Raw genomic sequence first — 70,029 nt, forward strand, 5'->3', positions numbered from 1 at the left:
GAGGGACTAGCAGAGGAGACTTGTGAACCCTTTCCTCCCTGGCAATTTATTGATCTAAATACCTCTGTCTTCGTGCTATTTGCCTAGCTGGCGAAAACACCGTATAGAAAGTGAGCATTTTGTCTCTTGCAGAGGGTGGAAAGGGAGAGGAAGAAGCAGAAGGGCTCTTCCTTGGGATGGGAACCCCTGAGGGTAGCAAGGCTCAGGGCTTAGAGATGACTGGTGTCTTCAAAGTAAGGAATCCCCAGGACTAATGCTGCAAAAAAAGGTGTTCAAGCCTGTTGGATCCGTCAGTGAGCTATGACCTTTAGTTGGGAAATAGTGAAGTACATCCCACTGGCGTCTTTGATAAGGGTGGGGAGGGACCTAGTTGGGCTTTGCTGTGGGGGCTCAGGGAATCGCTTTAAAAGCCAGTGGGGTTTGCGAGGAATTCACTCCCCAGCTTAGCTTGACTCTCCAGCCAGCCTGTGAACATGTTCCGGCTTTTCAGCAATGCAAAGCGCTGCTGGCCGATGAAACGGACATTGCAAAGGCCCCCTGGGCGAGTCCATTTGCCAGCAATGGTGCAGCAAAACAGGTAAGGAGGCCGGAGGGGGGAGGGGGCAGCCTTCACAGCCTCAGTCTGTGTAAACAGGACATTTCGCACAAGTTTTGAGATATATAAATGATCTGCCTAGAAGGCTTGGACAAAATGATGATGCTCTAAGGAATGCAGGAGTTAACAAAGGGCAGCAGGTTTACATTTTCTCTAGACTCACCTGCATCCTACTTGAACATGGAAAACAGGCCATTCTGAAAAGTCCTTTTCCGTACAACAACCACACCAGTTTTTTGTGTGTTTTTTTATGTCACACCTTCCAAAACAATTACCACCAGTTCCTTTCCAACTTTTGGGAGAGTATTTGTGGATTTTCATACCTGGAGGCTGCCCGTACAAAGGAACCAATAGCTCAAGGGGTGCCTCGTGAAAGCACTCATGAAAATCTTTCTACATGACAAAAAGAGGAATATTGATTTCTGGCTGCATTTCCCATATTTTAGCTGCACCAATAGCCTGTATCCAGCAAACATTTTCACAGAGGTGTTTTGCAGGCAGAATCCACAAGTAGGAGACAAAGTTCCTACTGCTGCTCAGAGATCCTGACTGCAGAATCCATAGATGGACTTGGGCTTCCTTCACAACATTGTGATCCTGTATTCCTTCCTGCACACAAATCCCTTAAGGGAGAAGATGTTCTGAATCCAAACTGACCTTAGACCAGGCACTGAGTGATGGGGGAAAGTGGACTGACAAAATGGAGCCACTAGCAGAGGAACCGGAGAACATGTTTGCTTTTTTGTTTGACTGATCATTAAATTTATTATGCCCTCCTTTTCTTTATAAAATAAACTCAAATTAGCTACCAAAAAAGTTCAAAAAATTAATAAAACACATTAAAACCTGGACAAATTTCTTAGATCAGTTTCCTATGATAAAACCAAGAGCAGGATAAACCAATATGGCACAAAAACAGGGGGGTGGATCTTTCAAAAAATGAATTGAGAGTGGGTTTTGTTAAAGGGCAAGAATACAAATCTAGTTTGAAAAAATACATTTGCCCTTTGGACCTGAACTCGAGCTGTGTCCAGAAATGTTGACCTTGCATCAGCTTAATCAAAGACCTTTCAATTAAACATTAACCTCCTGATAAGAGTCAGTGTGCAGGGTGAGATTATAACACAGGAATCTCTTGATCTTAGGGTTAGGATATGGGATGGTAAGGAGGTCCATGAGGAGGCAAAGGAACCAAGAATGTTTATCAGACGGCACCCGGGTCCAAGTTGCAGCAGAGGTGACAATGTTAAGGAGCATCACAGCTCAAAGCCATTCCTCAAAGTGGGGGTGGGGCAGAAGGTCACATCTCATTTTTTAAATCTTAAAATATTTCTGGGGGAAAAACCAGTAGTTTATAAAGTAAAAACAACAGCAATAAAAGTTGCACAATGCACTCGTCACAGAAAGAAGAATGAAAGCCAGTGTGGTGCAGTGGTTAGACGGTTGGACTAGGGCCTGGGAGATCAGGGTTCAAATCTCAACCACTGGGTGACCTTAGGCCAGTCACTCTCAACCCGTCACCTCACAAGGTGGTTGTGCTAATAAAATGGGTGGGGAAAGAACCATCCGCGTCACCTTGAGCTCCTTGGAGGAAAAGTGGGATGTACATAATAAAAACAATAGCAGCAACAACAAAGCAGGAAATAATACAGAAGCAAAAAACAGAGATGCTGCTTCTCAGAACTTCTCAAAGGTTTTTACCTGCCTTTGGAAAGACAGAGAATCCTACAAGAGCCTTTCTCAGAAGAACAGTACAATAAAACATAAAAATAGAAATGCTGGAAGTTTTGAAGAATGATGAACACATTTAACCAAAATGTTTTGAGCTGGTGTCTAAATTTCACAGCAGAAAGAGTTCCAGAGGTGGCTCGCCAGGGAGAAGGTCTTCTGATACGTCACCTAGGAGCAGGATGTTAGAGGCTCTCCCTAGCATTGGTTTTCAGAGGGTGTGGCAGGAGAGGAGGGCAAGGGTGACCAGAAGATTGAAGAACAATCCATTTTGGGAATGATCCACACTCTTATGTAGCTGCATTGCTTGATGCTTTCTGGCTGCCCCAAGATCATATGATAAAATAGATGTGTTCTGTGTTATAAATCAAGCACTGCTAGGAGTTGTTTCTTTTTGTTTTCCAATGCTTTTCTTTCTTATCAATTAAAAAAAATGGTGTGGCATGAGCAACTTTTTATTCTGAAAGTGTGGCCCAGAGTAAAAAGTTTGAGAAGCACTGCTCACTAGGATGCAGTTGTAAGCAGAGCTGGGGAGGGAGCTCAGTCGGAAGGAATCATAGAATCATAGAATCATAGAGCTGGAAGAGACCACAAGGGCCATCGAGTCCAACCCCCTGCCAAGCAGGAAACACCATCAGAGCACTCCTGACATATGGTTGTCAAGCCTCTGCTTAAAGACCTCCAAAGAAGGAGACTCCACCACACTCCTTGGCAGCAAATTCCACTGTCGAACAGCTCTTACTGTCAGGAAATTCTTCCTAATGTTTAGGTGGAATCTTTTTTCTTGTAGTTTGGATCCATTGATCCGTGTCCGCTTCTCTGGAGTAGCAGAAAACCACCTTTCTCCCTCATCTATGTGACATCCTTTTATATATTTGAACATGGCTATCATATCACCCCTTAACCTCCTCTTCTCCAGGCTAAACATGCCCAGCTCCCTTAGCCATTCCTCATAAGGCATCGTTTCCAGGCCTTTGACCATTTTGGTTGCCCTCCTCTGGACACGTTCCAGTTTGTCAGTGTCCTTCTTGAACTGTGGTGCCCAGAACTGGACACAGTACTCCAGGTGAGGTCTGACCAGAGCAGAATACAGTGGCACTATTACTTCCCTTGATCTAGATGCTATACTCCTATTGATGCAGCCCAGAATTGCATTGGCTTTTTTACCTGCCGCGTCACACTGTTGGCTCATGTCAAGTTTGTGGTCAACCAAGACTCCTAGATCCTTTTCACATGTACTGCTCTCAAGCCAGGTGTCACCCATCTTGTATTTGTGCCTCTCATTTTTTTTTTGCCCAAGTGCAATACTTTACATTTCTCCCTGTTAAAATTCATCTTGTTTGTTTTGGCCCAGTTCTCTAATCTGTCCAGGTCGTTTTGAAGTGTGATCCTGTCCTCTGGGGTGTTAGCCACCCCTCCCAGTTTGGTGTCATCTGCAAATTTGATCAGGATGCCCTTGAGTCCATCATCCAAGTCGTTGATAAAGATGTTGAATAAGACCGGGCCCAAGACAGAACCCTGTGGCACCCCACTAGTCACTCTTCTCCAGGATGAAGAGGAACCATTGATGAGCACCCTTTGGGTTCGGTCAGTCAGCCAGTTACAAATCCACTGAGTGGTAGCATAGTCAAGTCCACATTTTACCAGCTTCTTTACAAGAATATCATGGGGCACCTTGTCAAATGCCTTGCTGAAATCAAGGTAGGCTACATCCACTGCGTTCCCTTCATCTACCAGGCTTGTAATTCTGTCAAAAAACGAGATCAGGTTAGTCAGACATGACTTATTTTTCAGAAATCCATGCTGACTATTGGTGATCACAGTATTCCTTTCTAGGTATTCCTTCTCACAGTATTCCTTGCTCACAGACTGTTTGGTTAATTATCTGCTCCAGAATCTTCCCTGGTATTGATGTCAGACTGACTGGGCGGTAATTATTTGGGTCCTCTCTTTCCCCCTTTTTGAAAATAGGGACAACATTTGCCCTCCTCCAGTCTGCCGGGACTTCGCCTGTTCTCCAGGAAATCTCAAAGATGACTGCCAGTGGTTCTGAGATCACATCTGCCAGTTCTTTTAATACTCTTGGATGCAGTTCATCTGGCCCTGGAGACTTGAATACATCTAAACTAGCCAAGTATTCTTGTACTATCTCCTTAGTTATTCTGGGCTGTGTTTCCTCTGCTGAATCATTTGCTCCAAATTCTTCAGGTCGGGCATTGTTTTCTTTATTGGAGAAGACTGAGGCAAAGAAGGCATTGAGGAGTTCAGCCCTTTCTGTGTCCCCTGTTTGCATTTCACCATCTTCTCCTCTGAGCGACCCCACTGTTTCTTTGTTCTTCCTTTTGCTACGAACGTACCCATAAAAGCCTTTTTTGTTGCTTTTAACCTCTCTAGCAAGCCGGAGTTCATTCTGTGCTTTAGCTTTTCTGACTTTGTGTCTACACGTGCTGGCTATTTGTTTGAATTCCTCTTTGGTGGTTTCCCCCCTTTTCCATTTTTTGTACACATCCTTTTTTAATCTTAACTCAGTTAAAAGTTCTTTAGATAGCCACCCTGGCTTCTTTAGGCACCTTCCATGTTTCCGTCTCATTGGTATTGCCTGAAGTTGTGCTTTTACTATCTCCCTCTTAACAAACTCCCAGCCATCATGAACTTCCTTTCCTTTTAGTATTAGTGTCCATGGGATCTCACCCAGCACTTCCCTAAGTTTTATGAAGTTGGCTTTCTTAAAGTCAAGAAATTGAGTCCTAGTATGCTTGGCTGCTCCTTTCCGCTGTATAGTGAACTTCAGGAGATGCACTGTTTGGGGCCCAGGGCTTAAATCCGACCCCCTGGCCAAGTATCCCTTTTGAACCTCTGCAGAGAGGTCAGTGCAGCTGCTTTGTGATGATCCACCATGGAGACAGTTCTGAGGAAAGCAATGCCATGGGGAAATCTGTTTGGTTACATGCAACTTGTCTGAGCAGCCAGAGATCCTCTTCCTTTGTAGACTGTAAGGAAACTCTCCTCTCTGCTTGCCTTGCAGTTTCTCCAAAGGCTCTGTGCACCACCAGGCAAATCCCTCCTCCTCCTCCTCCTCCTGGCCCAATGATGTGGGCATCCTTGCTCTGGAGGTGTACTTCCCTTCCCAGTATGTGGATCAGGTTGAGCTGGAGAAGTATGATGGGGTGGAGGCTGGAAAATACACTGTGGGCCTGGGGCAGAAGCAGATGGGCTTCTGTGCGGCCCATGAGGACATCAACTCCTTGTGCCTGACAGTCGTGCAGCGTCTGGTAGAGCGAAGCCGCCTGCCCTGGGAGTCCATCGGCCGACTAGAGGTTGGCACAGAGACCATCATTGACAAATCCAAAGCTGTCAAGACAGTTCTGATGCAGCTCTTTGAAGATTCAGGAAACACAGATGTTGAAGGCATCGACACCACCAATGCCTGCTATGGAGGAACAGCCTCCCTCTTCAACGCAGCTGACTGGATTGAGTCCAGCTCCTGGGATGGTAAGTGATGGTGGTCTCAGTGGCACCCCCTCAGACCCCCCCACCTGGAAGGTGTCCTCTCCAAAAACAAGCATCCAGGCACGTTCACAGGGCCGACTTGGCCCAGTCATATATCCTTCCATGCCTGCCTACACCCCATCTCTAAGGCATGGATGTAAGGCACAGCCGGTCTCAGAATAACAGGTGGTGTAACTTGAAGCCTCGGGGCCACAAACACTTGCCTGAGGTCTCACACCAGGAGACAGTTTGGAAATGTTTAGGAGGCTGGACTGTGTGGGAATCACCCTCAAATTTCCCTCCTTTGGAATTTTCAGAAGTTGCTGTGAGTAAAACATTTCGTGATGTTTCTTGGCTCCACTCAGCAAATGATACTTCCTATTCCTGGAGCTTTTTGTAGAGAAGGCATGCTGCTTAAGTGACTCTCCCAGGCAGGTTTTGTCCCATTTTTTGCTATAGGGTAGCATTTTGCAGTTTTATACTTCTGCCATCAGGAGATATTGGGGCTGCCCATTCTCCTCACATTAAAGAAAGCTTGTGGTGGTGGTTCACTTTTGTGCTCCTGGAGGAGAAGGAATTTGGTGGGTGCCATGTGGACTCTATAGATTCTCTTGCGGCACCACAGTTCTCAGAGTCTCTCTGAGGGACACAAGGAGCGAAGTGGACCAGGGGAGAGCTAGCTGGGGGGGGGGAGAAAAAGAGCTAGAGAAACACCTGTTACAGCCGGGATGGGGGGCTTCCAGCCCATCAGGCTAATTAGTCCACCATTTGGCCTGCAAGGGTATTTTGGCCAAGCCATGCCCACCCTACACCTGATGACAGGTATGCCCTCCCATCAGGTGGCCCACCTGCTAGATCCTCACTCCTGTATTGTGGGAGTAAAGAGGTTAAAACTGCTCCCTGCCTAAAAAAAAATTATTTGCTAGACAAACCTCAAGGAGACACAAGGCCATTGTTTCTAGCAGTACAGAAGAATCTAGTTGCTAAGTTCTGTCACAAGCATACGGGAAAGGAACAAAGCAAGAAGTGTTTGCCTCTGAATGCCAACTGTGCAGAGATGCAACCCTTCTCCTCCATATTGCAGAGTCTTCCCAGAGACAGCTGAGTGAGAGTTGCAGATTGTTCAAGCCGAGTGGTTCATTCTCACATATGAGTCATAGGTCTTCTAACAAAAATACGTCTCCTGACCAGAGATTTGGAAGGAAAACCATTTAAAGAGAGATAGAGAGCCGAGAGAGCCAGGCAATTATCTGTATAAACTTTGCAAGCATATAGTAGGATTATTATTATGGTTTCTGCAAAGAGAAGTCCTGCCTTTCAGGTTGTAAGGAAAGAATTATACTTTGTGAGTGTATCTACAATAAGTTAGCTTAATCATAGTTACAATGGAGCAAATTTTCTCAGTCCTTGCAGATATGGGAGGAGATGTGTCCTCGCGCTCCCATGCTCAGCTTTTGACCTGAAAGGTTTCTGAGTAAACTTAGAGGAAATGGAACAGGTCCCTTTATGGACTGATAACTGATTTAATGCAGCAGAGTTGGGCAATGTTAACACAATAGAGATCCCTAGACAGGATGTGAACTGATAGGGACCATGGTGAGAAGCTCAGTTTTCCATAGCGATGGAAAAAACCAGTTTTAGGGATTTTATTAGAAAATAAAGCAGCCACTGCTGTAAACCTATGATCAAAGGAGGCTCCTTGTTGGGTCAAGTGGGGCAGGCCCCCACCCAAGAAAGACCTCCAAGGCCATAGTCTGGTCTCCCTTCCTTAGTCATACATTTCCACTGATTGAGGCTCTTCCTGCATGATTCTGCCCATCTGCTGGTCCATTGACTGGCAGAAGATGCAGGAAGGCAAAAGGACAGGCAAAAGTGAAGACACAAGGCATCGTGAACATGTGGAACGGGCTGCCATCTGTGCCTTCAGCCCTCTTTACTGTGCATTTATGATCATGTGTTTATTAAAATTTATATACCGCTTGGTAGTAAAAGCAAACCAACCTCAAAGTAGTTTACAAAAAGGAAACAGCAATGTTCTCATATTGTTTATGCTTGAGGTGGTCTTGGGGCAGTTATACGCAATCCTACTCCTGATACTGTTTGCGCCTGCAAAATATTTGTTGGGTGGTCTTCCTGCTTTGTCTCCAACTGGTACAAGTCCCATAATGTCATGATGAAGCCCTCAAACTTTTCACGCCACAAATGTTCTAGGCTTGTTTGTTTCTTTTGTCTGTCCTTTGTTGCTCTGTTGTGCTAGAGTGCCCCCTCCAGGTGGCAATGAGGCAGCAATGTTTTGGGAAGCATCCCAGAGCGACAAATAAAGCAGAACGATGGGTGGTCCAGTATAAATCCACCACAAATTCACTGTCATCGCTGACATGTTGTTGGAGACCCTGGGAGGGAGAGGGCTGCTCTTGTGCTCTAGTTCTGCTCCCTGGTTTCCCACAGGCATCGGGGCGGCCCCTGTGAGAAGAGGAGGCTGGGCAAGGTGGCCAGAGGTGGATCTTTTTTTAAAAAAAATAATATTTATTCAAATTTTAAAGGTTACAAAAAGAAAAAAGAGAAAAAAGAAAAATAAGAAAGACAGAAAAAATACAATCAATTAAAAAAAAAGAACAAATCGAACCTTTACATAGCTTTCTTTCCTTTACTTATTTCCTTGACCTCCTCACACCTCCCATTTTTGTATTCTAATTCAAATTGTTATTTCAGCAAATCCTTCCAACCTTGTTTTCATCTTAATAATTTGTCTTAATATACTATAATTTTACATTCTCTCTTTCACCAATTCATTTTTACTTAATCCTTTATGTCATTTCTGCCAAAACCACATAACTTTCTTCTTCCAACATCTTTCTAACAATCCTTAATTTTACAATATTTTTGAAGATAAACTTTAATTTTTTCCCAATCTTCTTCCACCGACTCTTCTCCTTGGTCCCGGATTCTGCCAGTCATCTCAGCCAGTTCCATGTATTCCATCACCTTCATCTGCCATTCTTCCCGGGTGGGTAGATCTTGTGTTGGTGGCCAGAGGTGGATCTAGGGGGATGCAACCAGTTTGGTCCCACTGGGCACGGAACCTCAGCTTTGCGGGGAATGCTGTAACTATGGTTCAGAGGAACAGAGCATGAGAGGCAGGCACTGAAGTTTAGGAGACCCCAACGTCCGCCACTGCAGCAGGTTTTTCTTATGTTCAGAGGTGCCTCTGAATGCCAGATTCTGGGGACAAGCAAGAGGGGAAGTCCATTGTCTTTGTGCTCCACTCAGAAGATCCTTGGAAGCCTCTGGCTGTTGGGAAGACAGCTGTGCTTTCCTCAAGTCCAGAATAATTCTTTTCTGGGGGTTGTTCCATGCCTAACAGGCCTAAGGAGAGAGATGGTGGGTTCACCATTTCATCATTGCTACTTGCAAAATTCTTATACCTAGAAACCTGTGTGTTTTTGGCTTAGCAGAAAACAAGAATACCTGTTTTGCTGTGCATTTTATTGGAAAAATAGTTAAAGCATTTTGGGAGAGTATGAGTAGGTTAATAAGGACTGATGGCTCTCCTTTTTCATATCGTACCTTTGCTCTGTAGTATCAGGCATGGTCTCTGCCAGCCATTTTTTTCCCCAGTCCTCAGGGCCAAACTAGATGTGTGAGATCTTTACATGGGATTGCCTATGAACAGTGTGTGTGTGCTTGTTATTTCAGTTGTAAGGTGCTGCCATTCTTTTGCTTCTTTTTAAGTACTTCTCTTCACTCACTATTGTCATAGTTATACTGTAAGCTGGTGGGGGGAGGGATTTGTCTTTCCCCCCTGCTCTGACTGTGTGAAGTGCCAGACAGACAGACAGACAGAGATTCAGAAGTAGCTGTTACTATATTGCAGCTCACACCTGCAAGTGAAACACTGATACGTTTTTATGATGACGCAGACCAGGAAGAGCTTTTCCTGCCTCCCTCGTCATCAGCGCTGACCCTTTGGTGATGCTCTTCCCATGCCAGGACGCTATGCCTTGGTGGTTTGTGGCGATATTGCTGTTTATGCCACCGGGAATGCGCGGCCAACTGGTGGTGCTGGAGCCGTAGCTATGCTGATTGGACCAGATGCTCCCCTGGCCTTAGAGAGAGGTGAGTATCCAAACGCGGCCATGTCTAAAAAGCTTGCTTTGCATAGCGAGGGATTTTATCCATAAACCGACCAGCCATCCATTAGATTTTTCTGCATTGGCTGAAGCGGGTGCTATGGTCACAGTTGAAACCATGCCATTAAAATAAAAATAAAAAGGGAGGACGGGATGGGGGGGGAGCATGCAACACCCCCCTCCTGCTGCAAGAGGGCAGACTGGGTGGCTGACACATTCACACTGCCTGTGTCCCAACAGGCCCACTGGACGTGGGCATAGCCAGAGGGGTACAAGGGGGGCAGCTGCCGCCCCAACCAAGAAAATAAATAAAAATGCTTAACTGACCAATTGCACCACAGATAACTGGGTTCTTCCCCCCTAACATAAAGCCTGCCCCCTCGAAGAAAATTCTGACTACATGCAGCACAGAACAAGTGGGACATGACGTCCGATCTGTGGATTTGCTTGAGTGCAAATGTAGAAGAGAACCAGGGCAGTCAAAGATGGACTTCTGCCAGGCTTCATAAGCCCCTCTATGCAAACCGATTAAGCCTGCATGAATGAGTCCATTGTGGTGTGCTGGGCTGGAGATTCATGGAGCTCTTGCTGGTGGGAAAGCAGCACATCTCTGCCAAAATAGTCAAATGCATCCTCTCTCACACAGTTTTCAGGAATTCATATGGAAAGCTGCAAATGTGGGGGGGGGGCTGCTCCTCCTTTTCTGCACCCAGAGGGGCAGGCAAGCTTTTCAGGGAGGAGAATAGGCCCTTATGCCTAGTAGCTCTTAGAGTAGCTGCCAGAGATTCGGAGCTCCCTGAGTTAAAAAAGAAAAGATAGGGAGAGAGCTAGCCAGGTTCTTTTATTTTGGACATAGGCATCAGTGTCTGGGCAACAGTAGGGTTGGCTCAGGGTGGAATTTTGCTTTAGCATCTTTTGCACTCCCCAGTAGATTCTCTCTCTCCTTTTGCATCTTTGCTCCTAGACAAGGTGATGCCACTGAAATGGAACCTGGGAGAAAGATGCATTGCTTGGAAGCATAAACCAAGCGTGTCAAGCAGAAAATGCACCAGTCAGACTAAGAAAAAGTTATTAGGGGTATCTGTGGGTTTTACCTCAAGTGCAATGGTTAATAACTGGAGGATTATTCCCTTTGTTGCCATTGCTAATACTGGGATGTCATAGAATAGTTGAGTTGGAAGGTACACCCAAGAATCATCTAGTCCAACCCCCTGCAATGGAGGAATCTCACCATGTGGTCTCCCATCCAATCTGGAGCCATGCCGGACCCTGCTTATCTTTCAAATGTGCTAGCAGAATTATTGCTGCACCACGCAAGCTCACCTGTGACTTTTTCCTGCCAAGGTCTTCGTGGGACCCACATGGAACATGTCTATGACTTCTATAAGCCAGACTTGGCTTCAGAGTATCCTGTGGTGGATGGGCAGCTCTCCATCCAGTGCTACTTTCGAGCCTTGGATCGGTGCTATGCCACATATCGCAAGAAGATCGAGAGCCAGTGGCAGAAAGGTCAGTGTGGCTGGGAGAACGGTCAGCCGTGCCTTCCTTCCAGGCTGTGGGCACACCAGAGCATGAATGTGCACATGGACCACACCAATCTCAATTGCCCATGCATGCTTCTTCGCATGTTCATTTGCACCCGACTGCTTTTGGTTGAACCTTGTCCAGAAGGGCTTTGCTGGCTGGGGAGGAGCTGCTCTACTTAGGTTGCTGTTGCTTACCGGAAGCGGGAGGGGGCCAGGTGGCAAGGAGGTTGGTGTGCCTCAAATGCACTGGTAAAGCCCTCACGCTCGTCCTGCCAGGGTGCTTGCACCATGCCAGCCTCCCAGCCTCCCTCTCAGTGAGCCAGCAGCCAGGATGCTGAGGGAGAAACCCCACCCCACCTGGTGGGGGGGGGGCTTTTGGCTCCGTCTTTCCTATCTACACAAGTGGGAAGCTCTGTTCACATTGAGGTTGGGTGTCCCCCACCCTCCCTGAGCTCCAGAAACCTAAGGTCCATTGTGAGTTTTCCAATACACATGAACATGCACAAAAGAGTGGATTGGGGGCAGAGCTGTGTGTCACACCTAGTGTTCCCCCACAGCCACTGAGGAGTACTTTGCCCACAGAAGTAGGGGGTGAGGGAAAAGGTGGTTGTGGCCCTCAGGAAAACATCCCCTCCCTTTAAAAAAAAACAACCCCAAAGCAAAAGGTCCCCAGAACATCCAGAAATGCTTCTTTACCTCCACAGTTGGGTAATTTGCAATTTGGTTATGGTGATAATTTATTAAATGTGTATTCTGCCCTTCATCCAAAGATAAATAATATCAGGGTGGTTAACATAACCCCACCACCACCACCAATTTTATGTTGGATTACCTACCCTCCCCCACCACATTATCAGCAGATCAGGAGAATCCTAACTGAAGTTGGGGGTGGGAGTGTGTGGGTTGGCACTGGGAGGATCATGTGAACACTATGAAAAGCAGGCACCTGTGCTAGCTATTTTTTGGGGGGGGGTAACATCTTGCATGCTAGGGCTGAGCAGGTGGTGTGTCTCCACTGCATGTCTCGTTTCCTGGGTGCAGTTGTGTGGGGGGGGTCCATCTCTCTGATGCTTTCTTCTACCCCTGAGGCAGCTGGGATCTCCAAGCAGTGCACCCTCGAAGACTTCCAGTTCATGATCTTCCACACACCTTTCTGCAAGCTGGTGCAGAAGTCTCTGGCGCGGGTGTTGCTGAACGACTTCCTGGCCTCCCGCAACCCTGATGTCGAGTGTGGGGTCTACAAGGGGCTAAAGGACTTCAGGTCAGTGGAGTGTAGCTTCCTTTATTAGTGGCTTTGTATGGGACGCGGGTGGTGCTGTGGTCTAAACCACAGAGCCTAGGACTTGCCGATCAAAAGGTCGGTGGTTCAAATCCCAGTGATGGGGTGAGCTCCCGTTGCTCGGCCCCTGCTCCTGCCAACCTAGCAGTTCGAAAGCACGTCAAAGTGCAAGTAGATAAATAGGTACTGCTCCGGTAGGAAGGTAAATGACATTTCCGTGCGCTGCTCTGGTTCGCCAGAAGCGGCTTAGTCATGCTGGCCACATGACCCAGAAAAACTGTGTCGGCTCCCTTGGCCAGTAAAGCAAGATGAGCGCCGCAACCCCAGATTCGTTCGCGACTGGACTTAACTGTCAGGGGTCCTTTACCTTTACCTTTTTTAAAGACATCACCCAAGAACTGGAGAAGATAGTGGGACAGGGGGCAAGCTTGTTCTTAGAAGTTCTTCAGGACAGGGATGGGCAGAAGATGGATCTAGATCTAGATCCTTGCATGATCTACAGTGGACTAGCTCCAATGTAAAAATGAAAGCCCCTCTTCCCATTAAAATGATTAGGCTTTCTTATCTGAAGTAACTCAGAGGTACAGAACTTGCGTATGCAGGTTGTCCTAGGATCCAGCTCATGCCGCATGGTAGATCAATGGCTCTGTCCTCTGAGAGAGGGTGTGGTGTCTGGATCTGGCCTCCCCTGCCCCTCCTCCCTCCGTCTTTTGCACCTGCCTCTGGTTGGCTGACCTTGCACTTCCAGGAAAACAAAGGAGACCTTGCAAGTCATCTGCTCACACCTGCCTTGGGACTTAGACGGGGCTGCCATTCTTTTCTTTTAGAGATGATAACCCTTAGCTCTCATCCCTGACTTGAAATTCACCTGAATTTTCTTTATCTCCATTAGCTTGTATTCACCCATTGTCAAACTCACCTGCCGGCTGCTGAGGCAGAGTCTTGTCTTTTGCTGGTCTTCTCATGCAAAGCCACCCATTGGCCAGCAGCAAAGCTTTCAGTGCACCTATTACATCCTCAACTTCCTTCATATTTGCCAATAGAAAAAAAATTATATTCTTTGGGAAAGCTTATTTATCTGTTTTATTTGTTTAGATATTTATAAATTACTTTTCTCAAAGATTGAAAACAGATGGATCAAAAGGCAAAACCCAGTATTAATAATTAATCCTGTAAAACTAACAATTAACCTGAGCAAACCTCTGAAGCAAGTGAAAGTCAAGTGATTTTTAAAAAATGTCTTTTATGCAGTGGGGTCTTTCTCAGCAAAGTACTTTGAGCCTGATCGGAGCGGGGGGGGGGGGGGGCAAGAAAGGCTTCCGCCTCCAGCAAGGCTAGGAGGACAACTCCAGAAAATGTTTATTTCTCTGCCAGCTTTGAATTTAACTGAACTTGCCACCTCTACCTCTATGGAGAAAGTTTTAGGCTCTTTTAAAATGTTAATTTATTAAAATGTGCTCATGGAAATTAAGCCAAGCAGAGAAAGCTCAGTGCACCCCCATGCCTCTGTGTATGAGAGCACATTCCCTGGCCTCACCCCCCCCCCCCCCGAGAAAAGGGTATTCCCCAGTTGGGGCCAGGACTGACTGCCCACCTTCCCTTTTAGTAACGTGAAGTTGGAAGAAACCTACTCCAGCAAGGAGGTGGACAGAGCTTTCCAGAAGGCCAGCCAGGAGCTGTTCCGCCAGAAGACACAGCCCTCTCTCTTCCTCTCTGCTCGCAATGGAAACATGTACACTCCCTCAGTGTATGGCTGCCTCGCATCTCTCCTGGCCCAGTAAGTCACCCCTGCTCTTTCCAGTAATGGATTCTTCCCACTCCAAATCCAGGGCAGGTGAAGAGGACACAGAAATGGCAAAAATAGTCGTGTTTCATAAGGTTTGGTCAGAAAGCAAGGGCTGCAAACACACCGTGCATTTAAAGACTCTTTGGGAGCTGTATTCACGCCTTGTAAAGTACAATTCCCAGGATTCTTGGTATGGGTGAAGCCATGATTCTCTGATGATTAAAAATCCTCTTAGCCAAGGTGATTAATTCTGCTAAATAAGGGCTGAAGTTGTGGCCCCCATCCCTTGCAGCCCTACTTTTATATTCACATACCCATGAAAACATTTCCTGTTTCTGCTCATTATATTTTGGGGGTTTTGCATAGTACTGCATTTGTTGGTTTTAACCTGTGACAGTTGCTAGCTGCCTTTTGAGCTTTCAAGCAGAAGGTGGCATTTTAAAACTTTAAACCTGGGGTGGCTCATCGGCAGCTGGATCTGGCCTCCCAGCCTCTCTCCAGCTCCTGGGCTGCTTTTGGCCTGGCAGGGAGAGGAGACTGTGGCTGTGTAGAAATCTCTGACAGTAGCGCCAAGGAGCAACGGAAGTTGCTGACCCCCTGCCACCCGCTGGACATCTTGCCCGTCTGCTGTACACTGCAACACAACCTTCCAAAACATGTTTCCGTCACGTCCTCTGTCACACTATCCCTGCCATTCCCTGCAAACCAGGATGAGCCAGGAAGGTTGCCTCAAGGCAGCCTGCTTATTTGAACATTCATCCTGATTCGTTTGCAGGGTTATACAATGTTGCACTTCCCTGTGCATTTTCTCATCACTTGCCTTATCACAAATAGGCCAGTTTGGGTGTGGGTGGGTGTGGAATGGGCTTGTTGTGGAAGAACACAAAATCAGCTTGAATTGTGGTAGGTGAATTTGCAAGTATGTGATTGCACCTCACCCCAAAACTGCAACCATCTGGAAAAGTCTTTGCAAGGTGATGATTTTTGCAGGGGCGTCAATGTTTGCCCTTGCCTGGTGTGATTTCTGGGGAAGAAAGGAAACTTTCCCTTTCTTTTCCTTTCTGACATTTCTGGTCTCAATCCCGGCAGGTTCTCTGCCCAGCAGCTGGCTGGCTCTAGAATTGGGGTCTTCTCCTATGGCTCAGGACTGGCAGCCAGCATGTTCTCCCTGAAGGTGACCCAGAATTCTGCTCCAGGTGAGTCCCTTCTTGATGTAGAGCTCCCTTTCCTCTTCTCAAACTTTTTGAACTCCTAGAAGATCCTGAGTTTGTGCTGCCTGCAAAAGTTACTTGCGCTCTACATTGCTGGGGCACTGGAGGAATGAAAATGCTGGTGCCCAGTGCTCCTTTGAACCCTGGAGAAGGGAAAATATAAAAGGAACCAGGACCCCAGAACAGTCTCGTGTCTGCATTGGTGGATCCTGCTGGGGTCCTGGGGTTTGCCCAATGGTGCCCAGTGCTGACGCTGCATGGGGCCATTCCTCTTACACCCAGAAGCTCTTCTTGCAGCCTCCCAAACGCACATTTCACAGTTTTTTTACTCATTTCAGCACAGTAACTAACCAGGCCAGTTAATTCATCGTTTGCCCCAAAATCATTGCCTTGTTTTGGAAATGTTACTGCACCCATGACATCTGGGGTTGCTGGGGTCCCTGGAAGCAGCAGGATTTCTCATGGGAAACTGTGTGCCCTCTCTCTTCCAGGCTCCCCTCTGGAAAAACTGGTATCCAGTCTTTCAGATCTGGAGACTCGGTTGGACTCCCGGAAATGTGTTCCCCCAGAGAAGTTTTCTGAGATCATGAAACTCAGAGAGGACACTCATCACTTGGGTGAGCATGTGAGCAGCTTTAGCTGTGCACCTGGGTGCAATAAGCTTTACCTTAGGACCTGGAAAGACATTGTCACAAGGTAAACTGTCTTTGGCAGGAAAGATCTGAAGGGAGAAATCTAAACTCCAGTTGCTTGCTTAGTAATGTCTCCTGCAAAAACCACTTGAGCTCTGCATTTCTGGTGAGAGCGTTTTCAATGATGTTCATTAAGTTACGTTTCTTTATGGGGAGTGGGAAATATAAAATCAGGTTCAGCTCTTGGAAATGCAGTTAGAAAAGCAGCCCCAAGGCACCCTCTGGAGCAAAAGGACTTTCTTCTTTCTGTGGAGTCTCTAAAAGCACTTCAACACAGCACACAGATTTGCCATTGCTCTGGGGAATAAATGGGTCTCTCTCTAGGAGGCTTGAAAGGGAGTAATAGTTTTCTAAAGTAGCCTTCCCCAACATCTTATCTCCTGAAGACCTAAGCCACCTCCGATCACCAAGTGCACACGGTGGAAGGAAGAGCCAGTGTTCACAGCCTGTCTTGTGGGTGACACCCCCCCCCATCATATTGTCCTGGTCCCTCCCTCTGCCTTCCTACCCCCCCTTGCTTTGTCCTTCTGCAGTGGGCCACACCCCACATGGGTCCAAGGATGACCTCTTCCCAGGAACCTGGTACATAGAGCAAGTGGATGACAAGAACCGCAGGAAGTATGTCCGGAGACCAGTCTAGGGGAGAGCAGAACGGCCAGGAGCAGGGATTTTCCTGGTAAGCCAAAATCCTGGGCTCTAAAAGCAGTCCCTGAAGGGAAGCCGCTTGATGTGGGCTGAGTTGTCATGTGGGGAAGTCCAGAGAAGGCAGCTCAGCTTTTGGCGAGGGAAGCAAATGCCCTTCTGGCTGCAGAGTCTTTCCTTCAGATTAGCCTTCTCCAACCCATCTCCACCTAGGACTTCTCTCAGGGCTGAGAAAGCACAGGCAGAAATATCAAGAAGCAGCTTGGCCAGCTCTTGCTCAAATTGTTTGGCACTTCCGCTTTTATAGTCCTGCTCTCTCCCTGACACAAAGCAGCTTCCATGAACCAGCAGACTCACAGAAACTGAACAATATGGTTGTGTGAGAAAAAGAGAAAGGGAAAAGAAGTTTCAAAATGGTTTCTGGCAGAAGTGGGAGGGAAATGTTGCAGCACAAGAAAGGCTAAGAGGTTTTCCCGAAACCTTTCACCATTTCCCAGAGCCCCGTTTTGAGTTGAAAATGTGTTATTTAAGGTTTTACGCCAACATGCTTCATGAGATGAAGAGGGGCCTGGTGGTCTCAGGCTCCATGCACCTTCTTGGTCTCTTCTGTGACTCAGAATACCACACTGGGCATAGCTAATGTCTTCCAAGGCAAGTAGCCAAAGTAGCTGGCAGGCACTTTATGACCTGGTTGTCCCCTTAGTGGACCTGAAAGGGGACTGCAGCAGCCCCCCTTTCCCATCTGGAAGAGCCAGCTAGTTTGACCAGACCTCCCTTCTCTTTGCCCCTACAGTCTCAGCCTTACGGAAGGAGGCCAGGCGAATGGTTCCACCATCCGAAAGAATAGCAAGTCGACCTATGCCTGCACTTCTCAAGATGACTGCTCTGGCGGGGGGCGGGCGGGGGGGCAGGGTCCCTCTTGCACAGCACTGTGTCCTCTCCATGCTTGCTAAGGGAGAAGGGCCTCCCCTCTGCCTCTGCTCCTTCCCCTCCCCCCCCAACTTCCTGCTCCGCCTTCACTGCTGAGCTCCGGGTTCCCTTTGCTTGGAGGCATCTGCTTCTCCCTGTTGGCACTTTTTTGGACAATAGGCCTTGTTAGTGTAAGAAAGATTTGTTGAAGTATATAAAATATTTTAACACAGAAGGCGAGGGATATTTTATTTGGGAAAGGGGCTGGTTTTTGTGACTTCCATCAAAAGAGATCCTGGCACATGCAGAAATCTTACATCTATGGTAATTTCTTAGTTGTAGTCTCAAAGGCAGTTTTCACTTCATCCTGTTCTAAATAAGATTTGACTTTTTGTACTCTTCTGGAGCATTTGCAGAGGCTGATGAAGAATAATTCCCAACTTTGGAAACGTGATTGGATAGCTCAGTTGGTTAGTGTGTGGTGCTGACGGCGCCAAGGTTGCAGGTTTGATCCCCGTCTGGGACAGCTGCCTATTCCTGCATTGCAGGGGGTTGGACTGGATGACCCTCAGGGTCCCTTCCAACTCTATGATTCTATGATAAATCCCTGTGATAAAAAATATGCCAACCACAGGAGGTAGCTCTTCTGCAGCCTGCCTCAGTGCTCTGCTTTCCTTTGGACCCCCTCAGCGAGGCCGAAAGAGGGGTCTTCTCACCTGGGTAGTCCAGGACCTTCACACACATTGCCCAGGCCTGTGCTCTGGAGAGGTCACTTCAGGGCTGCTAATGCAGCGGTTTGACTTCACCCCTGGAGGTGCACTCCATTGTCTCTCAAGACAGACCGATATCAACAAAAATGTTACCCCTCGGCTCTTGCAGCTCAAGGATGCAGTGGGCAGCAGTTTTTGCAAATTCTTTTTATTGGAATGTGCAACATTTAATTAAGGAAACTTGCTGGCCCTGCCAGGTTTTGAACCACAGCTTAAAGGGCAACCTGAACAGCTTCTGTCACATGTCGCTTCAGCTCCTGGAGGTTTTGTAGGGCAGAAGACACACTCAGGACGTTCCATGCCTGCCCAGCCACAGTGCTGGAACGGTGGTATGACAACAGCTCTGCCTTCCCCAGCAGTCCTGCAAACAAAACAACATTGAGTCCATGCATCCTAGGAGACAAATATAGTGAGATCAGACTGCTCTGTTTGGCTAAAATGGCTTCTATTGGGGGAGGAATAAGATCTAACAAAACATTGGGGCTGCAGATAATGGGACACAGTCATGACCATATGCTGGGTAAGAGAAGTTTTGCGCCCCTTAAGGAGTGCCCAGGTGTGGCCATCTTCCTGAGGAAGCCTGAGGGCGGCACAAACCTCTCCCTGGGAAAGAGAGAACATTTCTTCCCTTACCTATCTACAGCTGCTCTCTGCACCTGCCCTTCCCTGCATCTGTTCCCCACCCTTGAGGTTTTCCTTGTTGGTGTCTTCACCCAACCATCCCCAGAGGTTTCCCGTTTCCTGTTCATCCCACCCAGGATCCCTTCCTCCTCCTTTTCACCCCAATCCTTCCTCATCTGTGGGGTGTTAGAAACCTCAAGCATTGGCACATGTCCTGCTCGTCTTTGGAGCGCACAGGGTTGGAACAGCAGCCCCTGAGCAATTCCAGGCCTGACAAACTCCGTCCCAGCAAAGCACTCTCCTGTTACACGGCCCCGGAGAGTGAAGGATGCACTGTCAAGAGACAAGGGTTTCCCCGTGCCAATTGTTAGATTAGGGAGCTCTGAAAGGGAAGAGGAGGCTCTCCTTACCAAGGACGGTTGGCAACAGGCTGGCATCAGAGGTCTTGGCTCTGTAGAACAGCAGAGTGCCGGAGAGGGGAACATGCTGTTTGAAGACGGCTCCACTGAGTTCATGCAGGACAGGAGTGCTGCCTTCCACAGACCCAACTAACACATAGGGTGACTCTTGTGCAGAAAGTTGCAGCAGGGCCTCGTCACTACCCAGGGCTCTGCTACTGTGGGTTGTGGTGATCTGCAGGGGGCAAATGGCAAAAGAGATGCAGAGCCTGTTCATTGCAGAGGAGATCTGCTTCCAGATTCCCTCTTTGGGGAACTCGAGGCGAGCTCAGCTCTTGCCCATCATGGAGCAAGAGAGAGAGGCAGGGAACAGCAAGGCCCCTGCTGAGAGGGCAAGTGTAAAATCTGCTCAATGGGCAGAAATTCAGTATGTGAAACTGAGCCACTTATCTGTGCTGAGGAAGCTGCAACAGTTGAGTTTCTGACTGTTTTGCAGCTGCAAAGATAAAAACCATGTCTGGGGCGGGGGGGGGGGGGGGAGACACCACCCTCTCCTGAGCAGACCAAAGGAAAGGCTCAAAGACCCCACTGCTACGTCGAGGCTCCCCAAGGAGCCGCCCTAGGGACCTGTCAGAGGAGGGCACCAGACGTACCTTCAGCCCAGATTCCTGTGCCAGGAGAAGCCCATTGACAAGGTTTGCATCCTTCTGCACAGTTTCCTTAAGGAGGCCGATGGCCACGGCAGGGCTCAGGTAGCTGCCCGCCTTCTGCAAGGTTGCGCCTAGTGAGTGTGACAGGCATGGTCAATTAATTTAAAAAGTGTCCTGCGTGTTTCCTGTCCTGTCCTCACCCTGCAACCAGAAGGCGAGTCAATGAAGAGACCGGACCATCTGATCAAGGGCTGTGCCAGAACCAGACACCCCAATCAGCAGGACCCTGGGGCCTGACTTGCTTCTTGGCGGTATCTGTGAAAAGCAACACTGGGGCTGCTGCCTCCTCGTGTGCAAGCCTCTCACTAGCTCCCCTCCAGTGGGAATCACGAGATAAAAGCCGCCAGGTGGGCTAACAGCCCCCCACCCCTTTCCCTTTACACAGGCCCCATACTGGCACCTTAAATAGCAGCGGGAAAGGTTCACTTGCTCAGCCATCAGGCTGCTGTTAAAGGGACAGCATCAGGGCTGGTAAACAAGCCCACAAGCCTCACTGCAGCTGCAGCAACACATCAAGACCCCATTGCTTCTCCTCAAATGCAACACTGCAGCAACGGAGCACATTCTCATCTCTTCTGTGTGTTCATTAGTACCACCCATGACAGACTGCTACCGGTTAGCGGCTCATGTTTCCTTAGCAGCAAGAGCAGAGGGGGACGCAGGCAGTTAGGGGCAGGCCTCTCCCCACCAAGACCTTGTGGACTTGGCAGAAGAGCAGGGAGGAGGGAGAAGAGCAAGCACACCCCCAAGGCAGCAGGGCAGAGCGCTGGGCCTGCGATAGGCAAGTTGCAGGAGGACGAAACAGCATGGCGAGGAGGCAGAAAGGCCAGAGGAGGAGACAAAGGAGAAGCTTTCAAGAGGGCTGCAGAACAACTGATAGAGCATGGGGGGGGGACGGACCTGAGGCCCCCCCCCCCCCGAGGCTGGGCCTACAGCTCCCAGGACCCGTGCTGGCCGTGGGCCGCGTTGGTGTGGAGTTGGGAGTCCAACCACAGCGAGGTTTCCCCAGCCTTGTGGTAGCTAAATAAGCAGGGCTCTGTGTCTTCTGCACCAGCACGTAAAGGAGGACCCGATACAGGATTCAGCTCCCCGAGAACCTTGGATGTTCCTACATATAGAAAAACGAGCTTGCACTCATCATGGTTGCAGCAATTGCCTTAAAAGTAAATGGTTCATGAGTGGCAAAAACTCATTGATATGGGTTGCAAAATTCAACTGTTTTTCACACAGAATGAAGAAGGGGTTTTAAAGCACAAGAACACAGAACCCTGCGCTAAGGAGAGGTGAGAGAGCAAAAGCAGAGGGGTAAATAGACTTAGGCATTTAAAAAATAAAACCCGACAGGATCTCCAGCCCAGTGCTGCTCCTGGATCTCTCCTCTCACCGTGAGTGACAACCTGAACGCCTCCATTCACTGGGTGGCTCAGTGCCTGCAGCACACTCCCCAAGGCCCTGGCCAGGGCAATCCATGGTTTGGTATGAGGTGCATATGCACTGTGGAGAGCTTGGCCATTGACCTGAGGGAAAGAAAAAACCTCTGCTCCATTTCTCCTGCTTGTACTGCCTGGAATCCAAGCCCCAATGACAACACTTTTAATGAAGGGCAGTGCTTCTCCTTCTGCCTTCCTGCAAACCTACCCAGGCATCCATCCAAAGACCTTGCCTGGGCTCAGTTCTACTGTTGCTATCATTTGCTAAGCAGTGATATTGGCAGTTGAAGAGTGCAAATGCTGAGCTTGCTGGATCAAAGCGTGACACTTGCTTTGCAAAGAAGTTGAGCCAGACTGCCACGTGACACTTTGCAAGTCTGCCGAGTTGCACTGCAGAATGTTTTGCTTTATCTAACAAGCCTGTCTATAAACAAGCATTGAGAAAACCAACATGCTCATGCTTTGCAGAACAGCTATTTTGCATCTTAAATTGCTAAAAAGCTCAAATTTTAGAAAACAAAACAAACAAACAAAAACCAAAATAAACCACAGATTTAAACTAAAAACCAATATTAAGATTAATTTTATAAATTGAAAAACAAGAAGAACAACTGAAGAGAAGGACTCACGGCGCCAACTAGTGCCCTGCCCTGGGCCCAGTCCACTATTTGCACTGCAATCTCCCTGCCACAGCGACTCTGAGCTTCTCTGGTGCTGGCACCCAAGTGGGGGCAGCAGATGACATTGGGGTGGTTTACCAAGGCCTTGTCCGTGGGTGGCTCCTGGAGGGGGAAGAAGAAGAGCCGAGTCGGTTGCTAAGGCCTGCCTTGTAGCCACAAAGCATTTTGTACGGCTTCCTTGTCCAAGCTGATCTCTCGCGGACGGCCAGGGAAGGGGAATGTTGGGAGATTCAGGACAGACAAAAGGAGGTCCTTCACACAGCGCAGAGTTAAACTACGGCAATTGCTCCCACAGGAGACAGTGGTGGCCCCCAACAGGGAGGACTTTGGAAGAGGACGAGGCAAATTCCTGGAGGAGAGTAGCTCTCAAGGGCTACCAGCCACGAGGCAGCCATGCTTCTGAAGGCCAACGGCTGGCAACCACGGGAGCGGAGAGGGCTCTTGCGCTCCTGTTCTGCTGGCTGGCTTCCCACAGTCATATGGTTGGCCCCTGTGAGAACAGGATGCTGGGCAAGATGAGCCCCAGGCCTGATCCAGCAGCCACGCTCCTCTGTTCTCACACCCTCAAGCCCAAGGCTGCAAAGATGGCCATCTTCTCTGGGAACCAGGGGAGGAGTCCTGGAGCCCTTTCATGCTTCCACATTCAGCAAAGTCCTGGCAAGGCTCAGGCGCTCACTCCAAAGGCTTCCCTCACCAGCAGCATTTCCTCCATGAGCCTCTTTGGTGTGGCTGATCTGTGCCAGGGGAGCAGGAGGGCTGTCTGCTCTAAGGCAAGGCACTGGATGAGACCCTCTTGCCACATGCTGGCATTCCAACAACCACACAAAAGCAAGAAGGGCTCGTGTGCAGCCTGAGGCATTGAAAGAGATCCTGGTGGCACCCCAAGGAAAGCCAGGGAATGAAATCCAATGCCCAAGCACCTCACCTCCGTGAAGACATCTAGGGCTGCTCCCCCACACTGGCCAGACTGCAGGGCCCGCAAAAGGGCACCCTCATCCACAATGCCTCCTCGGGCACAATTGATCACCTGGACCCCACGCCGGCACCGAGCAAAGGTGGCGTCATTCAGGAGCCCTGGAAAGGAGGCAGCCGTCAAAACACAGGTGGCAACAGCTCCCACGCCACTCCAGCCGCAGCTGGCTTTCCTGAGGAGGGGGGTGGCAAAGCGAGCCCACCATCCCCTGGGGGGCTTTGGGGCTGCATGTCTATGATTACCACACCCCCAAATGTAGATGGGTGCCACCCTGGAAATCAAGCTTTCAGTTTCTTAAAGGAGGAAGCAGTTTTCTAATCCTAAAGCTGAAAAATTTGAAAAATGCATAGAGTGCCAGGAGAAGTTTCTGACGCTTTCCTGCATATTAACTCTTTGCTCCTCTGCATGAGTAACAGAAACAGAATTATGAAAAACAAGCCATCAGGCAAACATCGTTGTTATTATTATGGCAGCAACAATACAGCTTTCCTCTGCTGCCTTTCTGTACCAGCTGTATGTCTCCCACTTGAGGCGATCCACGGACTTTTCTTTCTGGCAGCACCCTTCCTCCCTCACATCCATGATCCACCTTCTGCACTCCCCCCGTGCGAAGGCTGGGCTGCCTCTGCTGCTTCAGCCAACTTCCCATGCCCAAGCAAGTTGTGGGGGCTCCTCAGTCCCCCCCCCACAGCCCTGCTGCCCCATTCGTGGTGGAACCAGGCAGCTTCCCAGTGGAGCACTCTGCAGACACACAAGCAGCCCAGGACCCTGCAGGATCACCTCTGGCAGCCCCCAGGTGCACCCCTTACCTGTGGTGGAAGGCAGCAGAGGGGTGTGGACGGTGATGAAATCACAGAGCGGCCAGACTTGTTCCAAAGGCAGCTGCTCAACTCCAAAAGCAGCAGATTCCTCGGGAGTGATGATGGGGTCATAGCCTATGGTCTGAAGGCCAAGGCGGAGAGAGACCGAGAGCTCTTTAAGGTCGCTGAGACTCCCCACCCCATCTCAACACCCCCAGCATGGAAGAGAGGCACAGGGCCTCTTGAGAAGGCAACGGATCAGGGCCGCAGGATGTGCCTCCTCCAGACCACAAGTGGTCCCCCTCTGTAAGGGCATTCTTACCTTCATGCCAAAGGACTGCATCCGGACGGCCACTTCTCGTCCGATCCTGCCTAGGCCAAGAATGCCCAGTGTCTTCCCCTGAAGCTCCATCCCCATGAACTAAGGCAAAAACACACCTCCGCGTGAGAAGACGGCAGGCCTTGCCTGCGCAGCGTCCTTCCTGCGCCCCAGCAGCGCAGCGGGAGATGGAGACCCCAAGCCAGCCTCCTACCTTCTTTCGATCCCATTTCCCTTCCTTCATTGAAGCTGCAGCTTGTGGGATTTGCCTGAAATGAAAGACTCCAGTTTAGCAGGTTCCAACAAGGGCACAAGCCACAGCAGAGGAGCCATCTGCATGTCTTCTTCTCTTGGACATGTGGGTGCGGAAGATTTAAGATTGTTTTGGCTGTGGGGGAAGCTCATTCTCCCAAAGGTAGGAATGGCCTGTGTCCAAAAGAGACACAGCTATGGAAATTTTCACAAGTGTGTTTGTGTTTGTGTAACAAAACCTAACAGCTACTTCTTATGAGGCAAGGGAACTGCAGGAGGAGGACATTTGGAGTAGAACAGTGGCAGGGAATGGCTTCACCCTTTCCCTATTCTTCTAGAATCCACCTCCCAAAAACATCCCCTTTCCCAAACAGGGTTTCAGATGTGTATGCGAGGGCCCTTTTCTGCATGGGAACGTGTAGCTTGAAGAGATGGGTTTCAGCAGAAAAATAACAGTAGGGAAGGGTGAGGCACCCCTCCAAAGCTGCTTTTCTGTGACAAGAAGGGGGCTGCCCTAGTTCTGTGGAGTATGTCTACACAGATAGTGAAACATGTCGTTGGGGAGAGCTACAGGTTCTTCTCAAGCCCAAAGAGATGCAGTGTGGTGCAGCCGGTGCTTCTGGAAGGCCTTGTTCTCTTCCCAGAGCCCCATCACCTACCTTGCCAGGCTCATGACCATGCCACACGTCAGCTCGGCCGCACTGAGGCTGTTGCCAGTCGGTGTGCTGAGGAGCAAAACAAAAGCAGAGGAAGTTGGGTGGAGCCCCTGGCAAAAAGCTCCAAGGCCCCCCAACTCTTCCACAATGAGAGCTGTGAACTCTGTGCCTCTGCTTCTTCAGAGACAGCAAATACTCCCTGGCATCCCTCTTGTGTAGACCTTTAGGGCTCACCCACACCTGCCCACCAAGGCACAGGTCAGTGCTCAAAAGCTCCGTGTCTGAGCACACACCCCCCACTACCTGTGGACACATGAGACAACTTTCCTCCCAAGTTCTGCTTGTACAAATTTGGGCAAAGCTAGCAATGCATCTAAATCCCCCTAATGAGCATGATTGTTATCACCTGAAATATTCCTCACAGGCAGAATAATACTTTGCTCCCTCTCCTCCTGTGGTGCAGTTAGGAGGAAGAAGCTGTTGCTTTAATTTTCAGTAAATTGCAATTACCCAATATAGCTGAACTGAGAAATATGATTAGTGTTAACTGTGGTTAAGGGAGACAAGTACAGCTCGCCCTACCCCCTTGCCATGCCAAGGATCACTCAATGTTACATGGCACTAGGGAGCACAGCTCAACCACAGGGGAAAATCCCTGTCCCTGGGACTGAATGTTTTGGCAGAGAGCCCAGCTCCAAAACAAGCTGGAATGTTTGCAGAAGAGGGCAACCAAGATGATCAAGGGACTGGAAACCAAGCCATATGAGGAACGCTTGAGGGAGGTGGGTCTGTTTAGCCTGGAGGAGACTAAGAGGACACAGGATAGTCATCTCCAAATATCTAAAGGGCTGTCACATGGAAGATTAAAAAAGCTTGTTTTCTGGTACTCCTTGGCAGTGGTGCCTGCTCTGTGGAGCACCCTTCTATCAGATGTCAGAGATGAAAAATTATATGACTTTCCGAAGGCATCTGAAAGCAGCCCTGTATTGGGAAGTTTTTAATGTTTGACGTTTCACTGTGTTTTTTATGATGATGGAAGAAGCTATCTAGACTAGCTGGGGCAACCCAGTCATAGGGGTGAGGTATAAGTATTATTATTATTATTATTATTATTATTATTATTATTATTATTAGTTCAACAGTGGAACAGACTCCCTCAGGAGGCGGTGGACTCCCCTTCCTTGGAGTGTCACAGGCTGCTTCGTGAGATTCCCGCATGGCAGAGAGTTGGACTAGATGACCTTCGAGCCCTACAAATTTACGATTCTATGAACTACGTTGTGCGTGTGTGACTATGTGGGGGGGATACCTTGGGGGGGTCTTGAACTAATAGGTGGTTGGCCTCCACCTTCTTTGGACACCCTTCCTGCCAGGCTTCCTCTGATCTTGTGACACCCCCTGCGCCCATGTGAGAAGCGGCTTACTTCATGACCAGGATTCCTTTCCTCGTAGCGGCATCAACATCCACATTGTCCACGCCAGTCCCGGCTCTACCAATGACCTGCAGCTTCTCAGCAGCATTGATGACCTCTGCAGTCACTTTGGTGGCAGATCGCACAATGAGCCCATCGCAGTCCTAAAGAAATCACAGCAGGAGTGAGCAAAGGGCTGCCTAGAGAACCGGAAGCCAGCAGAGAGGCTGGCGGAGGAACAGGGCTTAAAAAATTGAAACCATTGGCCAAGGCAACAAATATTTTGCACCAATAGCCAAATTCTCTAAGGTGCATGAATGACGTATTACGGTATGCAAATTCAGAAATTTGAATGCCATGCTTTAATTTATGCAAACGTAGCTACTAGGGTGGGACTATTATCTGGGGGTTTGACTCTGAAATGTCTGAAGGCCAAGGGAGGCAGGATTAGACCACGCTAGGTGCAGAACTGAGGTAAATAATGGCTCTTGATAGGTACATCTGTGGATATAATATGCCAGCAGTTCCTCAGCTCAGTCTCCAGCCACACAGCCCCTTGTGAGAGAGAGAATGGGAAGAGATGCACAGAAGTGTGACCAGGGTTGTGCTATGAGCAAAGAGTCAGCAAAAATCTCCCAAAGAAGTCCCACCTTTAGGTAACAGTAGCAGGCCATCTGCTTCCAGTTCTGGGATCTCTCTCCTGCAGTAGACTTGGGGGAAGAAGCTGTTCTACCATGAGCAGGTGAGGCCTGGCTTTGAGGGCTCCATGCCAAGCGGGTACCCCAGCATCTGTCCCCAAATGCAGCCAAGCTAAGGCAGAAAGTCAAAAGTGCAGCCAAAATATGGCCAGAGAAACCCAAAAGGCAAATTCCAGGTGCACTGCAATGACTGTCACGCAGGCTGCATGGGATGGCTGGCCTCTGATGGCTGCCCAGATACTTCAGCAACTGGCTGCCTATCCACAGGGCTCAGCCAAGAGTCCATTGAACCAGGGTCTGTGCCCTCAACCTGGCTCAAACAATTCAGGGTGCTGGCTTTGATTTTGAGAGGCTTTAACCCTCTGAACCCAAGGAAAAAGCCTCCTCCCTTGGGCCCCTTGACAGATCGTCAAGTTCACTCACAAGACCATCTGGGAGCTACTTTCAGCCACAAAGGATGGACACAATAGTGCCACATAAGGCTGCCCATACCACAAGGGCAGAATCTCGCCATTCAGCTGGGATGGCTTTCAGTGGCATGGAGTATAGACAGTGTGCACAGACACACACATGTACTGTTGTTTGGCTTTTGCAATTTACCGTATTTTTCGCCCTATAGGACACACTTTTTCCCCTCCAAAAATGAAGGGGAAATGTGTGTGCGTCCTATGGGGCGAATGCAGGCTTTCGCTGAAGCCTGGAGAGCGAGAGGGGTAAGTGTGCACTGACCCCTCTCGCTCTCCAGGCTTCAGGAGAGCCGCAGCGCCAGCCCCACAAGGTCAGGGGACAGCGGGGAGGCGAAACGCTGCCATCCCGCTGTCTCCCAATGTGGTTTGGAGGCTGACGGCGGGGAGAAGAGCGCTTCTCCCCGCTGCCTGCCCCGCAAGCTCCGGGGACAGCGGGGAGGCGCAGCGCGTCTTCCCACTGTCCCCGGACCTGGTCTGCAGGCGGGCGGCGGGGAGAAGAGCGCTTCTCCCCGCTGCCTGCCCCGCAAGCTCCGGGGACAGCTGGGAGGCGCAGTGCGTCTTCCCCCTGTCCCCGGACCTGGCCTGCAGGCGGGCGCCTCTCCCCGCTGCCTGCCCCGCAAGCTCCAGGGACAGCTGGGAGGCGCAGTGCGTCTTCCCGCTGTCCCCGGACCTGGTCTGCAGGCGGGCAGCGGGGAGAAGAGCGCTTCTCTCCGCTGCCAGCCCCACAAGCGCCTGGGGGAGAAAATTTTTTTTTTCTTTATTTCCCCCCCCAAAAAAAACTTGGTGCGTCCTATGGGACGGTGCGTCCTAGGGGGCAAAAAATACGGTATGTTGCAAAAAAGAACATTGTCACCCTTCTCACCAGAAAAAGCTGGAATAGGGATGAGGAAGGTGTTTTCAGCCAATGTGGTTCAAGGCAGAGAGTGCTGAACGCTGACACATCAAGAGGAAAGTTAATCAAATTCTCTGCTATTAGTCTTTCAAATTCTGAGGTGTGCTGTAAAATCAGACAGGTGGAGGCAAGTTTCATTCCCGTTCCACAAGAACTGAGGCTAAACCAAGCAGATATTCTGCACATTTGGCTGTTCTAAACAAGCACAAAAAACTGGGAGAGGCAGCATTTCTTTAGCCCCAGCCAACCACATTTTAACAAAACAGCAGTTTTCCATGGTGGAATATTTTCCAGTGGTTCTCCCACAAAGCCCCTCCCTGTGAGAAATGGGAATGGGAGCTTGTCTATAAATAAAGCTAAGGACCATGAAAGTGGAAAAGGCAGAGAAGCGATCAACCTGAAAACACTTTTGCCCTTCCCTAACATCTGTGGTAGGGCAACAGAGAAATATAAGGAACAAGGGGTGCAACCCTATGTGATGTTCTCCTCCAGTCCCACGGAAATGAAGGTGAGCTCCCCAAGGAAGGGGGCTTCCTGAATGAGTCCCCCCCTGCATACTTTCACTTGCTCTAAATTGGTTGAGATCTGGTTTCAAAATAGGAAAAGAAAATGAAGGCAATGAAAAATGCAAGCATCCTAATTTCAGCATGTCTGAAGAGTTGTGTGCATGTGCTTGGATAAACTACCCGAACAATTACAATTTTTACTTTAGAGTTGTTTTGTATTTTATCCATGATGTCAAAAACTTCACACACCAAGTTTTAACTGTTTGATATCAAAATGTCTCTGCTTTTTCTTTTCTTTTTTTGAAATAATTTTTATTGATTTTACAAAATAAACTCACATTTACCACATTTAAATTTTAAAATAAAACAAGATTCTTCCAAATCTTAGGACTCCCCTCCTCCCCTCCATGGATCCTTTATACAGTTGAACCTCGTGTTATGGATGGGATCCGTTCTGGAGGCCTGCCCATAACATGGAACTGACGCAAGCCGAAGCACCACCATCTGCGCACACACACGGCACCATTTAGCACTTCTGTGCATGTGCGAGCAGCAAAACCTGGAAGTAACCCATTTCTGTACTTACGGGTTGTCGTGGGACGCAACACGAAAACACGTAACCTGGACACAACATGAGGTATGACTGTACAGTGGTACCTCGCGTTAAGAACTTAATTCGTTCTGGAGGTCCGTTCTTAACCTGAAACTGTTCTCAACCTGAAGCACCACTTTAGCTAATGGGGCCTCCTGCTGCTGCCACGCTGCCAGAGCACGATTTCTGTTCTCATCCTGAAGCAAAGTTCTTAACCCGAGGTACTATTTCTGGGTTAGCGGAGTCTGTAACCTGAAGCGTATGTAACCTGAGGCACCACTGTATATCTAAATCAACTGCACATTATACTTTTTCCACATTATGGTCCTCCAAAATATCCAAAGTCTTTGTAATGTTGCAAGAGTTACTAAAAGCTTGCCAAAGAGCTCTTTTAAGTGTAGTCTGTATTTGTCCCGTTCCCTATTGAAGTTTTCTCCTCTTTCCATCGCTTTCCCCATTCTAAAGGTCTCTTCTCCCGTGTCTGAGTGAGCTGGTGCCGAGTCTAAGCTATACCGGACTGGAGAGTTGTAGCAAGTGCGTGAGTAGCTCAGCCAGGAGGAAAGCAGGCGACACCAGGAATGTTGAAGAAGAGATGGATCAATGCCAACTCTTCCATTTCCTGGGGTTGCCAGCGCTTGTTCTGCCTTGCCCAGCTAATGAAGGAGCAAGACATTCTTAGGGCCCGGTGCTGCCTGTCTCAGGCTTGGAAGAGGAACTAAAAAAACCCAACCATTTTCAGAGTTATCAAAGTGCCTTGACGGCATGTGGGTCACTGCAGAACCTTGCTTTCTTCCAATACAGGTTTGCCATATTTTGAAGAGCAAAAAAGAGGACACATTTGCCTACTTCTGCTTTTAACTATGGATCACTAGGAGGATTCTCCTTTTACATACCCATGAAAAGGAGGACGTGTCCCGCAAAAGGAGGGGCAACCCTGAGATGCTAACGTGATAAACTTCTTTCCCAACCCCTTGTCGCCCTTCTTTCCTCCGAGCAGGCGCCCTGCCTTGCTCCGGGCTGCTCGGGGCCTGGGGGCTCGGCTTCCCGGGGCCGCCCTCGGACCTCCCCCCGCCGCGCGCCCTGCGGGAGCGGGACCAAGGCGCCCCTGCCCCGGCGCGGGGGGGGGGGGCCAGCGGCAAGGGCGCCGCGCTCGCCTCTGGCGGGGCTCACCCGGATCTCGGCCAGCAGCTCCTCGGGGCTGAGCCCGGGCTTCTCGGCCACGCCGACGCCGGCCTCGCGCAGCAGCCGCGGGCACGACGGGTCCAGGCTGTCGCTGAGCAGCACCTTCCGCAGCGCGCCGCCCGACGCCATGGTCCGCTCGCCCCCGCCGCCGCCGCCGCCGGAGAAGGCGAGGCTCCGCCGCGCGCCCTAAAGACGCCTCTCGCCGCCGCCGCCGCCGCCGCCCCATTGGAGCAGGCCGGCCCGCCCCGCCCCGCCGCGCCCCCCCCGGCCCCTCCCTCTTGGTCGTCGCTCCGGCTACTGCCTGCCGGATCAACGGAGAAATCCCTCAAATCGCGCAGCAGGAGCCGCGGGGGTTGCACAAAGCGCAGCTTCCTGCAGCGGACATGCCGGGCTCCCTGCCATCCGCGCGCCACGTCGGGACTCCCCGCAGGCCTTTTATATATATATATAAATATTTATTAACAGTTTTTATTTTTAATTACAATACCAATAAACAATACAATATAACACATCTCTTAACATAATTTCCTTAACTTCTTTGGACTCCCTCACATCTCCCGCTCCTGCGTTCCTGACTATAAAATTTTATCCAGCAAATTTATCCCCTTGTTTCTACTCTTATTATCTAATTTTCCAATGTTATGTCTCTAATTTTAAATATCCTTTATTCAAATCTTAAAAATTTAAATATAACCTAAAATTTCCAAAAATTTATCTTTTCTTAAATTTAGCTTATCTTCATATTTCACTTCATCTAGCTTAATGGTGCCAAGTTGTTTGTACTCTAGCATCCTTCTTAACATTCATACAATTTACAATATTTTTGTAGATAAATCTTGAATTTCTTCCAATCTTCTTCCACCGTCTCTTCTCCCAGGTCTCGGATTCTGCCAGTCATCTCAGCCAGTTCCATATAGTCTATCAGCTGCATCTGCCACTCTTCCAGTGTGGGTAAATCTTGGGTTTTCCAATGCTTAGCGACAAGTATCCTTGCTGCTGTTGTTGCGTACATAAAAAATGTTCGGTCCTTCTTTAGCACCTTCTGGCCGACAATACCCAGAAGGAAGGCCTCTGGTTTCTTAGGAAAGGTATACTTGAATATCTTTTTCAGCTCATTATATATCATTTCCCAGAAAGCCTTCACTCTAGGGCAAGTCCACCAGAGGTGAAAGAATGTTCCTTCATTTTCTTTACATTTCCAACATTTGTTATCAGACAAGTGGTATATTTTTGCAAGTTTGACTGGGGTCATATACCATCTATATATCATTTTCATAACATTTTCTTTCAAAGCATTACATGCAGTGAAATTCAACCCAGTAGTCCACAACCTCTCCCAGTCCTCAAACATGATGTTATATCCAATGTCCTGTGCCCACTTTATCATAGCCGGTTTGACCGTTTCATCTTGTGTATTCCATTTTAACAGCAAGTTATACATTTTTGAAAGTACCGTAGTCTTAGGCTCTAACAATTCCGTTTCTAGCTTCGATTTTTCCACCTGGAATCCTAACTTTTTGTCAAGTTTAAAAACTTCTTTAATCTGAGCGTAGTGTAACCAATCTCACACTTTGTCTTTCATTTTCTCCTGACTCTGCAATTTCCAGTTATCTCCATCTTTTTCTAATATTTCCCAATACTTTGGCCATTTGGCCTCCATATTGAGTCTTTCCCGGGCCTTAGCTTCCAATGGTGAAAGCCACCTTGGAGTTTTGTTTTCCAATAAGTCTTTGTATTTTGTCCAGACATTAAACACTGCTTTTCTGACAATATGGTTCTTGAAAGTCTTATTAATCCTGACCTTGTCATACCATAAATATGCATGCCAACCAAAAGCATTATTAAAACCTTCCAAATCTAATACATCAGTGTTTTCGAGAAGCAGCCAATCTTTTAACCAGCAGAAAGCTGCTGATTCATAGTACAACCTTAAGTCTGGCAGGGCAAAGCCCCCTCTTTCTTTCGCATCAGTTAGTATCTTAAACTTAATTCTGGGCTTTTTGCCCTGCCAGACAAATTTGGAAATATCTCTTTGCCACTTCCGAAAGCACTCTGTTTTGTCCACAATCTGCAAAGTTTGAAACAAAAACAGCATTTTTGGCAATACATTCATCTTTATAGCGGCGATTCGGCCTAACAAGGAAAGTTTCAATCTTGTCCAACTTTCTAAGTCTCTCTTAATTTCTAACCAACATTTCTCATAGTTGTCCTTAAATAGACTCAAATTTTTTGCTGTTATATTTACCCCTAGGTATTTTACTTTTTTAACCACATTTAACTGTGTCTCTTTCTGAAACCTTTCTGACTCTGTAACTGTCAAGTTTTTTTCCAATACCTTAGTTTTTTGCTTATTTAATTTAAATCCCGCCACCCGACCAAACTCTTGAATCAATTGTAATACTCTTTTCGTACTAGATTCTGGCTCCTGTAAAGTCAAAACTAGGTCATCTGCAAAAGCTTTAAGTTTGTATTGTTTCGCTCCGACCTGAATTCCTTCAACCAACCGGTCTCCTCTAATCATATTCAAGAGCACCTCCAGGACCGAGATAAATAACAATGGGGAAATAAGGCAGCCTTGTCGTGTTCCTTTTTCAGTTTTAAAGTCTTCTGTAACCACATTGTTAACTATCAATTTAGCCTTTTGTTCTGAATAGATTGCATCTATCCCATTTTTGAATCCCCGTCCCACTCCCATCCCATCCAAGTTTTTCTTCATGAATTTCCAGGAAATATTGTCAAAGGCCTTCTCCGCATCTATAAAAATTAACACAGCTTTTGTATTGATATTTGTTTGCAGAAGTTCCAAAATATTGATAATGTTCCTTGTATTAGCAAACAAATGTCTGCCTGGGAGAAAGCCTGCCTGGTCCTTATGAATTACTTCATTTAGAACTTTTTTTAATCTACTTGCTAAAATAGCTGCAAATATTTTGTAATCCACATTTAAGAGGGAGATGGGACGGTAATTCTTAAGTTGTGTCTTTTCCGTTTCCAATTTGGGTATCAATGTGATGAAGGCCTCTTTCCACGATTCCGGCGCCTTCTTCCCTTCCAAAATTTCGTTGCCTACCTCCATCAGTGGTTGTGTCAAATAGTCTTTCAATGTCTTATAATACTTGGAGGTAAGCCCATCTGGCCCTGGAGATTTGCCCAATTGCATGTTCTGAATGGCTTGTTCAATCTCTTGTCATGTTATTTTACAATTCAGGATTGATCTGTTTTCTTGTGACAATTTTGGTAATCCATTCTTTATCAAAAATTGTTCTATCTCAGCCTCATCTTGCGGCCCTTGAGTATATAATTGTTTGAAATATCTCTGGAAACACTTTCTAATCTCCATAGGGTTCTGTATGTTTCTTCCTTCAATCTCTAAATTTGTAACTGTGTTCATTTTTTGTCTCTTCTTCAACTGCCATGCTAGCAGTTTCCCACATTTGTTCGCCGATTCAAATGTTCTTTGTTTCATTAGTTTAACTTTCCACTCTATTTCCTGGTTTATCAATTTGGAATATTGTGCTTGATAAAGTTTAATTTCTCTCAGAATCGGCTGTGACTTCGGGGGACTCCCCGCAGGCCTTGACCCCCGAGGGGTCTCTCCGGATGCTCCCATCAGCTCCGGGCAGCTTGGCCAACGGTCGGGAATGATGGGAGTTGGAGTCCTGCAACACCTGGAGGGCGCGTGCCATAATTGGTTGCCGCTTCCTTGGTGTTCTGCTTAGAAATGCTGAACTCATCTCTGATGTGCAACCAACTTGGTCACTTGGGCTGCAAGACGGGCAGAGAATTCCTACTTAAATATATGGTACAAACTGAGCTTGGTAAGGTGCACTCAATTTAAAATGCCTGATTGATAAGTCCCTTATCCAAGCAAATTATACTTTGCCTTAATCTGGGACCCAGGAAAAGTTGTCGGATTCTCTTCGCAACTCATGGCAGAAGCTAATACTGCAGCCGCTTCTGCTCTGTCCTGCCTGCAGGCTAGATGTCTCATTTTTGATGCTTGTCACCGTCGCTCCAGGGCTTGGGGGAAAGCAGGCAGTCTCCCCCTCCCGCAGTTCCAGGACCCCCGTTTCCCACTCCCACCCCACCACCCCATTTTCCAGCTGCACATAGTGGCCATCCTTCAAAGCCCTCTTTGTCACCCCGACCCCCGTCCTTTCCACACCCATTTTTATTTTTTACTGTTGTGATTTGCAAAATTGCAACAAGATGTCATGGTTACTCCTGCCTCCTCAGCGCAGGCTTCCACGGCATGCTCAGAAGTGTTCATGACTCGCAGAATTACCCTTTAGATTAGAAGATTGTAGGCCTTGCTATTTAGGGAGTGGTAGAAGAAGCAAGAGAAATCAGGACTTGTCTCCTCCTTGCAGCCTTGACTTGTCCTTACTCTGCCCATGTGGTCCAGTTGCCCCAAAATTAACAACAACAACAACAATAATAATAATATATACCCCATCCACTCTGGGCGGCTTCCAACAAAATATTAAAGCACAATAATTCATCAAATATTAAAAGCTTCCCTATAAATTTATAGCTGCCTCACACAGTATAGGGTAGAAGCAGGCAAATGCTGGAATATTAAATGTGTGCTTCTACAATAACATGCAAAAGCCATCTTTGATATGAGCTCATATCTGGTTTATGCTCAGTAGAAATAAAAAGGGAGCCAAGTGTCATTGGAGGGCCACCTCATTGCACAAAGCCAATCGTTTAGCCTTTGATAAGAAATGTTGCATAACCTTTCAGTCACAGCGGTTAATCACCTCATCATGATCAATCCCTAAGATCAAGGTCAATTTCAATATCTCCAAGCTTGAGTTTCTGCTCTGGAAGTTAATCCTATAGAGAGACACGAATAATTCTCCTGAGGCCATTTTAGTCTTGCCCAAAAGCTGGCAGGGAGAGACTGCTTAAAACAGAGAAAGTCCCACGCTGCCCTGCATACCCAGGGAAGGGAACCTGCGGTGTGAGGGCCAAATGTGGCCCATCAGGTCTCTCTGTGTGGCCCTTGGACCTCTTCGCAGGCCACACCCCTGGAGTGTTTTGGGGGGTGGGGTAGAAGGGGTCCTGGTACCCTGACATGGCCTCTTGCTTCCTGCAGGGAGGAAAGAAAGAAATGTGTGTGGAGCAACTGGCTGCCTGTATCAAAGGAAACCTTTCTAGTCCTTGCTGGAGCCCCTTTTGTCTCTGCCCAGCCCTGCTCACCGTGGGAAGTTTGCCCAGATGGGAACAGAGCCCTTGGACTGAAAAAGCCTCCCCATCCCCACCCCAAAAACAATTAAGGAAGGCAGTAACGAGCAATGGATTCCTGCTGTCCATCGCCCCTTTCTCACGTCTCATGGGTTGGCCCCAGACAAGCCTCCCAGGCTAGAGAGTCCCTGGTAGTCCGTGTTGCCTGTCCAGGAGCCCAGGTCCCTAAGGCAGAAGTGCCTGGGAAGAAACGGTTGGTGCTGAGCCTGAAAAGCTAGCTGCCCCCACGCTAAGTGGGTGAACTGGTGGACTTTAGTGGAGAAGGAAACTTACTGTTGTGGCTCCCACTTGATGGAGAACTCAAACTCAGGTCCGGGTTTCTACCCAAATCATTAATGTTCAGATGGCTGCAAGACATGCGCAAGACACAGCTCAAAGGCTGCACAAGGAAAAGCATTGCTGATAGGTGTTGATAGTTAGCAGACCGGGCAATAGGCAGCCTTATCTTTCTAGCTTACAGGATGGCAGCTTATCTATTATAAGTAATACACAGGTATTTACTATAGGTTTTGAGAAAGCCATGTTGATTCATGCAGTCTTCTATAAAAGGAATTTAAAAAATCTTTTTGTACAATTGTGCGAGATCTGTAATAAAACAAATGGTGACTGTGTAATGCTTTGAGTCGAGCATATATGTTTGCCCAGCTTCCATCAAGAGAATTCATCTCTCCTTGTCTCTCCAGCTGATACTTCAGCTTCAGCATAAAGTGCCCAGGGGTCTCATCATGTTCCTGAGGGGCAGAGAAAGGGATTCAAATCAGTCCTGAGCCTCTTACTGTTTTTTCTTTTTCCAAGGCTCCACGTCTGTGTACACATTGCTGACTTAAAACACAGCCAGCTCATTCTTTTTCTCAGTTCAGATTGAAGTTGGTTTGCGGGAAACACATCAAAATGCAGTATTTCATAAGAAATGACAGGATAGATGGGGATTTCAGCTCAAGAGTCTCCTGCAATATTGGAGATGTTGGGGGGACAGCAAGAGTCAGTAAGTGGGGATTTCCTGCTGCAGGGAAGCTCTTGGCTTGTCTCTTCTTGCTGCTGTTTCACCAAAGCTCAATGCCGCAGGGCTTCCTTTTGATCTCAGACTTGGACCCATTTATTCTTTCCCATAGAGACTCCTGTTCTATTTTCTGTGATAGATTTGCTGGTGGACGACAGCATGTACCATGTTGGGAGCTGAACCGAAGAATGAAGTCCTGTGAAAGTGTCACCTGACTGGTTATGGGGGCACGTCAGTTGAATACAATAAGCTTAGGCACATCTAACTTGTGCACATTCAGTTTTACATGCCTAGCAAAAGAATTAAACAGAGAACAAGCATCCAGGGGGAAAAGACTTTGGCCTGCCTACGTGCCCTTGAGCCCAGTGTGTGTTTTGACTACTGTATATGCAGTTTTGACTTTAGGTATGATCCCTAGAACGTGACCCCCCCCCATCAGTTGTGGGCTCATTGTGCTGCAGCTGCAGAGCCCGAGTTCTGCCAGATTCTCAGAGGAAGGGAGATGAAAGACTGGTACAATAAGACCCAGAGGTATTGAGAGCATTGCAGCAGATGCAAAGCATATAAACAAGGAACGACATTTTGCATGGGCAGGAGTAGCAGTGCTGCTCACTGAGTTTCAAAGCATTCAGCCTAAAGAGAAGTAACTGCCAGTGCAGGCCCTGGGAAAGTGAGGGCTTTCCGCCTTTTTAGAAATGCTGTGTAAGGGCAATCTGGTATGTTCTGTTCCTCAGGGAAAGGACCACTGCTGCTCTGCAAACATTGGCAGCTGCTCCAGATGAACGTGATGACGACAGAGTCAGGAGAAAGTCCAAGGTAACTGCAAACAGACAGTGGGACAAAGCTCAGCCTCAAACAAGCATGTTTTCATCTGGCTTCAGTTCTTCACACACACACACACACACACACAGGCCAGGGGTCCAGTTTCCTGCCAATTTACCCAGTGGGTTATTCTGCCACAGGCAGGTTCCCATGCCGTCTCCCCAATGAAATCAGTGGAGGCTGCAGTATAGGTGAGGGAGTACAGGGCTGTTGAAGAACATCTGTCACTCACTCTCTGTCATAGAGAAGCCATTAATGTTAACTAAGTAGGTTATGCAGTAGCTTGGCTGGTTTTCTCATAAAAACGTTCTCTTCTGAACTCTAGCAGACTCCTCATGCAGCTGAGCCTCATGGGGTGATCAGGCAGAACATCGAGTAGCTTCTGAAATCTTTGAGCTTCTCACCACTTCTGAGGGCCATGGCACTCCTGAAAATATCCATGGTTTCCACCTCCCATTTGGGTTTTTTCAGTGCCCCAGTGCTGCACTAGGATGGGGGGGGGGGTTGTTTTTCTGTACAACTGCAGGTTAAAGAAAATCTCAAACTATATTGATCCTTGTCTTAAAAATATGTTTTAAAAGTTTCCGGGCCAAAAAGGATTGCTGGAGAAAGGGTGCTAGGGGAGGTGTTTTGGATGCCCACCTCTGGAGCGCAGGCCCACCGTTACCCACAAAGGAGCAGAGCCGGGGGGGGGCCTCTCTGCTGAAGGCTCTCTCCCAATCCAGAGCCTACCCTCTCACTCCTCAGTACTCACCCCCAGGATTTTTATCCCCCCTCCTGATTTCAATTGTTGGGAAAACTTTGCTAGCCTGTGTCATTCTGCACTAGCAGAAGACTCAAAGGCAGCCCCATAGAGTCCATCCATAATCATTCCTTCTGATGGTTTTTTAATGCATTACTGTGTTTGTATCTTATATGTTGTAAGCCTCATTGACTGTACTCTATACATAAAGTTGAGATATCAATTAATAAATTAAACCTTGACATGAAAGAGAATATTTGAAACAGGGTAGTAACTACTCAACCCAAAGGGACAGAGACAGACAGACAGAAGGAGAGAGAGTTGGAAAATGGTCTCCTTTGCCTCTAACATCTAATTGGGTTGTGCATGTCCTTCAGCAGATGTCGTGGTTTGCCAGGAATTTTCTATGTGACAAATATTGTTAACCAGGGAACAAAAATATTATTATGTGTCTGAATCTAAAATGTTTATTAATCTTATTACAAAGTTTTTAATGATAAAATAATAGCCCAATTCTGAACATTTTACATTCTTACATAACAGAATCAGCCGCTAGGTGGCAGTAAAGGTTTAGTAGGAGAAGCAGTTCATCATCCGAGATGAAGAGGGATTTGCTGTCCTCCTTCGAGAGACAATGGGGACAATGGAGCCGTTCCGGGGTGTGGCTGCTGTGGCTGCAGACAGCTTCTAGGAGCTGCGTGAAGAATGGGGATCCAAGGTGGGCAAACTGTTGCAGAAGGAGCACAAGGTGTCCCCCACCAGAGGCCCTAGCCCTCCGCTAACTCCCCACATACACCCCAGATACGGCTTTAACATCTCCACCCGAACAGATCCATGGACGAAAGTAGGTTGCAGAATACCTAGTACAGGGGCAGGCAACCTAAAGCCCGTGGGCCGGATGCGGCTGAATCACCTTCTCAATCTGGCCCAGGGACTGTCCGGGAACCAGCGTGTTTTTACATGAGTAGAATGTGTCCTTTTATTTAAAATGCATCTCTGGGTTATTTGTGGGGCATAGGAATTCGTTCATTCCCCCCCCCCCCAAAAAAAATATAGTCTGGCCCACCACATGGTCTGAGAGACAGGCTGAAAAATGTTGCTGACCTAGTGGTTGGGACTGAAGGCTACCTCTTCACTGTCCATGCCTTCCAGGAGGATCTGCCCATTTTGTCTGCAGACGGTGGAATTCCCAGTTCCAGTCCCCAGCATCGCCTACTAAATAATCCCAGGCTATACTGGGAAAGGTTTAGAATGCTCAGAAGAGTCACATGTAGGAACGTGGCGTGAGAATCCAAGACACTGCGATGCGAAGAAAAGGACCACAATCTACTGAGCCACATCTCCCGGGCTCCTCTGTCTTCTCCCATGCCTCCAGGGCCTGCCCACTCCACTTTGCCACCTGAAGTGAAACAGGAATGTGCCCCCTGCCCCCCCCTTGCTGAAACTTGGCAAAAGGAGAGCAAGCCATTGTCACTTATCTTCTCACAACAATGCTGCATGGAGGGGGGGGGTTCTAGTGGCAGCAGAAGCAGTGGGGCAGCCAGGGGACCACTGGCTGACTAGCAGTATATGTGAAAAGGACCTTGGGGTCTTGGTGGACTACAAGCTGAACATGAGTCCATTGTGTGATGAAGCAGCAAAAAAAGCAAACGCTCTTCTAGGCTGCATCAACAGAAATCAAGTGTCCAGATCAAGGGAAGTCATAGTCCCACTCGATTCTGCCTTGGTCAGACCTCACCTGGAATACTGTGTTCAGTTCTGGACACCACAATCTAAGAAGGATGTGACATGGGTGTAGCCAGGATTTATGTTGGGAGGGGGCAGAACCAGTTATCTGTGTCACAATTGTTCAGTTAATTCAGTATTTTTATTTATTTACTTGATGAGGGGCAGCTGCCCCCCCCCCACTTACACCCATGGATGTTGACAAGCTGGAATGTATGTAGAGAAGGGCGACCAAGATGATCAAGCCTGATGAGGAACGGTTGAAGGAGCTGGATATGCTCAGCCTGGAGGAGACTGAGAGGAGACAGGAGAGCCACCTTCCAATATTGTATCTGAAGGGCTGTCACATGGAAGAGGGAACATGCTTGTTTTCTCCTTCTCTGGTGCGTAGGACTCGAACCCATGGCTTCAAGTTACAAGAAAGGAGATTCCGACTCAACATCAGGAAGAACTTTTTGTCTGTAAAGGTTGTTTAACAGTGGGATGGAAGGTGGTGGACTCCCCTTCCTCGAAGCAGAGGTTGGATGGCCCTCCGTCAGGGTCGCTTTAGCTGAGATTCCGGCATCGCACGGGGTTGGACTAGATGACCCTTGGATCCCTTCCAATTCTACCATTCTCTGATGCCATGATTCTCCCACAGACAAATGTGCTGGCAAGCTTCTATACCAGCAGTGGCTGCAGATGTAAAATGGTTATTTTTTACTTCTCAAGTGGGAAATCGTATTAAATGTACCAAAAACCCAAACCATAAATGTGTTTTGTTTGTTTGTTTGTTGTATTTGCATGTCCTTGTGTGCTGGCACAGGAAACTCCTTTCTGGAGGCGCCCCGTGACGGATGCAGCGCCCGGCTCGTTTTCTGCGGCTGCTCCGAAGGTTTCATCTGTCTCTCGGAAGAGATGCGCTCCTTTTCTCGGTCCTCCTTGCGGCAGCCCCTTCGTTCCGCCGAGACGGCGCCGCGGCTGCGCGCGGGTCAGCTGGAGGCGGCTCCGGGAGCGCGCGGCTCGGCGACGGCATCCCGGAGGGAGCAGGTACGCGCCGTCGCGGGGAGGCGGCTCGGGGTCGCGGCGCGCCGGAGGGTGCGAGGCCGCGGAGGGAAGGCGGCGGCGGCGGCCTGGGGGCCCCCGGGTCTGGGGCGGCGCAGCTCCAGCGCGCAGCGGGCCAGACAGCGCAGCCCCGGGGGCCGGGGCCTTGCTCAAGGGCAGAGGGCGCCCCGGGGAGGAAGCGGGCGGCCTTGGGCAGCCTCGGCCTGGCGCCGCCCGGAGGGTCGTGTGGTACAATGGTCATTGCCAGCGGCACTCCCCGCCCCCCCCCCCGTCTCTTCTTCTCGGGCTGCTGCGCGCTCCCTTTCCGCGGAGGCTCTTTGCTGCGCCCGCGCCAGGGGGATCCCGAGAGGGGCGCACGGGATGGTGGCCTCTTACCCCGCTCGGCCTCTTCCCGGGGCTTCTGCTCCCGGGCGGCGGCGGCGTGTGAACCTGAAAGAAAATCCCAGGAAGCGCTCAAGCTGGTACCCGGCTTCATGACCCCGTTTCACAGGCACAGCCAGATGGTTGCTGGTTTGGGGTGGAATTCACCCACATCCCGGCACAGTGGAAGTTGACTGCAGGCTCTTATACAACAAACCCCCTTCCCCTCACAGTCAGACCTTTTGCAGTAAGGAGATGGAGGAGAAAATGCCCTGGAAAGTGCGGGGTAATAGTTGCTCAAGGCAGGATCTGACCTCCCTGCAAACAAATCAGAATGTTGTTGACATCCATCTGTCCGGAGAGACAAGGGAGTGCAACCTCCCTCCCTGGGGTGCAAGCCTGGGGACAGTGTCTGGAGGTCCTGGGCTGCTGGATGGCAGACCCCCTCTCTCAGCCTCGCTGATGGGGGGGGGCAAAGGAAAGCGGAGCAAGATGTTTGGCACCAGGTGAACTGCAGGGGTTGCTGGAAGGAGGCGTACAGGGAGCCATCTAACCGTCTTAGGGCCTCCGCTCCAGTTTTGTGTAGCGTTGACCCCTGAGCGTTTCTTCTCCTGGAGATGTCCTGCAAGGCAGCAAAGGTTTAAGGTCAGAGTGTTCTTTCTCCTAGATCTGCTCCTCACTTCCCTCTACAGCATGTGCAGAAACCACCTTCTTGACTGTTGGGTCCTCTCTTGGCCTTCATGGAAATCCCTAACTCACCAAGGGTTTCAGACCCCTCAGCTCCCCTCAACTGCTTCAGCTGGCCAGTCAATGCCGTTTCCCGGGGTGTGTCCGCTGTCTCGTGCCGACAGCTGCTAGGAACCACAGGTGAGAGTTGAGTGCTGGGTGGGCACCAAAGGGGGACAAACTCTCTGCAGACTTTGTGCAAACAAATCAGACCAGTGCTTGGAGGCATTGATGTCCTGGATGTGGGCAATATGTTGAAGCTGAATCCTGAAAAGATGGAGATCTTTAGTGTCCCAGGAAGTGGAGAGACATCCAGTCATGGACAGGGTTGCACTCCCTTGGATGGAATAGATTTGCAGCTTGGGGAGGTTGCTGGATTCAGCTGGTGGCCTTGGTGACTAGGAGGGCCTTTTTCGAGCTCTGACTGCTTCACCATCTCTCACCCCTTTTAGAAAGACGTGGCTGTGGTGACGCCATGCTCTGGTAACTTCCAGAATAGATTGTTGCAATGCTCTATACAAGAAAGGAGAGTCCAACTGAACATCTGGAAGAGCTTTCTGGTGGTACTGTTTAGAGGTTGTGGGCTCTCCTGTAGTTGAGATGCCTGCATCGCAGAGGGTTGGACCAGCTGAGCTGCTTGGGATCCCCTCCCACGTTACAATTCTATGATTCTATGACTCCTTTCCCCTTATACCCCACCTTTCCTCCAAAGTGCTCAAGGTGGCTCTCCTGGTTTCCCATTTCCCATGTTATCCTCACAATGACCCTGTGAGGTAGGTGAGGCTGAGAGACAATGACTGGCCAAAGGCCTCACTTGAGGGCCAAGCCGTGGCTTTTACCCTGTTCTCCCAGATCCAATAAATGTCCCACAATGTTACTCCATATTCTGGAAAGTAGGTCTAGAAGTGAAGAAGCAGGAGGACCTTTTCTCATAGCTCTGGGCGTTTATGGCAACCCTTGTTAACAGTTCTGGGTGGCAACTTTCCCCTTTCCACCACCCCTGCCTATATGACCTCCTAGTTGCCCTACCAGGTCCAGCACCCACCAGCTGCCGCTGTTATTTCCCCTTTTAAGCCAGAAGGGAGCCTGGTAGCGGAGCTCTTTTCAGGAAGGAAAGGGTTAAGCAACCCCGCCCTTATGGTCCCTCCACCCCGAATTTCAGCCTGTCCTGCTAATTTTCAGGGAGACTGATTCACTTATCTTCTCCCATGGAGCAGCTATTTTGTGCCCCCCAGTCACTTTCTGAGGATGCAACTTCACTAATGGTCTTCTGCCCTTTGAAATCTCACTTAGCCTGTAATGCTTCTGCGGTTCAGGGCGGGACCACAGGAGCCATAAATGCAGCTGAGACTGAGAAGAACCCCTTCCCCAGAGCCCAGAGGAGCAGCTGTCTCTCTGCAGAGGACAAGAGGGCAGGGAAAGAGCAGTGGCAGGCTTCATCCGATATTTTCTAAAAGGATCCTCTCCACACTGGGGCTCTTGGCAGCAGTCTTTAAAGCTGAATCTACCAGGTGCTGAATAATTCAGCCTGCTCACCCAGGGCTTTCTGTGATGTTAAAGTGGTCAAAAGCCCCTTGGCCAGTCAGTGCCCAGCCGTTTGGGCTTAGATAAAGCAGGAAGAGCCTTTTTCTTATTTTCCTCCGCCTGACCCAAGGAGCTGCCTGCTGCTTTTTCCACCTCTGCCTGCCTGGGGCTGCTGACTTCACGGTGCCAGGCAGTCGCTGGGGAGGCTCAGCCTCTGGATTCTGCAGGCAGCACTTCCTTCCCTTCCAGGCTGCATGCCTGTGTGTGTTGCTTCAGGCTTCCCTCCCGCTTAGTTTCTTGCAAGAAGAAAGTCCTGTGCAAAGGGAGGGCCTCACGGTGAGCCAGGCAGGTCTGGTGGGAAGCCCTTTCTCCATGTCTTCTTCCTGGCTCATCACCAGTCCATGACCTGAGCCAAAGGGGGCTGGCAGAAGGGGTAAGTAGGGCTTTCCCCATTTGTGATAATAGACATTGGTGTGCTTTGTGGGCTTCTTCCTGCTTGTGCCTTTTAGGGTTCCCTGCAGTGAGTGGGCATCTCTTACTGGGTTGCACAACTCTCTTCCCTTGTGGCCTCAGCTGCTGGCGCTGTGACTCTTAATGCCGGACAGTCACAGAAGAGCATCTGCAGAAGAGGCTGCCTTGGGACAGCTGGCTTGTACTCTTCTTTGCCCTGGCGCAGCCCATCCCTCGGAAAGGCTGCATTTCAAGCCCCCTGGAACAGCGGCAGGGAGCATCCAGGGAGGGCTTGCACCCCAGAGAGGAGGCGTTGGGCTGGGCTCTGCTGGAGAAGGGCCCCATTTGCTGGGAGATGAGGAGGCGTCAGAGGCGTCCTTTGAACCAAGTGAAGGAACCCAGCTGGAGGCAAGGCTTTTCTTCCAGGGGTGCTTTTCCCATTTCTTCAGGGAGAAAGATTCACCAGCCCCACCCAGAGTGAAACTCCCTCCTCACAGTGAAGGCACAGAATGAAAAAGCTTATTTGTGACCCCCCCCCAAAAAAACCTTCACCTGTGAAGCAGGGGCCCATTCAGTGACCCCCAAGAACAGGAAGGCGGCTTGGATGCTGCTTAGCACTCTCAGCTGCTCTAATTTTTGTTTTCTGTGCTTACCCATTGTTTTTAGTGTATATATTGTTGTGAGCTGTCTTGTAGACATTTAAGTGGAAAGTAGTTGGAAATGCTAAAATAATAATTAAATACTGTTCATATGGCAGGCAGCATTTTATCAAGTAAACTGTAAAGGATGTTCATTTTATTATGTGCCATAAGCTTTAAATCCTTCTTGGCAACTTTTTTTGCTGAACTGTTTAGCCTCCATGCTATATTTATGTATTTGATTCTCATCTATAAGTAATAAATCAGTCCTGTTCTTTTTCAGTTTAATTTAATCTTATCTTATTGTCATTCCATTTCTTCATTCTATGATAAATATGTGGTTTTTTTGCCTGTCAACTCCATCCCCATGCTTATTTTATATTTTATAATAACTTTGATATGTATTGGCTCCTCCTTTATTAAAGTGATTCATTCATGAAAACATGGAATGGCATCAAAATTGGGACTGACCCAGTAAAGTCTGATGGGGTTATATTTGGGGCCGGGGGGGGCATTGGTTACAGTTCTCAGGTGCAAAGGAGAAGAAGATCTGGGCCTTGTGCTTAGAACAGTTATATAAAAGAGGGGTTTGGGACAGGTGTATGACAAGGCACACCATCCCAAATTCCCTCTTCTACAACTGGTAAGAACCTCTTTATTGTTTATGTCTGGTTATCCTGTAGGTTATTTGTATTTCTTCTGTGTGGTTTTTCAAAAGTGTCACATTTTCTCCAGGATGCTTGCAGGTTTTTCAAAACAATGATAAAAGAAACTTAGCGGCAGTGTATATCAAAGATTGGGGAGGGATGTCAGTGTAGTTAATAAGAAGAGTCAAGGAAGCTGTTTGCAGGCCCTGTAAAAAAAGGTCTTTCAGAAAATGGAAGTATTGTCCAAATAAAGAGAACAAAAAGGAGTACAAACCTTGCTCCCCCCAAAGTTGAAAATAAGGGGTGCATTTTAAAATATATATATTAAGTATATAGAACAAACCTTTGCTGAAGAAGAATCAGCATGGCTTCTGCAAAAGTAGCTCCTGCCTCAGAACTCCGATTATATGAATAAGAGTTCTTTGATTATATTAACAAGCACATGATTAAGGATGGTCTGGTAGACATTACACACTTGAGATTCCAAAGAAGCTGTGAGCAAGATCCCTCACTGGTGGCTCCTGAGTCAACTTGGCAGTTGCAGGATAAGTGTTCAAGTCCTCCTGTGGTCCTAGAGCAGGTTAAATAGAGGAAGTAGAAGGTAGGAATAAACAGGCAATTTTCCCAAAGAAGGGAAGTGGCCAGAGGGTCATGGGAGGCCTCTGATGTGGGAGGTCCTGTTGCCCATTCCTGGGAATGTGCTTGCGCCTTATATGTAAGAAGGGAATACAGGATGTGAGCTGGGAAGGGTGATGTCATTCTGGCATTCTGCCATTGCCACATGTCCGTTGGTGTCTTCCATAGAAGGCTAATGGAGGCTTGGTTGGTATGCAGGGACCTCGTCGTCAGGAAAGGACTCTCTGTTGTCTTTGCTACACTTGCTTTGGTTTCTGCAGTGATTGAGGTGATGGCTCTGCCACTAGCTGGCCATAGGACGGCATCTGTGTGGTGCTGATGTTAGTCCTGACATAATGGCTTGTAGCAAAAGGATAGGATTGGTCTTCCTGATATGTGGAAAAGAGGGCAGCTCTGCACAAGAATTTCAGAGGATGTGAGAAAGATAAAAAGGAAAGCCTCTTTGTACACAATAAAGCCCTCAATGATTCTTCATTTTCCTATTACCTCTGTGCTTTTCTGTAACATCTAATATTTTTAAAGTATTGAAATACAAAATACACATAATTCCAGATTCTGCAGCATAACAAAATAAAATTAGTTACAGGTAGGTAGCTGTGTTGGTTTGTCATAGTCAAAACAAAGCAAAAAAAATCCTTCCAGTAGCACCTTAAAGGTAAAGGTAAAGGGACCCCTGACCATTAGGTCCAGTCATGGCCGACTCTGAGGTTGCAGTGCTCATCTCGCTTTATTGGCCAAGGGAGCCAGCGTACAGCTTCCAGGTCATATGGCCAGCATGACTAAGCCGCTTCTGGCGAACCAGAGCAGCACATGCAAATGCCATTTACCTTCCCGTCGGAGTGGTACCTATTTATCTACTTGCACTTTGACGTGCTTTCGAATTGCTAGGTTGGCAGGTATCTGAAGAAATGTGCATGCACATGAAAGCTCATACCAATAACAAACTTAATTGGTCTCTAAGGTGCTACTGGAAGGAATTTTTTAATTTTGTTTCAAAATAAAATTGTGAAACTGCATAAGTCAACATTTCCCTATTTGTGTAATGTATCACAGTTGCAGTGGGTGTGTTTTATGGAGCTATCCCATAACAGTCAGCCTTCCTGACTTCTTTGCTCATGCCAACTCCGTAGTATAATTTCCTCTGCAAGAAGTAGTCCTTCTGCCCTCCGTCACCTTACGATAAGGGAAGCCTGGCCATTGGGTTGCACAGAGTCATCTAGAAAAGGGTGAAGTATTCAGATCATGGTTTAAGGGCTTCTCCCTGCCCTGCTTCACAAAATATGTCCCTATTGATTGCAATCCGACCTCATTGGAGCATCTCTCCCCAGGGATGATTGCATTTCTCCTGCTTCCTTGGCAGCTAACTGCTCTTCTGTGAAAAGCAGGGAATTTGAGCATCTAATGGAGCTAAATTGATTCTGCAGAAGGTGCCATCCTGACTTTCTCATCTGGCTGCTGACTTTTTGGCAGCTGAAATATACTCGGAGTCAAGAGTGGATTTCATGCTCAGCTCGTAGTGGTGAGGAGGAATGGAGTTTCCCCCAGAATGTTTGCTTTATATACATTATTTACACAATGGGCCCCACGTGATTGGCTAATTCCGGGATTCTCCTGTAGGCCAATCAGGTTGCGGATTAACTTCCACCTGGAGCTGGATTGGGTGGCTCCTGTGGACCAATCACACTGCTGCATTCTGGATCCTATTGTTCTAGGACCAATCAGACTGCTGCATTTTGGATCCTATTGAACTCCCCTCTAAGTTCCAGTCCTGCCCAGGAGGTTGCATTCATAGTCCTCAAGGTACGCCGGCTGCCTATGTGTGTGTTGCGGCCTGAGGTGTTCCCTGGTCAGGGGTTCGGGTTCTGGCTCGTTTTCCGAGGATGCTGGCTGCAGTGGGGCCGTTTGGTCTGGCACAACCGGCTCGCTCAGTCTTGGCTCTGGTTCCGGTGTCCTTTCAGCCTCGCGGGTCCTCTCTGTATTTACTGATTCTGCCTCTCCTGCTGGCCCTTCCTACTCTACGGGCCTCACTGCCCCACTGTTTCCTTGGGACTCCTCTGACCTGTCCTCCTCCTGGTTTTCTCCCTGGAATTGTTGCTGTAGCTGGTCGCAGTGGCAGTGGCAGCATGGCCCCTCTCTCCGTTAGCACCTCGTATGACACGGGGCCAGTGACCCCGGTGACTGTGGCAAGTACCCATGCTGGGCCTGTCCCAAAATTCTTTGTTTACACTGGGTCCTGGGCCACAAAAGTCCGGGGGTTCCTGCCTTCCCCAACCACCACCTCATCCTGAGCTCTGTTGGGTTGAAGACAGTCCAGTCTGATTGCAAGGCGCCGACCCATTAGTAGTTCAGCGGGGCTCCGGCCAGTCGTTGAGCTGGGGGTGCTGTGCTGTGCTAGAAGGAATGTGGCAAGGCGGTACTCCCAATCCCCTTGCGTCATGCGGCGAAGGGTGTCCTTGGTGGTCCGCACCATGCGTTCTGCTTGGCCATTGGTGGCAGGGTGGAATGGCACCGAGCGGATGTGGCGGATGGCGTTCTGCACTGTGAAGGTCTGCAATTCTCCTGACATAAATGCGGTTCTGTTGTCTGAGACGAGAGTGTCAGGGAGCCCATGGGTTGCAAACAGCCTGCGTAGTACCCGGATGGCTGCGGACGTAGAAGTGGACGGTACCAGTGCGACTTCCAGCCATTTGGTGTAGGAGTCCACCACTATGAAGAATGTTTTCCCCTGAAAGGGGCCAGCGAAGTCCACGAGCAGGCGTGACCATGGTGCTCAGGCGGACTCCCAGGACTGGACTGGGGCCCTTGGGGGATCTGGGCGGGATTCTTGGCAGGCTTGGCAGTGTTTGACCCAGGCCTCTATCTCTCCGTCGATCCCCGGCCACCACACATAACTCCTGGAGAGTGCCTTCATTCTCACTACCCCTGGGTGTGTCTCGTGTAGGGCTGTGAGGACCCTTTTGCAGAGGGGATGGGGAACGACAACCCTGCTTCCCCATAACAGGCACCTCTTGTGGGCTGACAGTTTATGTTTATGGGTTGTGTAGCCTGCGAATTCTGGCCCGGGGCTGCTGCTGGGCCATCCCCTCCACACCCAATCCAGGACCCGGGAGATGACCTTATCTTTCTTGGAATGGCGCGCAACTTCTTGTGCCTGAATGGGGCAGTCGGGAAGCAGCTCCAGGCTCATAACCTCTTGTGCAGGTGCTGGGTCGGGGCCTGTTTCCGGTAGTGGTAGCCTGCTGAGGGCGTCCATGTGGCCTGTCGCCTTGCCAGGGCGGTGAATCAGTGCATACTGGTAGCTGGCAAGGAAAATTGACCACCTGAGGACGCGAGGAGACTTGGCACTTGGGTGGTCTGCTTTTGGGGGGCAAACAAACCAAGCAGCAGCTTGTGGTCAGTCACCACGGTAAGGGGCTGCCCATACAAGAAATCATGGAATTTTTTTACTCCCTTCACGATTGCCAGACCCTCATTGTTGATTTGCGAGTAGTTCCGCTCGGCTGCGGTGAGCGTCTGGGGAAAGTATGCTACCGGCACCTCTCTTCCATCCGGGAGCTGGTGTCCCAGGACAGCGCCAATGCCATAGGGTAAGGCTAGCATCACTGGCAGCCTCCCGTCGAAGTGTGCCAAGACCGAGGTTGAGATGAGCAAGTCCTTGACTGCCTCGAATGTGGCTTCCTGGCACTGGCCCCACACCCAAGGGGCCGCACTTGTCCAAGAGTCTGTGTAGGGGCTCCACTACCACCGCCTTATGGGGGGGGAGGCATGGTAAAAGTTCAATAGTCCCAAGAAGGCCTGAAGTTCAGTCTTGCCCTTGGGTGCTGGGGCATCACAAATGGCCTGTACCTTGTCCCCAGTCGGGTGGACCCCTTCTGCATCCACCATAAATGCCAGAAAGTCCACCTTAGGCACTCCTAGTAGACATTTTTCCTGCTTCAACTTGAGACCCGCCATCTGGAAACGGTGCAGAACGGTGCGGAGGCGGTCCTCAAACTCCTCTGGCGTGGGCCCAGCAATCAACACATCATCGAAGAAGGGGGTGACGCCAGGAATCCCTTTAAGGAGAGAGTCCATTAGATTCTGGAATGTGCCTGGTGCCACACTGACACCAAATTGCAGCCGCTTTACCTTGAATGCTCCTCTGTGCGTCACAATAGGCTGTGCCTCTGCTGTGGCCTCATCCACCGGCAGCTGTTGATAGGCTTGGGCCAAGTCCAGCTTGCCAAAAAATTTTGACCCAGCCAGGGTGGTGAGGACATGGCTGACCACTGGCACTGGGTATGCGTGGGCCGTGAGGGCCTTGTTTATGGTACATTTGTAGTCTGTGCAGATGCAGACCAAACCATTAGGCTTGACGGGTGTGATGATTGGGGTTTCCCAGGGGGCATTAGGCACGGGCTCTAGCACTCCTTGCTCCACGAGCCGGTCAATTCTTCGTCTATACAGGGTTTCAGGGTGAACGGGACCCGGCTGGCCTTGAGCCTGACAGGTCGTACTGCGGGGTCAGGTGTAGGGCAATGGCCTGTATACTGTCCCAATTTCCCATCGAAAACCCCCGGAAATTCCTTGCATATGGTGTCCACGTCAACTGGTAAGCTAGTGCGGTTCACCCCAGTGACAGCTAGCCCCAGTGGTCCAAACCATGCCAATCCCAGTAAGCTAACATAGGGGCCCTTGACCACAAGCAAGTTCAGTTGCCGTGTCTGCCCTCGATATTGCACCCTAAAGGTCCCCCCCCCCATTGTGGGGACCTTACGTTTCTGGAAGTCCCAGAGGGTGAATGGGGCCGGCCTGAGTTTGGGACCCCCAGTAGGGCACAGTTTTCTTAAGGTCCTTGCCAAGATTATGGATAGAGTTGAACCCGTGTCAAGCTCCATGCGGCACTGGGCCCCCTCTATCTGTACCTCTACATGAATTTTCTCTATGTTGGGGTGGGGCAACTGGTATACCTGGCAGTCCGTGATCTCTGTGAGTTGCCCTGGTGCGTTGGGCCCCGGGACCTGGGCTCTTGGATCGGTCATCCGATGCCTGGCGACACACCTGGGCAATGTGTCCCAGTTTTCTGCACTGCCTGCACTCTGAGTTGCGGAAACGGCAGGTCCTCCTCTCGTGACTTTCTCCGCAGTTTGCGCAGTTCCCTCCTTCTTGTTGAGGCAGCTGTGGTCTGTGCGCTGCTTGAGTGCGCCGCAGAACTCGGTGCACCTCTTCCCTGTCAGATCCTGAGTCGTCGGCGAAGTTTTTGTGGTGGACCCTCGATTGGGGTGGCAGGCTCGGCTGTGCCTCTTGCATCGTCCTCTCGGCAGCTTCTGTTGCCAGGGCTTCCTCCAGAGCAACCTGGAACGTTAGGTGCTTCTTGGCGTAGAGGCGTCGTTGCAGCTTCTCATCCTTCAGGCCACCGACGAGGCGATCCCGAAGCATGTTCTCCAGCTCTGAGAAGTTGCAGAACTGGGCGGCTTGGCGGAGAGAGGTCACAAACCCAGTTATGGTTTCCCCAGGGGCTTGCCGCTTTGCGTAGAAGGCATTTCGATGAGCCACCACCGAGGGCTGCAGCGAGAAGTGCCCCTTCAGCCATTCCATTATTGTTTTGTAAGGAACAGTAGCGATGTCTTCAGGCACAAGGAGAGCCCAGGCGATTCTGAATGTCTCCTCTCCTCAGACGCTTAAGAATATCGCCCTCTTTTTGGCGTCTTCTTTGGTGGTGACCCCTTTGGCTTCTAGGAGGAAGGTGAAACGGGAGGCGTACGCTTCCCAGTCTCCAGATGCTGGGTTGAACAGCGAGAAGCTACTGTCGGTTGCCATGCTGAATTCCTTGTGTCCCGGAGCTGAAGCCTGCATACACGGTGCGAGGCAGCGGTGCGGCAGGTGGCGGTGCTGCAGTGCTGTGTGTGGCAGTCAGCTCAGCGGGATCCCACCTTCGTCGCCAGTGAAATATACTTGGAGTCAAGAGTGGATTTCATGCTCTTTATTCAGCTCATAGTGGTGAGGAGGAATGGAGTTTCCCCCAGAATGTCTGCTTTATATACATTATTTACATAATGGGCCCCACGTGATTGGCTAATTCTGGGATTCTCCTGGCGTCACGCTGTGCCGGCCCGGTCCACAGAGGATCTCCGCAGGAGTCATCCAGACCATGCCCAGTAAGCCTTGCCGACCCCTGGTCTATGGTAATCACTAACGAACTTAATTTGAAACTGAGAAGTTATGCTTGTCCAAGGTAGTGCTATTTAGGCTGCAATCGGATACCCACTTACTTGTGAGTAAGTCCCACTGAGCTCGATGGGGCTTACTTCTAGGTAGACATGTAAAGTTTGGCAGTAGTAGAAATTGCACTAGCAAAATTTAGATAAAGATGAATTTCCAAAGATGCCTCTGTTCCAGTTCTCAAATAGTTCCAGAAAGTGATAATTGGATAGTTTTGCCCTGAAACATGAACTCTCAACAGTAAGTCCTGTTTCTGGTGAGACTCCAGCGGCAGAGGGTTCTGGACACACTTTCCTTGACATGAGGGCGTTTGTGGGTCAGCCCTGAATGCAGGTGAGAGGCAGACAACACCCACTCCATGAACGTTTCTGGCAATCTGAATGCTTTCTGTCTCTCTTAGCTGCTGGTTTGGAATCTCTGGCGCAAGAGGCTGTTCCTCTTCATGTGCCATTTTCCAGAAGTTTCCCCCAAGCAGGACTGCTCCCTATCACCATCCCAGGGGCAAAATTAGTCTTCAAAAGCAGCCTATTAGCCCGAAGGGAAGGAACTGGAGCAACAAAATAGCCAATGAACTATCACGGCCATAATGTTTGAACACTTAGGATAAAATGTGAGGGGATTTCTTGAATTAATGTGATTTGTGAGCAAACTTTGCAAGAAGGGAAATTTTGCTCTGTTGGTGCTTCCATGAGCTTGAACACTGTTCATTTACATTTGCCAATGTGTTTTCTGTGCAGGGAGGAGTCTAAGGGCAAGATGGTTCCTAGAACTGGACACGTGATGATGGGTAAGGTCTGCCCCACTTGGGCTATGCTTTGATCTGCTGGTTCTAGCTCTGTGGGGTTAAGCCAGACTTGCCAGTGCCGTTTGCTGGTACTCGCACCCTTTCTGGCCTGGTGAGACCTGTGGAAGCCTGCCATCTATGGCTTCCTATAAGACAGCACACCCCAGCCGATGAGGAGAATAAACTGCTCCTCAAAGGGAGCTTCATTATAGGAATGAGGGTTTTGAAGAACATGCAACATATTGTAGGAAAAGCATTCCAGGCCAGTGGACCACTCTGTGGAACAGGCCATCCCTAAAAAGGTCCTGTAGCTCCTTTCCTGCCTCCCTGTCTCTATAGGAGTATAAGGAGAACATGCTTTCAGGATGAATCAAGTGATCTAAGATCCTTTTCCAGCAGTGGCCAACCAAATGATTTTGGGAATTGGACCAGGATGGCATGATGACAGCAGTCCTGCCCCCCCCCCAGCTGGAATTCCCTGGTACATCGACATCAAACTTGGTGGCTTTAGCCAGGATCACAATTGACCTCTGTGCATTTGTCAGCCTCAGTGTCTAGTAAATTTTAAAGCCATTTTGTGGCATCAGATCCCATAAATTACTAATGCATTATGTAAAAAAGAAACAAATGACTTTGTTTTGTCAGCCCTTAATCTGATTCTATTTCTTTGGGAAACTCAAGAGTTCAACAGATACTTTTTTCACCTTATCAACAGACATACTTTTCACGAATCTCTATCATGTTCCCCATTAGTTATATTTCTCCCCTGATGACCCTCCCCACCACCACTTAAAGGGAAGGTGCTGTGTGGCTTGGATCATATCTACTGCCATTTTTCATACCTTGTTCAGTGCTGTGCTATCTCCATCCTCCATTCCTATGAGTTCTTTCTTTGTTTTCCTGTTTTTGTAATGCAAGTGTGAAACAAATGTTGGCTCCTTCTCAAGGCAGCAGGTTCAGGGGACTCTTCGTTGGCAGGTGCCCAGCCATGCCAACCCTTGACCCTACTCCCGTGTAACCCCTGCCTTGGCCAGAAAGTACCTTCCATTTTAAGTAGACTGCATGAGAGAGGAACTTGCAAGAGAATGCGCTTCTAATCTCCTGGCTTTCTAGTGCCAGTGCTCTAGGGTTTTGTCTGGTGTTGTGATGAAGTTTTGTTGTGACGCAGAGATCCCCATGGTCTGAATGCACCTCTCTCCTTGCTGCTCCCCAGCCTTTGTTGATACCATGCAGCAGAGATGCCAGATCCAGCCACAGATCTTGAGCTTCTTCAACACGGGTCCTTTGCTGCAGACGCCCAGCACCGAGGACTTGGACGTGGCTTGCTCCATGGTGCAGGTGCAGCCCAAAGTTCTGAGCGGCTTGGAGACAGCCCTTGTCGAGAGCCGCCTCCCAGGAGCCTTTGACGAGAGCACCACAGCACAGACCCAAACGCTGCGGGATTTTGAAAAGGTAAGCAGTCTGGAAGCATGGCCCCCAAACAGTCAAACCACATATTGTCCCTGAGTCCGTTGGAAATTCCCTGTACTGGGACTGAAACAGCAAGACTAAAAATCCCTCTCCCCTCCAGGTAGAAGTGCTTTTGTTTTGAAGATATTGCATCAGTGGCGTAGCGTGGGGGGTGCAGGGGGGGCCAGCTGCACCGGGCGCAACATTTGGGGGGCGCGCGCTCGCACTCGCAGCTCTCTGCCCCTACCTGGCTCACTCACTCTCTCTCACTGCAGTGCTGGCTGTGCGAATCCGATCCAAGCTGCCGGGTCGCCGCCCACTGTGGAGGGGGAGGGTGCCAGGCGTGCGTTGCTGTGTGGAGCGGAGAGAGAGTGAGGGAGGGACTATCTGGGGGAGGGACAGTGCAGCGGCCGCCCAGCGCAGCGCTGAGCGCGGGAGAGAACCACACCCGACCAGCCCAGGCAGCAGCAAGAAGAAGCTGGCAGCGGCGGCAGGTTAGGGGTTAGGGGCGCAAATTACTTGCCTTGCCCCGGGTTAGGGGGCGCAAATTACTTGTCTCGCCCCGGGTTAGGGGGCGCAAATTACTTGCCTTGCCCTGGGTGCTGACAACCCACGCTACGCCGCTGTATTGCATTTTTCCAGCACTGATTAATGGGATGATGGGATTCTTATGCAACAAGCAGAATCTATTGTGATTTGAGCTATCCTGCGAAATACATCACAGTCCTTTCCCAAATGTACAATCCTCCTGCAAATTTCTAATAGAATGTCTGCCAAGTTTGCAGAGAGGTCAGCATGGTTTGACTGCCAGGTGGGGAGAAGTATAGCAGCAGCGTAGAGGAAGCTTTAATAATTTCTGCCCCCCACCCCATACCTTGTGGAATGAATCTTAACCTGGAAGGGTGGAACAATATTGGTGTATTTGAGTGGGAACCAAGGAAACTGCAGATTTTCTGGCTCTTCAGGCCTCACTACTGCTCACCTGACAGTTTATATTAGTTGCTGGGCCACTGAAATACTGGCAAGGTTTGCAACCCTGGTCACAGGCCTTGTTTGGAGGTCCACCTGAGCCTTGGAAATTTTAGGGCTCACTAGGCCCATGAAGGGAAGGGAGGGGAGAGTTCTTTCCTTTCCTCAGATGCAGGATTATGTGATGGAACCAGATCTCCAGTGGCATTTGAGGGGGTTCTCCTCTCCATCCCCGTCCTGCTGTGCCTTGATCATGTTACTCATCCCACACCTGGCCCAGGCGCAATCTCTCTGTCCCCCCCCCCCTGCAGCGAGTGGGGCTGCTGCCATAGTCGCCCTGTTTCCCTCGGAGCTGCTAATCTCCTGCAGTTGGTGAGGGACGGCTGCAGATCCTTCCACAGCCTGTCTCAGATTACACCACTTGCGAAGGGGTTCATGCAGGATGAGCGCCTGCCAAGGATTCCTCAAATACCTCCTGGAGGTAAAAAAAGAAATGGAACTGCACTCTGCCCCAGAGTTGAGCAGCAGCCCCAGAGCTGAAGGGCAGCTGACGCCCAGAGCTTTGAGCTCATCCCAATGTCTCCATAGGCATCCCAGGCCTTGTGGCTGTAGCCCATTTCTCTGGGCTTCCCCATTTTTCTCGGCTTCACAATGTTACTGCAGTAAAAGGGGTGAGAGGAGATTTCCACCCCATGGATCACCCACCATGTCTAATGGCTACCGTACTCTGTCTCAGCACCTCAATGACTTGAAGAAGGAGAACTTCAGCCTCAAGCTGCGCATCTACTTCTTGGAGGAGCGCATGCAGCAGAAGTATGAGGCCAGCGGGGAGGACGTCCACAGACGGGTGAGCAAACAGCCCTGCAGGGCCTGGGGACTGCAGAGTCTGAGCTCGTTTGGCCCTGGAGGCAGAGCTGGGCAAGAGTTTTCTATACTACTTAACTGAAGAAAAGTCACTTCATGCAGCTAACACTGCTTCAGTGCGTTGGGCTGCTGCCTAGGCTGGCAGTTCTGCCATGGTGTCACTTAGAAGTTGGGCTCTGGCTGGAGTCTGTCCTTCTGACAGGAGTCGTCTGGGGTTCACTGCTAATTATCACTGCCTGGAGGAGGGTTTTGAAATATGGGGGGTGTGGGGAGCCTCGTGGAAAACACGAGAAGAGGTGAGAAATTTGCACGTATCCTCCAGAGATAGCTGGTGAACCTGCAGAGTTTGTGTTTTTTCACTTTGTGAACAAACTGCAGCACTAAGTATAATAGTCTTTTATGTTCTTCTTGGTAATTCAATCAGACAACTTTGTTAATGTGCACCAAACTTAGAATTCTGAAAACATGAGCATTGGAGAATAAAATACTGTGTGACAACAGAACAGAATGTATAGCATCGAAATATAAAAATGCAGTTTCTGGGCAATTGAAACTCATCTTGTGAGGATAATAGCTGCAAGCAGATGGGTTTCTCTAAAAGATTTGTTTGTGGAAGGTGCTTGATTTATGGATTTGATTTTTGGGGGTTCCTGGCTAATGGGTCAATTCCGTCTGCATGAGCGGATGCTGAAAGAAAGTTTGGACATTGGAATGTATCCAAATGAGAGGAAAGTGTGACTTTTGGTTGTTGGTCAGAAATATCAGAGGAGGAAGGATTTGAAGGGTCTGCTGCTGCTGCTTTGGGGAATGGGGTACTGCCGTACAGAGAAGTACTGCTACTTGTCACCCATATATTTGTGAAACAGCAAGTGTTTCAAAAATTATATCTGTTTCCTTTTTTCAAAAAAATTATTATTACATTTTCAATTTTTGTAATCACAATATCCATACAAACATCAATAAACTCAAACCTCGCTCTTACCAGAGCATCGACCTCCTCCCACCCCTCTTCCAGATTTCCATATATATTTACTTTAATCTTAGCATTTCTATAACCACTTTTTTACCTTCTCTAATTTTTATATTTCCCCTTGTTAAATGTAAATCAGTTCCTTATATTGTCATTACAAAACATTTCAACTCAAAGCTACAAACGTTTTCAGATGTTTACAATATTCTTTCATATATAATATAATATAATATAAATTTGCTCCAATCCTTTTGAAACAGTTCGTCGTGCTGATTCCGGATCTTCCCTGTCAGCTTTGCTAACTCAACGTATTCCACCATCTTACTCCGCCATTCTTCCAATGTTGGAATCTCCTGTGATTTCCATTTCTGAGCCAAAAGTATCCTTGCGGCCGTTGTGGCATACATAAAAGTATTCACATCTTAAAAAAAAAAATTCATCTCCAATTAGACGTAGCAAAAATAACTCTGGTTTTTTACTGAAATTATATTTAAAGATCTTTTTTAATTCATTGTAAATTATGTCCCAATAAGTTTTCACCTCAGTACACGTCCACCACATATGGAGGAAATTCCTCTCCTTCTCCTTACATTTCCAACATTTTTAATCTTGATTTCTATACATTTTTGCAAGTTTGGCTGGTGTCATGTACCATCGATACATCATCTTCAATAAGTTTTTTTTTGAGTGACATACACGCTGTAAATTTAATTGTTTTGGTCCATAATTTTTCCCATTTTTCAAAATCAATATTATGTCTCAGATCCTGGGCCCATTTAATCATAACACTTTTTACCTCCTCATCCTTTGTGTGCCACTCCAGTAACAGCTTATACATTTTTGACAGTATTTTCCTTTTACTACTCAGCATTTCAGTCTCTATTTTTGATTTTGTGCTACCAAACCCAGTTCTTTTGCTATCTTCTCTGAATACATCCTGCAATTGGTGATACTGCAACCAATCAGTTAGTTTTTCTCTCAGTTCTTCAAATGGCTTTACCTTTAGTTTATTATCCACTTCGATTAACAGGTCTTTGTATGTTGCCCATTCACTTCCCATGTTTTTCTTTTTTACTGCAAAGGCTTCCAATGGAGAAAGCCACCATGGCGTTTTGCATTCTAACAATGTTTTGTATCTACTCCAAACCTCGTATAGGTAAAGGTAAAGGGACCTGTGGCCATTAGGTCCAGTCATGACTGACTCTGGGGTTGCGGCGCTTATCTCGCTTTATTGGCCGAGGGAGCCGGCGTACAGCTTCCGGGTCATGTGGCCAGCATGACTAAGCCGCTTCTGGCGAACCAGAGCAGCGCACGGAAATGCCTTTTACCTTCCCGCCAGAGCGGTCCCTATTTATCTACTTGCACTTTGACGTCCTTTCGTACTGCTAGGTTGGCAGGAGCAACGGGAGCTCACCCCATCATTGCGGGGATTCGAACCGCCGACCTTCTGATTGGCAAGTCCTAGGCTCTGTGGTTTAACCCACAGCGCCAATAGTGTGATTTTAAAAACCTCTATGTATTTTAACCTTATCGTACCACAAATATGCGTCAAATCCCTCTAAATCCAATACATCTGTATTATCCAATGTTATCCAATCTCTCAACCAGCAAAAACAAGATGCCTCATAATAAACTTTTAGGTCCATTTCCAGTACTTTCCCCCAACCCTGTAAACTTCTCTACTGCTCAGAGAAGAGGGGAATATGCAACAATATTTTTAAACGGTGGTTTTCAAACTGTGTTTGAAGGAAGACTTGGTGGTTCTCTGAAGTTTGCCAGGGTTTTCTCAGAGTGAGTGTCAGAAATGGTGGGAAGCTTATCTGAAAAGCAGCTTGCTGGCCACTGTCAACCTTCTTTTGCAATGTGCAGCTGCAGGAGAATGTGCTGACTTTCTAGTGCACACACTCCATTTGTTTGGTGTGGCGGCAAGGGCCAGGGAGCCTTGCCAAGGGTGTACCCAAGCCTACAACATACCCCCAATCTTCTGCCATGTGCTGTGATTCCTCAGCAGAAGAGTCTACAGGAAAAAAATCCTTGGAGGTGGAAAACTTTAAAAACCAGCATTTAGAGCAACTTAGTCAGGCATGTCACCAGACTCTAAGGGAGTGGTGTTTGACTTACTCACTACCCACAAAAGGGTGTTCACTCAAAGCAAGTGTACATATCTGTTTAGTTTGCCAGAGAACTTGATAGAAATGGATGTGGAAAGTTGTAATGGAATGAAGGCGGTGCATGAGAGAAGCCTGTGTGGACGTGTCAGATGTTGTGGGGGATTCGCACTCTTCAGATGGAGATGGAGCTTGGTTGGAGGCAGCTTGAAAGTGCCATATATTATTCCATCTCAGAAACTTTGCAGGCAGTAAATTGGAGAATAGGTTGGGACCCTCTGCCCTCTGCCCTCTGAATCAAACCAAACGACACTTAAACCTAAGATTGCATTCACGGTGCTCTACTAGTTCTAGTCCCAACAGGGGTGCAATGAGGACCAGAGCTTGGGGCCAAAATCTGCCTGGCACCTGGCCTCTGGACCACCACAAGGAGGACAAGTCTCACCAGGGCAGAGGAGACTGGTTTTCACAGCATCCTTTCTTTCATTTCAGTTTTTTAAGTATCTTACAGCAAGGAGGCAGTTAGCTAGGCACATACATGGTGACAGATACACAGGGACTTTGGAAAACAAAGCCAGCTATGGAGGTCAAATTCTAATGTCAAAATGGAGCTAACATTTTGAAAATAATAATAATAATTATTATTATTATTATTATTATTTATTATTTATACCCCGCCCATCTGGCTGGGCCTCCCCAGCCACTCTGGGCGGCTTTCATAGAAACCAAAAATACAGTAAATATCACACGTTAAAAACTTCCCTGAACAGGGCTGCCTTAAGATGTCTTCTGAATGTCAGGTAGTTGTTTATCGCTTTGACATGTGCTGGAAGGGCGTTCCACAGGGCGGGCGCCACTACCGAGAAGGCCCTCTGCCTGGTTCCCTGTAGCTTTGCTTCTCGCAATGAGGGAACCGCCAGAAGGCCCTCGGCGCTGGACCTCAGCATCCGGGAAGAATGATGGGGGTGGAGATGCTCCTTCAGGTATACTGGACCGAGGCCATTTAGGGCTTTAAAGGTCAGCACCAACACTTTGAATTGTGCTCGGAAACGTACTGGGAGCCAATGTAGGTCTTTCAAGACCGGTGTTATATGGTCTCGGCGGCCGCCCCCAGTCACCAGTCTAGCTGCCGCATTCTGGATTAGTTGTAGTTTCCGAGTCACCTTCAAAGGTAGCCCCACGTAGAGCGCATTGCAGTAGTCCAAGCGGGAGATAACCAGAGCATGCACCACTCTGGCGAGACAGTCCGCAGGCAGATAGGGTCTCAGCCTGTGTACCAGATGGAGCTGGTAAACAGCTGCCCTGGACACAGATTTGACCTGTGCCTCCATGGACAGCTGTGAGTCCAAAATGACTCCCAGGCTGCGCACCTGGTCCTTCAGGGGCACAGTTATCCCATTCAGGACCAGGGAATCCCCCACACCCGCCCACCTCCTGTCCCCCCAAAACAGTACTTCTGTCTTGTCAGGATTCAACCTCAATCTGTTAGCCACCATCCATCCTCCAACCGCCTCCAGACACTCACACAGGACCTTCACCGCCTTCACTGGTTCTGATTTAAAAGAGAGGTAGAGCTGGGTATCATCCGCATACTGATGAACACCCAGCCCATACCCCCTGATGATCTCTCCCAGTGGCTGCATGTAAATGTTGAAAAGCATGGGGGAGAGGACAGAACCCTGAAGCACCCCACAAGTGAGAGCCCAGGGGTCTGAACACTCATCCCCCACCACCACTTTCTGAAAACGGCCCAGGAGGAAGGAGCGGAACCACTGTATGACAGTGCCCCCAGCTCCCAGCCCCTCAAGACGGTCCAGGAGGATGTTATGGTCGATGGTATCAAATGCCGCTGAGAGATCCAGCAGAACTAGGAAACAGCTCTCACCTTTGTCCCTAGCCCGCCGGAGATCAGCAACCAGTGCGACCAAGGCAGTTTCAGTCCCATGATGAGGCCTGAATCCCGACTGGAAGGGATCCAAATGGTCCGCTTCTTCCAGGCGTGCCTGGAGTTGTTCGGCAACCGCTCGCTCAATCACCTTGCCCAAGAATGGAAGATTTGAGACTGGGCGATAGTTGGCCATCGTGGCAAGGATCCAGGAGACAGGTGGTTGGCTTCACTCATCCAAGCAGCCTGTCCACATCCTCGGGGGTAACAGATTGGAATTGGTCCCACACAACTTGACTAGACAGGACTCTAGCACTCTCCCGCCCTGGCCCTGCTCCCACGGTGGAGTCTACTTCTTCCCGAATCTGAGCAATTTTATCTGCAAAAAACTTTGCATAATCATTGCAGGAGATCATGTGGCCCGTACTGGGCCCCGATGTCGCAGGTGGTTCCGCTAAATTGTGAACCACCTGAAAAAGTCTCCTGCTGCTGTTTTCTGCAGATGCAATAGAGGCGGTGAAGAAAGTCTTCTTCGCTGTCGCTATCGCCACTTGGTAGGCTCGACGTTGAGCTCTAACCTCTAACCTGTGTCCGGTCAGATTCGGAATGAGTTATCCGCCACCGGCCTGGTTTTTTCCTATATTGACGCAGTTTGATAGGTGCCAGTTATGGTCCCTTCGTGTATGACAATTAATTCAAGTGAAATGTTGACAGCTGACTGCTGGACTTATAGTATAATTCCCCATCTTTAAGAAAAGTGGCTGGGATAGCTGCCCACATGCTGACCCAGTAAGTCTTATTGATGTCCCCTCAACACAATGTTGTTCAGCATGGATTGAAGAGAAGCAGGTTCTATCCCCATGAAAGCTGACTTTCACAAGGGACATAGCACAATTGACCCCTCTTTTGTTTTTTAATTATCTTATTTATAAAAACCTGCATGTCACATGTGTTGGTCTTTCATCTGCCTTTGACTCCATTGACTGATAGCATCTCTGGGGGGGAAACTATCAGTTACTTCATTTGACTGCTGCTTCTTATACAACAACTGTACTTTAAAGTTGATATTAAAATTGGAAGTGGCCTTGTCTTTCAGACTCAATATTTATATCGAGAGATGCAAAAAAAGGTTGGACCCACTGATGATCCACTTATTTCTCCAGTAATATCATGCCAGGATATTTCTGCTGAATATGAAAATGAACTTAGGATTCCTCATATTTTCAAGTACTCAGATATTTGGACTTCATATATTAAAATTGGGACGTGGGTGGTGCTGTGGGTAAAACCTCAGCGCCTAGGATTTGCTGATCGCATGGTCGGCGGTTCGAATCCCCGCGGTGGGGTGCGCTCCCATCGTTCGGTCCCAGCGCCTGCCAACCTAGCAGTTCGGAAGCACCCCCGGGTGCAAGTAGATAAATAGGGACCGCTTACCAGCGGGAAGGTAAACGGCGTTCCATGTGCTGCGCTGGCTCGCCAGATGCAGCTTGTCACACTGGCCACGTGACCCGGAAGTGTCTGCGGACAGCGGTGGCTCCCGGCCTCTAGAGTGAGATGAGCGCACAACCCTAGAGTCTGGCAAGACTGGCCCGTACGGGCAGGGGTACCTTTACCTTTATATTAAAATTAAATCCAACCATTAAAGGGCGGCTTGTCTATTAGAAGCAACTCTTTGGTCCTGCTAGCAGTTCCATCAACAGCCAAAGTTTCCTGTGCAACAGGGCAGAGTAGGGCCTTCTCTGTTATCACACTGCATATGGCAGTTCATTTGAATGAACATGTTGGGAGTCTGGACAGCAAGTCTTGTTCCCCTGATTCTTTAAGATATTGCAGCCCTGGCCCAGGACTGGGATTCCACGATAGGGTTAGGCAATTTAAGACCCTGGACTTAAAGATTTTGCAGGGCCCCCAGGGCCAGCCCAGTCATAAGGAGGGCTGAAGCAGCCACCTCAGGTGTCAGAATCCACAGGGTGGTGTCCCCGCAGGTGCCCCAGCCAAGGTCCTGCAGTGGCTTCTTCCGGTGAGATCTCATGGCCATGGGCAGCACTTCCCTGTTTCGCCTCCAGCAGCAAAATGGGACTGGACTTTTGGTTCCCAAGCACACAGTTAGCATTCCTCTTCTTCCCCAGTTCACTGCAATTTCATGCTTCAGAACGACTTCTACATAGCTAAAAATAGTATCATTATCTTAACCAGAAGGTTCCCAGGGTGGCACACAATGAATTAAAATACAATACAGCAATATTACATAAAAAGAATTAACATAACAGCAGTCCAGCTTCAAAAGAAGCCAGTTTTTAAACCAACCACCTCCATGGCCTGATGGAAGAAATGCATCTTTGCCTGACATCTAAAAACAGTGAACACGTTCAGTAGTCTCATCTCCAGTGGGAGGGAGTTCCAGTGAGCAAACCAAGAAGAATCCCAACAGGTGAGGAAGAGCCAGCCCACAGCAGAGCTGCTCCCCTCCTCAGCTGGAGCATTTGCGCAATCGACGGCCTGGGTTATGGAGGTGGGCGAGGCTCATGCCACTGCCCAGGATTGAAGGCCACCTCAAGGATAGTACCACATAGAATACAGAACCCAATTTGACCAGCAGTGCATGCGAGTGGAGGGCTGTGGGACCTGTGCCATGGCTTCTTGTACTCCTCGGGCTCCCAGGAGTGTGTTTACTTGGGGCTTTTGTTCATTGCCAGGACCAGCAAGACTAGCAGGGCTCAGGCTGCCCACCCTGCCCAGGAAGAATCAGCCCGGATTCTGCAGGAGAAGGAGCTCTGCCTCACTATCCTTTTAAAGTGTTTGGAGACTCTTAGAGATAAGGAGACGTCCAGATTATATATCTGGACTTGAAAAGGGCTTTTGACAAAGTCTCTCATCAAGGGCTCCTGAGAAAACCAGCAGTCATGAAATAAAAGGACAAGGGTGAGGAGTTATGAGTGCCATTTTTTTGGCTCTGAAAAGTTGCTAAAGTCCATCCCTCCTGATCAGGAACAAAATAGAGAGGTAAAAGTGGTCAGTAAATAATTTGTGCTGAGTTGAGTAGCATCTTTCAGCTCCCATGAGCACAAATGTGGGTGCACACATGCTGCCTCCCATAAGTAGCAGAATATGCCACAAATGTGCTTTACCCACGGGGTCACGTAGATGTGCATTGTGGGGATGGGTGGTATAAACATCTGTCCGCCACCTGGCTGTGTATCCATAGCCCTGTATGAAAGGAGGGGAGGGGCTGGCCAGAGCTCCGTGGCAGAAGGCCTGTTCTGCTTGCAATGTCCTTGGGTCCATCAGGCCTCCATCATCTCTGGTTAGAACAATCTCAGGGGGAGAGTCTGGAAGAGACCCGAGGTGCTCGTGAGCTAGCACCAACCAGAGCAGAAAATACTAGGCTTGATGGACCCATCTTCTGACTTTGTACAAACACATTCATACTAAGAACTTGGAGCTAAGAGGTTTACAGTCAGCGCACTGCAAGAGAAATGTCACCCTGGTGTTGACAGGTGCTCTCAAAATTGTGAAAAGCAAGTGCAGGCAGCTGACATGTCACAGAACTGCCAGCAAATAGCTTCTTCTCAGAGAGGGAAGTTATAAATAGCCTGGTTACTGGGTGAAATGATTGCGAGGTTTGTTCTGCTTCTTGCTGTGGGAGGGAGAACAAGTGAGGCAGCAGAACTGGCAGGGCCTTATCAGACTTTGCAGCAGGAAAAGAGAGGGGAGAACCTAAAGTGCCACTTTTGGTTTGTCAAACATTTGCCAACTGCTCCCTTGCTGTACCAGACCCGTCACAAACTCACATCACAAACAGGGAAACAGTTCAGTCAGTAAGGAGTGGCACATCTAGCAAACTAGAGAGGTGCCCTAAATATTGGACAAATATTGGACGCAGCATTCTGCTTGGTTTAGATCTCCTGGCTTTCAAGAGCTGATGCCAAGCCCCAGGCAGCTGTTATGCCAGCCAGGGAACATTGCTGGAGAAAGTAGATTGCAGTTGCTTGAAAAGCACTCCCAACTTTCTCTCTGACTGGAAAAATGGAGGCTGTGGCACTAGGAGAGTAGAGCAAACCACATAGGGAAACTAGTAATGGCTGGAAAGGTGACATTTGAGCCATCAGCTTCCTAACCCAGGTGCCATCCACACAGAAGTCCCCTTTATTTGTGGTGCATCGCTGGACTGGCATTTTTTGCCAGCGCAACTGCTGCTCATAGGACACACGCAGCGGAACATGCCTGGGCTTCCTTTTGTGCCATGTTTCTAGGAACAGGTCCAGGCTGTAAAGCTCTGTGTCCAAGCACCTCCCCCCCCTCCACCAGTGCTTTCCCCACAAAAACCACTCTTTATTGCTGAATCAGAGCAAATGGCAACCCATGGAAAAATTCCCATGGCTGTTTGCTCTGATTCAGCAGTAAAGAGCAGGTTTTCCTGGGGAAAACAGTGGAGGACAAAAAAAGCGCTTGGAAATGGACTGAGAAAGTGTGGGCCTTTGTCTAGAAAGCCCAGGACAAAAGATTTGTGTGGATGCACCCTGAGTATCCCCTGTTTGTAACACTGTTGCATGCCACTGCAGTATGCAATGAAAAGTGTCAGGGTCTTAAGTAATGCACACAAAATCAAGTGGGTGGTGCCTGAAAGGTCACTTAAAAAAAAAAAATCATTTACCTGCATGTGCTCCTCCACGTCTGCACAGACTAATCATGCAAGTTAATAAAGAGTGTGATCTCCCCATTGACTGGCTAATTCCCCAGAAATGACCTGTGGGAGAAATATTCTGTCTACCAAGGACCCTTTTACTCCGCCTTGCCATTTTGGGGGAACCAGGCTCTTTATCTCAATTTAAGTTGATGGAAAAGAAAGACTTGATTAGATCCCCAGCAGTTGGGGTGGGGTGAGAAGCCCCACCAAGATTTATTGGGGCAAAAGGCTCCTTGGCATGTGTTGGGATTAATATACCACCACAATCATGTTCCTACCACAGCTGCAAATTTAATTCCTCCACCAAAAAAATGAAATGCGAAGGTTTGGGGGGAAGGCACAAGTGCAGGTGAACACAACAAGAAGCAGCGTCCACAAAACATGCAAAATCTGACCATCAGGAAAGTAAAATGGAGGATAAAACTTCATTCCTATAGATTCCAGCTCTTTGAAGTTAAAAGTCAAGGAAGGTGGGGGTAAAGGGCACCAAACTGATTCTGCAAGTTTGGAACTATTCCTGTGGTAATAGTAACAACTGCACATCACTGGTTCACATGAAAATCCACAGAGAAAGAGAAATGCAGCCAGTAAAAAGAAATTGGCACAAAAGAAGTACAAAGAACAATGGAATAAATGAGCAAAAGTGGCCGTACAGTGGTACCTCAGGTTACACTCCACTAACCCAGAAATAGTGCTTCAGGTTAAGAACTTTGCTTCAGGATAAGAACAGAAATCAGGCTCCAGCAGTGCGGCGGCAGCAGGAGGCCCCATTAGCTAAAGTGGTGCTTCAGGTTAAGAACAGTTTCAGGTTAAGAACGGACCTCCGGAACAAATTAAGTACTTAACCTGAGGTACCACTGTATTATTATTGGTTGGGCTGTGGGTCATCAAGTGCTTCATGAGTAGGCAGGAAACAATAGTACCAGGAAAAGCGTGGGTTGAACCTGAGGGCACCAGACAAGTCAGAAGATGGCTGTTGAGCATGTGGGCGAGGGATCCAATTGTGGATGGGCAGCTCAGATTCTCTGTCTGAAGCAGATGATCTGTGTTCTCTAAAGCAGGCAACTGAAGTCGGGACATTCTGTTCCAGGAGAGGCAAGCATCACATGGGTCTGCTGGCTTCTGGCCATGCTATTCACAGGCTACTGAATAATACAACTTCTGCTCCTTGGCTTAAATTGGCACAAGGGGAATACAAAAGTGGCAAGTGACGCGGAGTTTCATGGAGCAGCTTGCGTGGGGATTTGTGGGCAGTTGTGCTGGTGCTTTACCTGCTTGACAGCTGGAACCCCCAGTGGAGCCGCCTGTCTTCATGCCTATTTGCACAAAGAGCAATTTTATGTGACCACAGTGACATGATGAATGGAGAGGTGGCAGGGACCCATGTTGGGTTGAGCATGGGATGAAGCAGTCATGTGCTCTTTGTCAGGATGTATCCAGGGGGCAACCTCTAGAATCCCTCCCTGGATTCAGAAAATCTCACTACTGGCCAGCTGCCAATCTCCTCTTCTTGGGCACTGGTTCTTGGTGGATTTTTTCTTGGTTGGGGATTTTGTAAGCAGAGGCTGCATGGCCAACTCTCAGGGATGTTTTGAGGGGTGACTTTCCTGTCTTGGCAATAGGCTGGGCTCCACGACCTTGTTGGTATGCACTGTGTGTGTGTGTGTGTGTGTGTGTGTGTGTGTGTGTGTGTGTGCAGTGCCGGATTTATGTATAAACTAAACAAGCTCTAGCTTAGGGCCCCACTCTCTTGGGGGCCAACAAAAAATTTAAAGGAAAAAAAACCTGGATGTACATTTCCAAAATATAAGATAAAAAACAAATAAAATAAAACCTACATACAGCAACAGTGTTTTGTGTTGTGTAGGCTCCTATATGTTATGTGCAAATGGCTTTAGATACCTATTAGGTCCATAAATTACCATATAGCATATATTCAACACAAAAAAACAGTGACAATTTGTTGTTGACAAAGGACAGCTGGACATATAAAGGGCCCCATTACCTTCAGTAGCTGAGGGCCTCATCAAATCTAAATCCGGCCGTGTGTGTGTGTCTATCTGTACTTTATAATCTCCTTTATATTCTTGCAAACTAAGAGTGGGCTCAAGTCCACGAACATTTCTGCCATCATAAATTTGTTAGTCTTTAACATGCTATATAGGACTCTTTGTTGTTTTTACTTGGAAACTCAGGAATTTATTTTGAGTACTGGGACTTAATGGAGCACAATAATCCACTCCTGCTTAGCCAAAGCTTTCTTTACTGGACCAGAGGCAGAGGCATGTTGTTGATTCTGTTTACAGTAAAAATAAAAATAAAAGGGGTAGTCCTTTTAATTCAAATGGGAATCTAGATTCCGCCGCCCCCCCCCCCCCCCGCCAAGCCAGATAGTTAGGTCATGCAGCTTCTCTTCTTTAAAACAGTTTGGGGCAATTTTTGATGGAATTCTTTCCTTCCCATTTTGAGAGCGGAAAGTGCAACCAGACTGGCACATGCCACTCCAGTCTCCACAAGCAGTGCAAGATTCTAGGGATTCCGGGCAGGGTTGTGTTTCAAGGCACGGCAAATATGAGTGTCTTTAAGAAGTATGGTTTAATTGACACAACTTTACACCTAGAGCCTTCAGTGTTGCCCCTCTCATAGCTTCATCCAGCTTGGGTCTAAAGCAGCCTCCAGCCATGGTCCCTGGTCTCTGGGCGCAGCCTCCCCCAGCCAATGCTGCATATGAGTTCTTCTTTACCCTGTTCCCCCCACCAACCCATAACAATACAAATAGACAGCAAAGCAATTGTGCAAGTTTCAACTTTACTAAGATGATTTCTAAAAGCTTCAAAAAGTGGGTTAAGATAGATAACCTAAGGAGGGGTTTTAGAAACCACTGCACTGTCTCTTCCTGCTTGCTTTTTTCTTTCTCTCCCCACCACTCTCCCCACTCCTTTTGACACCATCTCATAGTTGCTTATTCTCCTCAAGTTCAACTTCACCAGAAGCTGATGGAGCTGCCTGAAGAGGTAGAATTTTAAAGATAAAAAATAGTTTGTTGTGACAGCAATTTGATCAGTCTGGAGCTGCTGCTGCTGTTGCTGCTGCTGCTGCTGCTGCTTGTCTTCAGACCTCTCCACATGCAATGCCCTGACCAAAGCTGCATGTTGGCTAATCTGAAAGTGGGGAGGAGCTGCTGCACAAAAGAGCTGAATGGC

General features: G+C 48.7%; 2 protein-coding genes and 1 long non-coding RNA gene across 3 annotated transcripts; 2 read left to right on the forward strand and 1 right to left on the reverse strand.

Annotated features, from left to right (window-relative positions):
- Positions 1-408: 408 nt before the first annotated feature.
- On the forward strand, positions 409-18,222 carry HMGCS2 (3-hydroxy-3-methylglutaryl-CoA synthase 2). Its single transcript, XM_081867343.1, has 10 exons — positions 409-577; positions 5,349-5,815; positions 9,803-9,928; positions 11,287-11,451; positions 12,561-12,729; positions 14,354-14,524; positions 15,623-15,729; positions 16,236-16,361; positions 16,970-17,112; positions 17,872-18,222. The coding sequence occupies exons 1-9, from the start codon at positions 474-476 to the stop codon at positions 17,074-17,076; spliced, it is 1,542 nt and encodes a 513-aa protein (XP_081723469.1). The 5' UTR covers positions 409-473; the 3' UTR covers positions 17,077-17,112; positions 17,872-18,222.
- Positions 18,223-18,889: 667 nt separating this feature from the next.
- On the reverse strand, positions 18,890-31,492 carry PHGDH (phosphoglycerate dehydrogenase). The gene is made up of 12 exons (XM_081867334.1): positions 31,334-31,492; positions 27,021-27,172; positions 25,600-25,665; positions 24,903-24,957; positions 24,692-24,790; positions 24,379-24,511; positions 23,522-23,670; positions 22,546-22,698; positions 21,871-22,003; positions 20,430-20,557; positions 19,789-20,011; positions 18,890-19,118 (listed from the first exon to the last, which is right to left on the reverse strand). Exons 1-12 carry the CDS (start codon positions 31,472-31,474, stop codon positions 18,970-18,972), a joined length of 1,581 nt encoding a protein of 526 aa, XP_081723460.1. The 5' UTR covers positions 31,475-31,492; the 3' UTR covers positions 18,890-18,969.
- A 143-nt stretch (positions 31,493-31,635) lies between these two features.
- LOC309343357 lies at positions 31,636-37,419 on the forward strand. The gene is made up of 3 exons (XR_014157254.1): positions 31,636-31,775; positions 34,959-35,163; positions 36,447-37,419. It is a non-coding gene; the product is annotated as an uncharacterized lncRNA (long non-coding RNA).
- Positions 37,420-70,029: the final 32,610 nt, after the last annotated feature.

The sequence above is a fragment of the Podarcis erhardii genome (genome assembly GCF_964252035.2).
Source record: "Podarcis erhardii genome assembly, chromosome: 6".
In the NCBI taxonomy this organism is placed as follows: domain Eukaryota; kingdom Metazoa; phylum Chordata; class Lepidosauria; order Squamata; family Lacertidae; genus Podarcis; species Podarcis erhardii.

Coding starts and splice junctions, on each gene's coding strand:
- HMGCS2 (XM_081867343.1), top strand. CDS start 474: ATGTTCCGGCTTTTCAGCAATGCAAAGCGCTGCTGGCCGATGAAACGG. Junction 578..5,348: donor GCAATGGTGCAGCAAAACAG/GTAAGGAGGCCG, acceptor CTTGCCTTGCAG/TTTCTCCAAAGGCTCTGTGC. Junction 16,362..16,969: donor AGAGGACACTCATCACTTGG/GTGAGCATGTGA, acceptor GTCCTTCTGCAG/TGGGCCACACCCCACATGGG.
- PHGDH (XM_081867334.1), bottom strand. CDS start 31,474: ATGGCGTCGGGCGGCGCGCTGCGGAAGGTGCTGCTCAGCGACAGCCTG. Junction 25,666..27,020: donor AAAGGAATCCTGGTCATGAA/GTAAGCCGCTTC, acceptor TTTGCTCCTCAG/CACACCGACTGGCAACAGCC. Junction 22,004..22,545: donor GCAGGGCACTAGTTGGCGCC/GTGAGTCCTTCT, acceptor TCTTTCCCTCAG/GTCAATGGCCAAGCTCTCCA.